At 44.0% G+C, this 72,089-nt stretch overlaps 1 protein-coding gene and 2 long non-coding RNA genes across 3 annotated transcripts; all 3 read right to left on the reverse strand.

The window, feature by feature from the left end:
- Positions 1 to 25,380: 25,380 nt before the first annotated feature.
- On the reverse strand, positions 25,381 to 28,395 carry LOC121039975 (uncharacterized). The gene is made up of 3 exons (XR_005795070.1): positions 28,245 to 28,395; positions 26,792 to 26,849; positions 25,381 to 25,579 (listed from the first exon to the last, which is right to left on the reverse strand). It is a non-coding gene; the product is annotated as an uncharacterized LOC121039975 (long non-coding RNA).
- A 31,068-nt stretch (positions 28,396 to 59,463) lies between these two features.
- Positions 59,464 to 62,198, reverse strand: LOC121039786 (uncharacterized). The gene is made up of 2 exons (XR_005794983.1): positions 61,963 to 62,198; positions 59,464 to 60,617 (listed from the first exon to the last, which is right to left on the reverse strand). It is a non-coding gene; the product is annotated as an uncharacterized LOC121039786 (long non-coding RNA).
- A 4,506-nt stretch (positions 62,199 to 66,704) lies between these two features.
- On the reverse strand, positions 66,705 to 67,010 carry LOC121039976 (60S ribosomal protein L31-like). The gene has a single exon (XM_040490406.1). It carries the CDS (start codon positions 67,008 to 67,010, stop codon positions 66,705 to 66,707), a length of 306 nt encoding a protein of 101 aa, XP_040346340.1.
- Between the last annotated feature and the right edge of the window lie 5,079 nt (positions 67,011 to 72,089).

A 72,089-nucleotide genomic window follows, 5' to 3' on the forward strand; every position in this document is an offset into this window, starting at 1 on the left:
AGAGGTAGCAGAATGACAATATAGAAAAAATGGAGGTGCTTTAAGACGTGGCTGAGCTTAACCTTAGAGCCTGCTTCACTCTGGACTTGTTAGGTGAGATAATACATTTTCCCATTATCTCAGCAAGTGTGAACTGGGTTTTCTGTTACAGAAATTTTATATCCTAATACAAAATACCAAAAATTTTCAAGAAATTTTGCCTCAATTTTTTTAAGTTTATTTATTGATTTTTGAGAGAGGGGGTGGGGGTGTTCTAGTGGGATAGGGACAGAGAGGAGGGGAGAGCCTCAAGCGGGCTTGGCATTGTCAGCTCAGAACCCGACTCGGGCCTCAAACTCACGAATTGTGAGATTGTGACCTGAGCCGAAGCCAAGAGTCAGATGCTTAACTGACTGATGGACCCACGCACCCCTACCTCAATTTTTTTTTTAATGTTTACTTATTTTTGAGGGACAGAGACAGAGCATGAGCGGGGGAGGGGCAGAGAGAGAGGGAGACACAGAATTCGAAGCAGGCTCCAGGCTCTGAGCTGTCAGCACAGAGCCCGATGAGGGGCTCGAACTCCCAGACTGTGAGATCATGACTTGAGCTGAAGTCGGTCACTCAACAGACTGAGCCACCCAGGTGCCCCACCCCTGCCTCAATTTTTAAGTGGCCTGCTTTGCTGATGTAGTCAGTACGTGCCTGGTCTAACTATTGTGCAGTCCAGCACTGCCAGGTGCTGCAGGGATGGCAAATTGAAGAGGGGCAAGTGTGCATATGCAAGCAGACCAGATAAGAAGTTTTGTGGTGGCTTTGGGATGGACTGTTAAAGATAGGGACAAGTGGAACACTTAGACATTTAGGAGGTAAAATTGATAAGATTCAGCGATTGACCAAATATTGGGGGAAGGGAGAGACAAGGTGGCAAGCATGACCTAGGGTTTCTATTTTGTGTAAGTAGATGGGTGGTGGTCTACTCACTGAGCTCGAGAGAGCACAGGAAGAAGACAGGTTGATATTAACAAGAATTTGATGTTGGAAACATTGATTTTGAGATGCCTTTGAGATATCCAATGTAGATTTTTCTATAGCAGCTCGAGACATAATTTATCCTTTTAAAATCTACAGTTTTGAGGATTTTAATACATTCATAGAGCTATGCAATCATCATTACTAATTTCTCTTTTTAACATTTTCACTCCAAAACCCCATACCCATGAGCAGTTTTCTCATTCCTTCTTCCTCCAAACCCTGGCAACTGCTGATCTACTTTCAGTGTCTGGATTTGCCTGTTTTGGATAAGCAACTCATCACATAAAATGTGATGATAAAGTTAATGGCTGGGTTTCTCATCAGAAATCATGGAGGCTAGCTTTTTCTTCTCAGGATGGCGTCCAATAGGCACTCAGAATGGTCTAGTGTTTGACATACCATCGTTGGCTGTCCTGAACCCCTGGTAATAGAATCATTTACCTTTATACCAAGAAGATTGGGAAAGCATCCAATTCCGCTTGTGGGGTGTGCCCAGGCCGACTTTGAGGAGTTCATGCTATGAGACCTAGAGTTCTTCTGAGGTTGTCTAAAATGAAAGAACATATCATCAGGGCCTATGGTGGTTCTGTGTGAGCTAAGTGTGTTTGTGATAGGACCAATTGTGCTTTCCTTGTTGATGAGCAGAAAATTGTTTTGAAAGTGTTGAAGGCACAAGCACAGCGTCAGAAAGCTAACTAAAAAAGTGAAGTTTTTTTGAGTAATAAAAAATTTTTAAAATCACAGAGACTAGAAGGCAGTAGGTGACGTATGTATGTATGTATGTATGTATTTTTTGATTTTGTGATTTTATGATTTTATCTTAAAGTAATCTCCACACCCAGTGTGGGGCTTGAACTCACAACCCCGAGATCAAGAGTTGCACGCTTCTCCAACTGGGCCAGCCAGGTGCCCTTAGGGTGATATACTTAAAGTCCTGAAACAAAAATTGTCAACCAATTGAAAAGAGGTACTTACAAACAGGTATTTGCACACCAACAATGTTCACCAACGTTCATAGCATTATTCACAAAAGGTAGAAACAACCCAAGTATTCATTTATAGAAGAATGGATAAAAAATGTGTAGTGTGTCCATACAGCGGAATATTATTTGGTCATAAAAAAGGAATGAAGTATGGATCCATCCTACAACATGGATGAACCTTGAAACATGCTGAGTAAAAGAAGCCAGACCCAAAAGGCCACACACACAGTGTGATTCCATTCATATGATCCATCAAGAATAGGCAAACCTACAGAGACAAAAAGTAGAGTGGTAGTTGATGGGTGATGAAGAGAAGGGCAATTGGGGACTACAGGTTTCCTTTTAGGTTAAAGTAGAAATATTCTAGAATTAAACAGGGATGGTGGTTGCATAGCATTGCGAATATACTAAAAAGCACTGAATTGTATACTCTAAAATGTTTAAGGTGGTGAATTATGTTACATGAAATTTATCTAAATAGAAGAATTTTCTGTTTCAGAAATGGGAAAGGATGATGAGACTATTTCCCCATATCTGATATTAAAGGACAAAACTGGATTTATGGTGTCTCTAGTAAGGGAGAACTGCTTGTCAGGCATGGTCTCCAAGAGCAGAGCAGACTGCTGATCTCCTGTAGGGTTTTTGAGAAGTGTGGAATTCATGGATTGATGGCCTTTCAGAAGTGTGAATGGGTTGACATCATCTGTGGAAGTGTGGTTGCTCAGGTGAGACATACTGATTTGCAGGTACTCAGGTGCACTTTTACCACAGTGGGTCCATTCTTATTTATTGACTGATTTTCAAAAGCAAGAGTGAACACTGGTTGGTTTGCAAAAGTATGTTCAGTTCAGCTAATTGTCACAGATAGATTGAAGAGACTTAACAACCAGTTCTGGTGGCTTCTTGTTACCATGGCTACAGAACAATCCATCTTTCCCTAACTTGGTAGGAGCCTTCTTTTTCTCATACCAACCTCTTCCATGTCTGTAACCTCTTCCATTATCTCCCTCAGGGTCTGATCAATGAGAGGGAAAGGGCAGGAATCTCCTTCAATACAGGCTCTGTGCTTCTTTACTCATACATCTATTCAACAAATTGTGTCATGGCATACAGAGGAGGAGAATAATACAATCCCTGTCCCAGAGTCTGGGGGTGGAACTCAGCTACGCTCGTTCTGTCTAGAAGAGGGAGGGAGGTTCCCAGAGGAGAAAAGCCTTGAATGGACCTGACCCTGACTCAATCCTGGCACTTACTCTATCCGTGTAAGTATGCAGGACAAATCAGGAGAAAAGGCTTTCAAGAGAAGTAAGTTAACAGTATATCGTGATTAAGTTTTTATGTCAATTCATCTAGATAAGAAATTAATATTTATTAGTTACTTGCCTTGTGTTAGGCTTTGCTAAGTGCTTTAAATGGGTTTTACTAAAACCTCACAAAAACCTTATGATTAGGTACCACTCTTGACATCATTTGCCAAGGAGGAAATTTACTCTCAAAGGGCTAAATAATTTGCCCAAGGTTATGTGGTAAGCAGCAGAGGCTGGATTCAAATACAGACCATCTGACTTAATAGCTACTTGGAACCTTTGATAAATTACAAGTTTAACATAGGGAAGAAAAACGTAGCCTACAGAAGAGGGCATTCAATTTCAGTGTGAAGTATATCTAATCCACCTTAATAAGACAATTTATGTTTCAGGTATCAATCAGGATTTGCATTCAAAAGTATTTTAAATATTATGAAAAAGTATTTGGATAGGGTGGCTTAGTCAGCTGAGTGTCTGACTTGATTTTGGCTCAGGTCATGATCTCATGTTTTGTGAGATCGAGCCCTGTATCAGGCTCTGCGCTGACAGCATGGAGCCTGCTTGGGATTCTCTCTCTCTCTCTCTCTCTCTCTCTCTCTCTCTCTCTCTCCCCCTCTGACCCCCTCAAAAATAAGTAAATAAACTTTTTTAAAAAAGGTTTTTGGTACAATATATATCCCATAATTTAACAGATAATAACTGTTGAATTCAACAGTTATTCAACAGAATTGAATAATTCTGATTGAGCCATCAAGTTAAAGGAACTGAAGGAAATTTACAGAGAAAACTGGTTTTATCCTTCAGAAAGAAGCTTATAAGGGTGACACAATGAGGATGATAGGTATATATCTACATTTATTAAGGCTCAAATCAGAACACTAATCAGGGAGCCTGGGTGACTCAGTTGGCTAAGTGTATGACTTCAGCTCGGGTCGTGATCTTGCTGTTTATGAGTTCGAGCCCCATGTCTGGTTCCGTGCTGACAGCTCAGAGCCTGGAGCCTGCTTCAGATTCTGTTTCTCCCTCTTTCTCTTCTCCTCCCCTGCTTGCACTCTGTCTCTCTCTCAAAAATAAAGATTAAACAAAATTTTTTTTAATAAAAACACAAATTACCTAAGTACTTACCCTGTGGTACATGGCTTATATGCAAAAAGTGGGTTTTTTTCCCTAAAAAAAAGTGTCTGTAACTTCCATCAACTTCTTAAAGAATTCTGTTACCACCCCCCACAAAAAGCTAAGAATGACTGCTCTGAAATTTTCAGCAGAGAAAAATGACTAATACATTCCTAATTTTGCTTCCATTTACATTTCTTTCTCAATGTTAATTACTGGTTACATTACACAGTTTGCTTTGGTTACCATATTTTCTAGTCAAGGATTTTTGGGTCACAAGGTAAAGACATTACTTAAAACTAATTTAAGCAAAAAGGACTTCATGGAAGGTTCTCGATAGTTAATGGAATCCAAGGGCATCAAGCAGAGCTGGGACCCACAGAGGACTGGACCAGGAAGCTGGCAGTCAGCTTAGCTTCCCTTACTCAAGTTCTCTCTCACATTGTCCCCTCTGTTGGCTTCTCAGCAGACCAGCGATCACTGCTTATACGTGCGTGTGACCCGCCGCGGTTGCCCTCACTCCCTGGTTTGCTCGTGCTCTGTTCACTGGCCTGCGGAAATGATGACACAGCATCTCACAGTGCCCCGTTCAGAACTCTCAGGACGGAGTCTCTGCTGGACCCACTGCTGGTCTCGTCAGCCACAGGCAGAAAGGCAAGTGTGAGTGCGGCTGCTGGGTGTGACCATGGGCAACTCCCAGAAAGGGGAGCAGAGGCTGAGAGGCACCCCATCTGTGTCTCCTGTCCACTCCATTGAAAGTGGATTTGCTTGTCTGTATGCCTGAATTTCAGGAAGTTTTCATTTATAATAGTCTCTATAATCTTAAAATATTCTCTTTTCCTATGGAGAGCATTAAGAGAAAAGACTTTACATAAAACCATGATCTTACTTTTAGATTGAAATCTCCATTATGTTGATTTAGGTCTTTTATCTGTATTGCAAACTTGTGGAATTTGTGTCACTTTCTCATGTTACAGTTTCAGATCCTGGTCCCTATCATCATCCATCCACCCATACACACATTAGCTGAAAAGATAGATGCCTTCCTCAATATTTAGCTTAAAAGTCGTCATGGTTGGTATATTGGTTAATATCAGTCATCTGAAGAGGTGAATCCCAACCTGTAGTGTCCCATATGTATTTTATTTCACAAACCCTCTCCCTTCTCCAGGAGTGCTATGAGATCTGCCATTTTTTGAAAAATGAATTTAGGGGTGCCTGAGTGGTTCAGTCAGTTAAGCATGGGACTCCAGCTCAGGTCATAATCCCACGGTTCGTGAGTTTAAGCCCCACGTCAGCCTCTGTGCTGACAGCTTGGAGCCAGGAGCCTGCTTCGGATTCTGTCTCCCTCTCTCTCTACCCCTCCTCCCCCTCAAAAATAAATACACATTAGAAAAAGAAAAATGGGGCTGCCTGAGTGGCTTGGTCAGTTAAGCATCCAACTTTGGCTCAGGTCATGATCTCATGGTTCGTGAGTTTGCTCCCCACACCGGGCTCTGCTCTGACCGCGCAGAGACTGCTTGGGATGCTGCCTCCCTCTCTCTATGCCCCTCCCCTGCCCACGCTCTGTTGCCCTCTCTCTCAAGAATGCATAAACATTGAAAAAGAATTTTTTTTAAATAATGGGACCCCAGCCCCAGAGGAGGCTGCCACCTGATTTAACACCACCAACTGATAGCAGTGAGCTGCCACCTGGAGGTGACTTATGCTGCCCTTGAGTTCATTCTCCCTCTCAGGTTTCTGACAGCTCCCTCGGAGTCAGCTTGCCAAGGGTCAGAGTCCTTGTCAATGAGCAACTGTCCTCTCTGGAAATCTAAATCCTTTTGAACAGTTTATATTTCATTCGGGTCATTGTGTAAAAGTATATTGGATTAATTATGGAGGGCCACTCAGGTAGAAATGAAACAGCTTAGAGAAATGATCACATATGTACTATATATACAGGCGTATAAACTGTTCCTAAAGTACAAGTGTAAAAATTATGCATCTATGAATACAAATTATCTATACTGAAAAGGAGAGTAAGTCAGACTTCATTCTAGAAGACAGCCCAGCCCCACATGTCCTTTCCGATCCACCTTCCAGGGAGGTGTGGAAATGACAAAGCCTCCCTCAGGAAGGCCTACCAGACAATACTTAGTAATAGAAGAAAGTCCTTTGCCCCTACAGGGCCCAAAGCAAGGCTTTCCAATTTTGTTTGCATAAAATACCACTGCTTAACAAAGTAAACATTAGCAGAATAATTTAACAAGAATGGCTGTTGTCTTCCTGCCAGGTAATCCATTGATTATTTAGGATTTAAGACAAACTAAAGCCTTCGCAATTAATTGCTCTTTAGAAACTAATTCCAAAACTGTATGCAGAATGCTGCCTCTTTCCAAAAGAAACTTGAAGATAAAGAATGTGTATGTATACAGGTTAACAAAATAGAAATGAACATAGCAAGCCGGGACATGAGGAGAAGCAGATGTGCTGACCCTGAGGAACCACTGACTACCATGATTGATCATTGGATTTGACTTTGAGAGCAGGTATACAAATCAGGAAATAGAAAACCTGAAAGCAATGGAAGGGCTAATGAATGGTGGTTAATGTTATAATTCATAGTTTCACATTTCTCAAATACCCATGTTTTTCACCACCTGAATTTGCAGCTGCATCGATATTTAAGGCTTTCATATTGTAACAAGACGCCACTGGATCAGAATCTTCTAGTACATTCCAGCACGAGCTCTACTGGACTGTGTGTCAGCTTGCTCTTCCAACTCAGAATCATTTGAGTCTTGTGTTTTAGGAAATAGAAAAGGAGGATTAAACTAGCGATGAGCTTTTGCCATATGTTTAGCTCCTTCATCTCTGACTGGAAAATTTGAGGTAATAAGGTCCCCAACATTTTGGCCTGAAAAACATCTCTATTATTCTTGGGAGTCATGACAAATAAAAAAAAGAATAAGTTACATTGTTCTCATTACATAGAATAGACACTTTCAACTGGAAGATTCTCAAGATGTACTTCTGGCGCAGGTCAGAGAGACTGGAGAATCTAACCTGACAGGATTCTCCTCTTACCCTTTTCTGGATCTGAGATCCCTGCCCTCAAGAGCCCACTTGTAGAGCCCAACGCCCAGTACAGTCCCCAAGAGCCTCCCAGAAATGGCGCCTGCGCGGAGGGCTGGGTGAGAGTCCTGCGTATACAGCAGTGGTCGGCACCAGAGGACAGCTGCAGACCTTAGGTGCTAGTAAATAAATAGATGAGAACAAAAAACATCCAGATCAGTAATGACCCTAATGGTTCAAGTTCAGGCCAGAAAAAAAAAATTTTTTTTAAGGGGAATAACTTGTCAAAATAAAATTGTCAAAATGAGACTTCACAGATTTCACCTATACACAGTCTCCTCCTTTGATCATGCGTGTGACATGTTCCTCAATCTCTATGATCATCCAATTCTCATCAGAAACTATATCAACTATTTAGCAACTCTGCCTTAATGAGAATGAGAAGATGTGGGTGAGGAGAGTGACAGCAGACAGAATACATTCTATTTTCTGAATTAAGACGAGAGGCAAGGAAGAAATGTGGACATGATCAATTTCTATCAGTAATCAAATAAAAAACACTAATTTTCAGAAAAGAGAAATTATAGGTTAAATGCCACTTTACTTTTCCTTGAAAAATCTGCATTTGGTCCCAATCCACCAAAACGAATGTAATCTTGGATTTATCTCCGGCCAGGTACTACCCTATCTTGCTTCGTTCATGGTTAAAACCTTCTAAAATCTACCTCCTGTCCGTTGGAATTTTTATTTAACCAAAGAAATCAGCATAATAACATATGTATATATTAATACTAATGTATGTATTGTTGCAGTGTGATTACGAGAACGGTTTGACTTGTAGAACATTTACATCATCATTATGTTCTTCAACTCTGTTCCATCACATTCCTCTTCAGAGGTGGGGCACCTGGGTGGCTCAGTCAGTTAAGCATCTGACTCTTGGTTTTGGCTTAAGTCATGACCTCAGAATTCATGAGTTCACGTCCCACTTTGGGCTCTGCACTGACAGTGTGGAGCCTGCTTGGGATTCTTTCCCTCCCCCGCTCATGTTCTCTGTTTCTCTCTCTCTCTCTCTCTCTCTCTGTCTCTCTCTGTCTCTCTCTCTCTCTCTCTCAAGTAAATAAATAAACTTTAAAAAATTATTTAAAAAATCTGTTTGCACATAGAATTCTAACAGATGTGATTCGCTCATGATGGCACACAGGTGCAGAAAACCATTCGTGACGCTGTGACATATTGTTGATTAATTCCTTTAGTTAAGGAAAATTTCCAGCTGACACATGGTAGCCATTGGAAGTGCTTAACCACGAAGATAGGGGCTGTCCCTCCAGGACGAGAGCACGTGTGCAGTTCTTCCAATAGAGAAGGCCTGCTTTCTCCCCTGAACTGCTGAGCGTTGGGACCTTCATCAATCAGCACAACACCCAATCTCTCAGCCAACAAGCAGCAGATTCTTAAGAAGCTTTTTTCTTATTTTTCTCCTGGAATGCTGCTACCGCGAGATCAAAGCCACACTCAGAAATATCTTTGCATAGTATCTACGCTGATTGTTTTTCTCGGTGCAAAACGAGAGAGTGCGTTGGCCCAGTGGTTCAAAAGCTCTTATCACAGAGATGAGTGAAGGGAAGTTATGAGCCCCTTCTTTCTTGACCTATGATCCCAGGGGCCTGAGCTCTAAAAGGTCAAGGCGGCAGCCTCCCTAGAGCCATAAACTGTGGGCCAAGAGCAAACTAAGCTGGGTCTGGACTGAGAGAAGTTAGTACACAGAGGCACAACGGTCCAGATGTAAACGCCTGACTTGCAATAGAGGCCCACACACCATTTTTGCCGATTCCCCTTGTTCCCACTGTGCCTGCTTCCCCACCTCACACGTTCCACTTGCCCTTAACCAGCCTGGTCTGTCACATGGCAGATTCCCAGCCTCTGCCCTCTCCTCGTTCTCTTCATGCCTCAGTTTCCACTGCCACCGACCTCAGCTGCCGCCTGAATGCCAGTGCTCCTTGAGTGTCTGTCCTGGGCCCTCCTTGGGTGATTTCACCTGCGCCCCCAGCTTCAACTGCCTCCAGTATGCTAATTCCGTGCAGCCTGGATTCCCAGCGCATCTAGCTCCCCCTATCCAGGCCCCAGATGCTTTCTAGAGAGCCCCCCTTCCATGCCCTTCTAGCATTGCATTTGTCATGTGCATCTGATGGGGTCTCCCAGAAATGTTTCACGTGGGAGTCCGGAGTGAGTCCCACTTTACACAGCAGATAGTGGTTGGCACCAATGGCACAATTGCAGACCTTACACAAACTGGCAGATTCTATCTGGGCACAAAGAACAAACCTCTGTTCGTACGTCCTTCCTCAGCTCTTCATTTTGCCTTCTGCCGCGTCGTTAGGCGATTCCATTCTTAGATTTGCGTGAGATGATACCAGAAGGCAGTTTATATAAAAGCGTTAGCTCTCCTCATGTATCCTAGCATAGTGCGTGGTAAGCACCTATTTTCCCAAACCAGCAAGCCTTCTATCAGACCTGACTCCTTCCTGTACCATCAGCTCTACCTCAGAAAGCTCAGCTCAGCTCGGCTCTACCTCTGAAATCTCTCTTGACATCTCCCTCTCTCTCCATCCCTCTGCCTAAAGCGGCCTTCATCATCTTTATCTTCTAACCATCTCCAGATTGATTGTCACCGTTTCCTCTCTCGTTCATTGAGTTGACTTCCTAAGGCATGAACGGCATCAGGCCTGCGCACATTTGGTGGCTTCTGGGTGCTTGTAAGCACAGCTCAGTTCTGGTGCCTGGTGCCCTCAGGCCACCTTATCAGATGCCTCTCCTGATCGCTCCCCAAGGACCCCGTCCTTGAGACACCCCTAACTTCTGGTCCCAGAGCCACCTCCTCCCGTGCCCCATGCCACTACTGGCCACACTGTCTCCTTAGCTGTCTCTTCAGCTCTGAGTGTCCTTGCGTTTGCCAGTCAAACATCCACTTAATCAAAAACCCAGCTGGGAGCACTTGGGTGTCTCGGTTAAGCATCCAACTTCGGTTCAGGTCATGATTGCAAGGTTCGTGGGTTTGAGTCCTGTGTCAGGTTCTGTGCTGACAGCTCAGAGCCTGGAGCCTGCTTCGGATTCTTTGTCTCCCTCTGCCCGGCCTGCCCCTGCTCACACTCAGTCTCTCTGTCTCTCTAAACATCAACAACAACAACAACAACAAAACCCAGTTCAGACATAAGCACCCCCGACTCCCTTGGACACACTCAGCCGTTCTCCCCTGTGCTCCCCTGGGCCTGTGGACCCACCTCCGGGAGGACAGGCCTGGGCTGTTATCTTATACATCCACATACAGGCCCCACTTCCTCGTGCGATGCATTGGGAGGTCAGGTGCTCAAAACTGCCGGTTGGTTTTGATTTCACCAGAATAAGAAAGCTGAAAAGTCCCAGATCCACTTCCTAACAGTCTCATTACATTTTAATTGCTCCTCTCCCCACCACAGATAATGTTTAAATGAGAGTCTACTCTGACATATTTATTGAAATGACTTCTAGAAGCAAAGAATAAGCCCTTATAAGGAAACTCTCCCAGTGGAAGCCTGTTCCTGAGGTAACAGGAATCCCCCATCGAGTGGGCACACTGTCTTCACCTGGACAACCTGGAGTCCAGCAGGAGAAGGGTGGGTGGGAGAGAGGAGAGGAAAATGTGTTTCCATTAAAAGGAAAAAGAAGTGGTGTTGTGGGGCACCTGGCTGGCTTAGTCAGTGGAGCGTGTGACTCTTGATCTTGGGGATGTGAGTTCGAGCCCCACATTGGGTGTAGAGATTACTTAAAAATAAAATCTTTAAAATTTTTTTTTAATGTTTATTTTTGAGAGAGAGAGAGTGAATGGAGGAGGGGCAGAGAGAAGGAGACCCAGAATCCAAAGCAGGCTCCAGGCTCCAAAGTGTCAGCACAGAGCCCGACAAGCGGCTTGAACTCACAAACTGCAAGATCATGACCTGAGCTGAAGTTGAACGCTTAACCGATTGAGCCCCCAGGCACCCCAAAATAAAATCTTTAAAAAAAATAAATGGTGTTGTAAAACTTCCCAGAGTTAGGACCCTCACCGCCTAACAGCATAGCCTAACCCCTCATACGTGTCTAAGCGTGTAGGTCAGTCAAACTACAGCGGTAACTGGGCTGAGAGAACTGCAAAGAGTGAGTGAACCTGCATGGTGTTCAGACGAAGACAGTTGACCAGCTTTTAGTAACAAATCTGTCCTCCTATCTCAGTGACAAATCCTTCAAGGTCAGAGGCCATGCCCTTTGCAACTTTAACCCCACACCCACGCCCCCCCTTTCCTCACATCCTACCTAGTCCCTGGTGGGCCAAAAATAAAGGTTTGCCAAAGTGAACCTAACAATAGCTCCAAGGCAGGCCAGAAGGACTAGAAAGTAGAATGGCTTCTACAGTGACCAAATCTAAAACTTATTCTCCCCTAAATCCCTGGGCAGGGATGAGATTGCAATGTTTCATGGCAAGTGATAGTAACAGCATCACCCATCCTCCAAGTCTTATCCCCTTAAAACACACAAAAAAATCATGTATTCCTGGGGCTCCTGGGTGGCTCAGTCACTTAAGCATGCAACTTTGGCTGTCCATCGTGGGTTAACCTTTTGAGTTTCTGTGTCCTCACCTGTCAAGAGGAATACAGCAGGGGCCTCACAGGAAGGGTGTCAAGCACTTGGCTCAGTGCTGGGCACATGGGATGTAGTCTATATTTAAAAAAAAAAATGTAATGTTTATTTATTCTTGAGAGAGACTGAGTGCAAGTGGGGGAGGGGCAGAGTAAGAAGGAGACACAGAATCCAAAGCAGGCTTCAGGCTCTGAGCTGTCAGCACAGAGCCCGATGCAAGGTTCAAACTTGTGAACCATGAGATTATGACCTGAGCCGAAGTCGGATGCTCAACCAACTGAGCCACTCAGGTGCCCCTATTGTTTTTTAAGATTTTATTTTTAAGTAATCACTACACCCAACGTGGGGTTTGAACTTACAACCCTGAAATCAAGAGTTGTATACTCCACCAACTGAGCCAGCCAGGCGCCCCACGGATGTGGTCTATTTTATTGTTTTTATCGTTATGTGGGTCTTCAGTAAATTTGAGATGAGAGCAGAGATTCTACATTAGGGTAGAACACTATTGAAATATTAATGGATCTGGCAGTTTGGCAAGGTACAATGGAGAAATAGGTACCGACAAAAACAAATTAGTAAAGCAGCATGTTAAAACCTAAGACTGACAACACCTAGGCAGGACTTTTTTTTTTTTGAAAACTGGCAGGTGGGGAGGAGAGGGTCTAGGCTCAGCCCACCATGTGAAACAGGAGAGGGAAACAAACAGGGGGTCAGCTCTCAACCATCATTTAGGTTCTAGGTGGCAGCAGGTTCCCACCTGGAGAGGAGGAAGCAGCCCAGAAATCTAGGCATCCAGTGATCCAGAGTCTGGATGTTAGATGCCCTGTCTAGAATTCTGGCTCCTGAGAAGAGAGATCAAGAACCACTCAGAAGCCTTGTTCTGAGGTGATGGAGCTCTGGGCTTCTGAGGCTCTTCCCCACCCCACCCCATAGGCTACCAAGCACAGCTTCCCACAGGAAGTGGGGTGACTGCTAATTTTTTTTTTCCATGAGGCTTGATCCTACAACCTGGGGATCATGACCTGAGCTGAGATCAAGAATCAGTCAACAGACTGAGCCACCCAGACACCCGTAAAGCTCTTTTTTTCTTAAGTTTATTTATTTATTTTCAGAGAGAGAGAAAGCACAAGTAGGGGAGGGGCAGAGAGAGAGAGAATCCCAAGCTGACTCCACACTGGCATCATGGAGGCTGATACGGGGCTGAAACTCACAAACTGTGAGATCATGATCTGAGCTGAAGTCAGATACTTAACCGACTGAGCCACCCAGGTGACCACCCCTAAACTCTTTAATTACCTATTGCTTGAGCCCTGCTCAGGAACCTGCATTGAGGGATAGAGGTCAGTGAAGTCAGTGGTCCCAGCTATGAGCAGTTGGTGGAGAAAGTCAAGAACATGGGATGGAAACCACACATCCTGAATTCAGTAGATTGAATTATCAATTGTCAGTGTTGGTCAATGTTTTTCTTCCCATGCGAGTCTTTGTGCAGAGGCACTTAGCATGCAGATAGGCACATACTGTTAACGTGCAGATATTTTTATAATAATATCATCTGGCATTTATATGGTAAAAAGGGAGGTGATTGTTATGCCCATTTTCCAGATGAAGCCCTAGCAAGATTATAAATGCTAGCAGGCAGTTAATAAGTGGCAGATCTGGGAGTTGAAAAAGGAATCCTCTTCAAAGGATAAGTGGATAAAGAATGTGGCATATATGCAATGGAATATTATTCAGCCGTAAAAAGAAGGAAATCCTGTCATTGGCAACAGCAGGAATGAACCGGGAGGACGTTATGCTAAGTGAGATAAGCCAGACACAGAAGGATGAATACGTATGCTCTCACTTATATGTGAAATCTGGAAAAGTCAAACTCCTAGAATAGAGGAACAGAATGGTGCTGCCAGTGGCTGGGGGTGGGGAAATACGGAGATGATGGTCCGGTTTACGAACTTTCAGTTATAAGATGGGAATCTACTGGACAGCATAGTGATAATAGTTAATAATACTGTACCATATGCTTGAAATTTGCTAAGGAAGTAAATCTTCAATGTTCTCACCCCTCACACACAAAAGGTAACTATGGGAGTGATGGATGTGTTCATTAACTTGATTGTGGTAATCATCTCATAATGCATTCATACAGTATATGAAATCATCATGTTATACTCCTTTAAAAAAAATCACATTGTACGACCTAAATATATACAATTTGTATTTGTCAATCATACCTCAATGAAACTGGAAAAGAAAAGAGACATAAAAAAAAAAAAAAGAAAGAAAAAAGGAATCCTGGGTACCTGGGTGGCTCAGTCGGTTAAGTGTCTGACTCTTGGTTTCGGCTCAGGTCATGATCTCATGGTTTGCGAGTCAGAGCCCCGTGTTGGGCTCCATGCTGACAGCGCAGAGCCTAGTTGGGGTTCTCTCTCTCCCTCTCTCTCTGACCATCACCTCCCCTGCTCGCCCACACACTGTCTCTCTCTCATGTGTAATGAACTGAGCCACCCAGGCACCCCTGCAGCTCTTTTTAAGTCCCAGCCTTCTCTCTGGTGAACTTGATCAGTTAACCCTGAGGCCAGCTCCTTCTCCCCCTACTTCTCCTTCCCCTCTCCTCCCCTCCCTTCCCTGCCTTTCTGTGGTTTGTGTAAACTGTGAGCCACTAAAGGCTCCCTTTCTTTCAGCTACTTTGAGTTGGGTTTCGGTCACTTACACATAAAGAATACTGACTAATGTGTAAATATCTCCATTCAGGGGCAGAAACCAAAAGACACACAGAGACAGAGCCAAGCGATGTGTGGGAAGGCTGCCTCCCCAGCACCCACACTGGCACACAGTCGGTGTTCAAGAGGGACTGAGCGAATAAAACGGCAGAGAGGCAAGCACTGAACCTCTCTTGAGTGGGCAGAGAGGTGCCCCTGCCTGCAGGACTGCTCTTGGTCCCAGGCTCACTTCTGGGTTCTCTGAGTGAGTCCTAGCCATGTCTGCCCTTGGGTTGCCATGAGGCCGGGAAGGGCCACCCTAAGATCCCATCTGCCTGTTGCCACACAAATGTTTACAATAAACTTGGCCACCACCCTCCACATCCTTGAGGTGAATCCCAGGCTCTGGATTTCTTGCAGCCCAAAGTGCCTCATGTGCTGTATGTCCTAATGACAGTTGCAAGATACAGATGGTCATCGAGTCTTACAAATGAGATTAGGGCTCAGGGACATCAGGCAACTTGCCTAAGGGCACAGTGCTAGCAGGTAGCAACATCGTAGCTTTCATCCAAGTCTTCTCCAAGTGCATGCTGCTGCCTTAATCCCCTCCATTCAGAAATATTTCTCCTTTCCTCTCCTACTGCCCCCTACTCATCAGGAATAGCCATGGGGCCTTTAAGCATTTTGGGGAGAACTCTTTCTCTCAGAAGGGAGCAGGAATAAAGGCCAGTGAGGCAGGGACACATCAATCTATAACATTCCATGGCTCTCAGGCCATCTGGTACCTGTGCTGCCAGATCCCCCGAGGCACATGGCCCTGGGCCCATGCCCTTTGTTTATCCAGATCCTGCTTCTGAGGCCACCCCCAGTCTGCCCACTGAGGCTCCATTCTTTACCCCAGTTTGACTTGGTTCGTGCCCAGCTTCTGGTTTCAGCACTTGGTTTCTTGGTGGGTCAGGAGTGCACTCACCCCAAAGGCTCCAAAATCGAATGGGAAGTTCCAGGCTGGTCTCCTTACTGTCTGCTCTCCTTGGAGTTCCACCCCACCCAGGCAGCTGTGTTGTAAGTCTGAAGCATGCACCCTCATTTCTTCCATCTTCCTTTTCTTCCTCACCCCCATACCAGAAGCTACCTTGAGGCCGTGCGCATTAGGCCACTTAGGATTACTTTTCCATAATTACATATCCTCCTGGTGTTCTCTGATTGTGCAATGTTTTTGTCTATTGGATCTCTTTAAAGAGTAAGGGCTACACAGCAGCAAGAGTACATCATATAGTTCTTTTATAACCTTGTATATCCTGGGACAGAACTTAAGCCCACAGGAAGTGCTCAACAAACAAGCACCGCAGATTTAGTAACTCAAGAATCAGTTACATATGAAGGTGGATCGAGACAAACCAGACCTAGAGAGAGATAGAGCCAGTCTGTTACTCAGGGAAAAAAAAAAAAGAAAAATGGATTTGAGTGCCTGCTATACTCTAGTAAGTGAGTTACTTTGAAAGAGAAAAGAATACAAAATGAGAATACGTCACGTCTCTGCTCTCTGTGCAGCACCGTCTACTGGGGGACCACAAGCAGAAACTAAAGATTTAGTGCAATGTGATAAACACAATGGTGAAAATTGCTACAACATTCCATAGAAGGAAACAGAGGACAAAGTCACTGTTATGCCTGAGAGAATTTGAGAAGACTTCACAGAACACTTGATTTGGGTCTGGAAACATGAATAGCAGTTTGCCAGTCATGACTGAAAGATTGCTTTCTTTGGAATTTACGGCCATATATCCCATTATATGGATGCCAACCCGTCTGCCCAGCCATTTTATTTATCTATCTTTATTATTTTTTAAAGATTTTATTTTTAAGCCATCTCTACATCCAACCTGGGGCTCGAACTCACAACCCTGAGATCTAGAGTCGCATGCTCCTCCAATGGAGCCAGCCAGGCGCCCTAAGCCCAGCCATTTTAATGCTGGACCAACAGCGGGGGCAAAGTATGGATTGTAGAATGTCCCTACGGGACCAGTGCCCTGGGGCTTACATGTGTGAGCTACAATCTTAGTTTCATGTAACATCTTCCAAAGCAATTAAAAATACTTTACCCAGGTTGACATTGAATTCCCTTCTCTGCTCCCAATTAAAAAAAAAAATCATGATAACAGCCTTATTAGATCTAAAAAAAGACCTGATTAGAAACAGCCTGTTTTAAAATCAATAAACTTTTCTTAATCCCTGCAGTGGAAAAAGAGAGAGGCTCCTCTCTGTCTTCCCTAAAAAGTCAGTATTTATACAAAGCATTACGTTGCCGGATTCAGAGACACAGAGGTGCCCGGGTTTCCACCCAGCTGCCTGCACCCTCTGAATCCCGCATGACTTATTTGGCTATAACTAATCTCAGCTCCAGGCTTGCTTACATTTTTGGGTTACCCTTTCGCCTGGAATGCATCTCAATGTTCTCATTAGTGCTGTCTTCCTAGCCCTGGCCCTCGCTTTGCTTTTGTTGCTGTTACTTTCTGTCCTGCCATTAGTAATCTTGACTGCTCCCAGCATGCAGCCAGGCCCTGGTGTGTTCCCCATCACGCTGACACTCTCTGTTCCCGCGCCAGACGGGCCCTGGACCCCTCCCTCCGTCCCCTGTCCCCACAGCCACTGCGGATCTTCCTGGTTATCTACAGGCAGATTTTTTGTTAATTCTTTTTCTAATTATAAAATGTATTTTGTACATTTCCTGGAAGACTATAAAGAAAAATATTAAGAAAACCCTCATAATCCACACTCAGAGTTAAGCACTGTTTTTTTTTCCTGGAATAATCCTTATTGAAAATATATTTTATTGTGTGTTTTATTAAAAAAGTAATATATCTCTTGATGTGATGCGATAAGAATGGCACTTCACTTCTGTGTGTTTCTTGTTCCCCCAAATTTAAAACCCCCGTCTAATGAGAAAAACATCAGACAAACCCAAACTGAGGGACACTATAAAATATCTGACCAGAACTCCTCAAAACTGTCAAGGTCATCAAAAACAAGTCTGACAAAATGTTACAGTCTAGAGGAGACTAAGAAGACGTGATCGCTAAATATAATCCTGGAACAGGAAAGGGACGTTACAAAACAACTTTTGAAATCCCGTTAAATAACGGACATTAGTTAATAATCATGTGTCAGTATCGGTTCATTATTGGTGACGAACATAAGATGTTAACAATAGGGGAAACAAGATACTGGATATATGGGAATGTTCTGTATTATCCTCGCAGTTTTTATGTAGATCTAAACCTATTTTCAGATTTAAAGTTTATTTTTTAAAGAAGTACATGATCACCGGGGAAAAGAATTCAGGCAAATGCAGAATTGTGTGGAATAAAAGGCAATCGCCCTCTGCGTCCATCTCTCCACCTCACGTCTGGCACCAGCCTTATTTTCCGGAAATGCTTCCTCTTTATGGCATAGTTGAGCTCACGCTGCCAATGCGGTTTTGAATGCTGGCTTTCTTCGTCAGCTTTACAGCATGAGCCTTTCCCCGTGTCCTGAAGGACTCTTCTTAAAGACAATTTTATAGGTTTTGTGATATTCAAGGCACTGTCTTCTTGCCTAAATTAGCTGTGATCTAGCCCTTATGTTTCCTGAAGATTCGCTTTCATTACCCATGTCTTAGAATGTCTTCTGCAGAAAACCGCTCCTTTGCTTTCTCCAAGCAACAAGGAAGACAGCAAGCAATGGCTTCATCCACGCTCTCCTGGGACCTCCATAAAACTTGCTTAATGTTTCAACAGAGATCGAATTTAAAGCCTTTCTTTTCTTGGGGCACCTGGGTGGCTCATTTAAGCGTCCGACTTCAGCTCAGGTCATGATCTCACGGTTTGTGAGTTCGAGCCCCACATCAGCCTCTGTGCTGACAGCCCAGAGCCTGGAGCCTGCTTTAGATTCTGTGTCTCCCTCTCTCTGCCCCTCCCCTGCTGGTGCGTTCTCTCCCTCTCTCTCTCTCAAAAATAAACATTTTAGAAAATTTAAAGCCTTTATTTTCTTTATCTCTTCCTTTGCCTTTATTTCTCATGATGGAGGGATTTATAATTCACTGGGGATAACTGTCATTGCTGATGGCTAAAATGTGTGATGTTTCATGCATGGGATTGAATGATGTCCCCCTGCAAATTCATATCCACCCAGAACCTTAGAATGAGACTTTATTTCAAAACAAGGTCTTTGCAGATATAATTCAGGAAAATGAGGCCACACTAGATTAGGGTGGACCCCAAATCCAACGATGGGTGTCCTTCTAAGAAGGCCATGAGAAGACACAGAGACACAGATGGAGAACACCATGAGAAGATGCACACAGGAATTGGATGAACGCGTCTACAAGCCAAGGAACATTCAGGATTGCTGGCAACAACCAGCAGCTCAGAGACAGGCATGGAGCAGACTCTCCCACCGAGGCCCTAAGAAGGAACCCATCCTGCCAACGCCTTGATTTGGGACTCCCCGTCTCCAGAGCTGCGAGAGAACACATGTCTGTTGTTTTAAGTCGCCCAGTTTGTAGCATTTTGTTATGGCCGGCCTTGTACACTACGTACAGGCGGCCGTGGCCTCGGAGGAACCTGGGTCTAAGCACTTGTGAGAGGAAAGGGGCGATCGTTCTCACTGTGAGAGGGCAAGGAGGTGTCCAGTGGTATCCACCAACATCGCATGTAATGGCAGTCGGCAAAAGTCCAATCAGACAGACAGGTCGGACAGAACGCAGACCACAAAGATCACTTTCTCCCCCTTTGATCTGTGTCCGTATTATTTCCAGAAGGTTTAAGTTGTTGTTTGCCAGAGTTTGCCTTTAATACACAAAGCCTCCAGGTTGACATGTGTTAATTTAATTTGGCCGTGACGAAATAAATTACTTTAGCACTTCATTTCTTTTGTTTTTTTTCAAGTTCATTTATTTATTTTGAGAGAGAGTGCACGTGCACAAGAAGGGGAGGGGCAGAGAGGAGACACAAAATCCCAAGGAAGCTCTGCACCATCACGCCATCGGCGCAGAGCCTGATGCAGGGCTCGAACTCACATGAGGTCATGACCGGAGCCGAGATCAAGAGTCAGATGCTTAACCGAATGAGCCACCCAGGTGCCCCAGCACTTCATTTCTTTTAAATTATTTATTGTGAATGTGCTTTGAGAACACACACACACACACACACACACCCCTCTTAACAGTGATTGCTATATGTATTTTATAATTTTTCTAAAATGACCTTATATACATTTTATGAAGAAAGTATTTTAATAAAATTTCCTTTAAAAGAGGGTGCTGCATCTGCTACAAAAATTGATTGTGGTTGCAGAGATTCTCCTCAGATGAGAGGCTCGAGGTTGGTGAAGAAAACGCAGGTGGGACGTTGGCAATAATTTTTCTTTTCTTTTATTTTTTTAATGTTTATTTACTTTTGAAAGAGAGAGAGGGAGGGAGAGCACAAGTGGGGGTGGAGCAGAGAGAGAGAGAGGGACATACAGAATCTGAAGCTCCAGGCTCCAAGCTGTCAGAACAGAGCCCGACTCAGGGCTCGAACCTGCAAACCAAGAGATCATGACCTGAACCGAAGTTGGATGCCCAACCGACTGAGACACTCAGGCGCCCTGGTAATAACTTTTCCATGGTGAGAACCGGGGACCTTTCAGGTCCAAAAGGTAATCTTGGTGGTGCTATGAGGTACTATGAGGTCCTGAGGCGAGTGTGTGGTGATGAATTCCTCTTGTGGGGGTGGGGGTGGAGACGGTGTTAGAGAGCAGAGCCTTGAAGACGTTTAGTGGCTGTTAGTACAACTGTGGGGTCAGAATGGCAAGAGAAAATGCTTCTCTCTCTGGGCTGCTGTGAATGAAAACAGGAGGGAGGGTGAGGTTTGTGGGCACAAGGGGAAGCTCCCGTGGTTCGCCACAGGAAGGCAGGCCACCCCTGCCTAGAGGCACCTTTGTGTCCTCTGACGATCCCAGTGTCACTTTCTGTGTAGGTTATCTATTGGTGCATAACCTCGAAACTTAGTGGCTTCACACAATGGTAAACATTTATTACCTCAGAGTTTCTGTGGGTAAGGAATTCAGGAGTGAATTAACATAATTCTGGCTTAGGATCTCTCATGAGGTTGCAGTGAAGATGACCACCAGGGCTGCAGTCATGCAAACAATTGACTGGGACTGGAGATCCGCCACCATAGGGTTGGTTGTGCCCAGAGAAAGTGATCCAAGAGAGAGCAAGACAGATGCTGCAGCGTCTTTTATGTCACAGTCTCAGAAGTCACACATTGTATCCACCATGTCGTATTGATTATACTGTTGGCCCTACTCAGTGGGAAAGAGAACTACAAAACCAGAAGGTGAGGATCGTTGGGTGCCATCTTGGAGACTGGCTGCCACGCTGTACCCAGAGCTAAGCCACCAGTCTAGCCACATCATTGGATCCATGGCTGACGGAGAGCCCGAGTGCTGGTAACTTCCAAAACCTGAGCAATGGTATATTCTTTCTGAACCCTCAAAGTGAAGCATTCAGAATATGTCCAGCCACATTGGGAACCTGGGAAAGATGCTAAGGATTATCCCCAAAAGGTCAGAATTCCAAGACAAACCTCACTCTACCCTTACTCATTTTCCCCCAACTCTTTTTTAACCACCTTTTCCTTTTTCATATGAATTTTATATATCGTTAAATGCACAAATCTTAGGTGTACAATGTCCCAGTTTTGTATAATGCCTCATTCCTGCATAACCCAAACCCCTACAGAAATATAGAAAATTCCTTCATGATCCTTCCCAGTCATCCCACCCACCACACACACACACACACACACACACACACACACTCAAGCAACTACTATTGTGATACCTTTCCACTGTAGTTTTACATGTTCTAGAATTTCAAATAAATAGAATCACATAGTATGTATTCTTTTGAGTCTAGTTTTGTTTTTAATCAGTATGTTGATTCATTCATGTTGTCATGCACCAGTGATTCATTTCCCCTAGCATCATTTTTTAAAATTTCAAATCTACAGAAGAACTGAAAGTTAATACAATGAACCCCTATATATCCTTGACCTAGATCCACCAATTGTTAATGTCTTGCCATATTTGCTTGAATACTTTCTATTTCTTGTCCTTTCTTTTTTACTGAACCCCTTGAAAATTGCAGGTATCAGAAAACTTCATCCCTAAATACTTTAGCATGTGCTCCTTAGAACAAAGACATTCTACATTATCACAAAACCATTGTCATGGCCAAGACATTGGACATTGATACAATAATATTATCCAACATACAGTCCATATTCAATCTCTTTCATTCTGCTTAGAGGAGAGTAGGCCCAAGTCTTAGGACATGTGGTGAGATCTGGGAATAGAGGGTCAGCTGTCTTGACCTTGACACTTCATCTTCTTTCTTTCCCCCTCACTTCTCCATGGCCATCCAGTGTGTCCTAAGCCCTGTCTTGGGTAGTACTCAGCTTTCCTGGGCAGTTTACTTCAGCCCTATTTATAGGAACTCTCTTTCCCTCCGTTGGGTGATCAAGCCCTCCTCAGTGCACCCCACATGCTCACATGCACCCCTCCCCAGGGATCAACTTCTGTGATGGACATTCCTCGAGGTAACATAGATGCTGGGAAATAATCCTCCCTCCTCATTTTTTGGTGTTTGAGTCTCACTGCTTAAATAAACTTCCCTCCTCTCAGTCCCCTCCCCCAACAACAAGGCACAGGAAAGTTTCCCGGGGCTAGGAGTAAACACATCTTTCTAACACGCACACGTACATGCGCATACACTACACCAGCAGCCTCACACTTGGGTCTGATTCTCCCCACCACCAGCCCAACCCTCTGAGTCTCCATCAGGGTGAGGCAGGAGCTACCGAGCCCCATCCAGGCACAGCCACAGCCCCCCAGCTTGGCAGCATTGCTCTGCGCCCTTGGCAAACTAATGGGGGCTCGTACTCAACCCCAGAGCCCCAGCTGTCCCTCCCAACCTCACTGCTCACTTGGCCTCAGGGCAGAGATAACACACCTTGCCTCAGGCAGTAATTGATCATTCTCATGATTGGTCAGTTCTAAATATTTAGGTAGGGTTCTGCTGCAGTCCCCTGCATCAGGGCGTTGCCAGCATGCAGTGCTGGGCCTCTGGCTGCAGCTGAGAGGCAGGTGAGGGACAAGGCCACGAGTGGAATTCACAGAGCCAGCGGCACACTGGAGGCCCGGCCGATGCTCATGCTAGAGCAGCATGAGTCTGTGAGCCCTGCCCGCCGAGGAACAGCCCGGGAGTCTGCAAAAGGAGCCGGATGTTTCCTTGGGAGACTCCATTCTAGCCTTAAGCCCACTTCGGAAAGCCTGGCCTCACGAACAAGTGACAGCAGCTCCGTCTGCTTCCCTGTCTAGCGGTTGGAAGCAGGGAATCAGAAAATTACCTTTCAGTGCACAGAGGTGTGAGGCGATCAGAACACATGTCAACATTTTGTTTTGTTTTTAATGTTTATTTATTTTTGAGACAGAGAGAGAGACAGAGCATAAACGGGGGAGGAGCAGAGAGAGAGAGGGAGACACAGAATCCGAAGCAGGCTCCAGGCTCTGCGCTGTCAGCACAGAGCCCCACGCGGGGCTCGAACTCACGGACCATGAGATCGTGACCTGAGCCGAAGTCGGACGCTTAAGCGACTGAGCCACCCAGGCGCCCCAACACATCAACATTTTGGCAGAAAACTCTGGCCCCTTCCTGCTGCATCCGCCTGCTAATCATAACTTAATTCACTGCAGACGTCCCCCCACCCCCAAACAAGTTCTGCACAAGCCATGCAGTGGATTCCAGGGTGCCGGGTGCCTTTATTTTAGACATTCACACAGTCGGGCTTCCTGCTGGTGTGACGTCTGCAGTAGGGGTGCTGGTGCCCTGTAGGGTGGGGGTGTGGCTAGCTACCAGGAGAGGTCACCAGATACTTCGACAGCCAACTCAAAAAATAGTCCTTTTGTCATTTCCAGACCCAGGCAAGAGATCTAAGGAAAGGGTGACAGACCCTGTGTACAGACCCTTCACTAAGGGCCAGCACTCATTTGGAGCACCCCCTTCTATGGTTTTTCCCTGGGTCATTCATTCTAATGTTTAGTCATAAGCTGTATTAGAGACTGGAGGTTGCTTACAAAAGCATAAAGAAAGATTAATAGCTCAGGTATAGTATAGGCACAGAGAAAAGCACAGTCCTATACAGACACAAGAAGGGGACCAGAATTTTCTGTCTCCTGGAAGCCCAAGCTAAAGGGCAAATAATCCCTGCAGGGGACACACAGGGCCCTTAGGTGTGAGCAGACTGGGTTTTAGGAATAGAATGTCTTCTCTTAAAACTGAGGACTGGGCGGGGGGGTGGGGGGTGGGGTGGGGGCGCCTGGGTGGCTCTGTTGGTTAAGCATCCGACTTCAGCTCAGGTCATGATCTCACCGTTCATGGGTTTGAGCCCTGCATCCGGCTCTGTGCTGACAGCTCAGAACCTGCAGCCTGCTTCGAATTCTGTGTCCCCCCCCTTCTCTGCCCCTCCCCCACTCACGTGTGCATTCTCTCTCAAAAATAAATAAACATCAGAAAAATTTTTGAGAACTGAGAAAAATCTCCCCAGTGGACCCAGCCAGAGTCCTGCTACACCATCTCATTTGGGAAGACTGCTGATTTTTCATGATAGGTTGGGGTTTTGGATTTGGTTTGGTTTGGATTTGTTTGTATGGTTGTGGTTTACCGCCCCTCCCTGCCAAACGCAGCCTTTTTTTTTTTTTAACTCAAAGTCACAAGTTGATTCCAATAACTTAACATTGCCATGGTGACTAACTCCTTTGGTAGAAAGGAGAAAACTGTAAGTGGTGCAAATGGACAAGAAAGAATCACAGGAAGAGGGAAAGGGTGGGAGAGGCATTTTACAGTTTATCAAGATCAAAGGACAGAAACATGGCTGCAAAAAAACCACAAAACCTACAACTCCCACACCGGAACCACGTCTAAAGTTTGCCGGATCCGCTCTATAGCACCCATCCCTGTGCTGGGCCCAGAGGAATTCCAAACTGTTGTCATTTATCCCATGTGGTGAGCATCTCCCGTTTGTAACTTGCAGTATTTAACTGCTGCTTCCTCCTTCTTTTCACTTGTCTGAGGAGCTACAGGCCAAGTTCAGCAACAGTGTTGCAATTTGCCAGCAGGTGCAGCCAGCTAACAACAATCAGAGAAGCCTGGATATGCAAAGTTCTTTTTCCCTGCCTTCCAACTTTCCACAGAACAAAAACGCGGCAGGTGTAAAATCCCAGCTCCTAGCTAGGACATCCCTGGCCCTTCCGATTTGATCCAACTCACTTTTTATGGCCTTAGTTCTTACTAACTCAAGCACCCACTTAATCAGGGAGGTATCCTGAATATTTTTTTAATAAAGTGCAATGCTGGGTGTGGAGATGAAAAGATGAGCTTTCCTCTCTGCTCTGGAGAAGCCCGTTGCCTAGTCCGCCTAGGAACAGGCTAAGCTGCTACGCTAAAGCAAAGAGACATCTACACAGGCGCACACAGCAGCTTAAAGAAGATTCACTTTATTTTTCACACAAGAGACCATTGTCAGAGGTGAGTAGTCCAGACTGCAGGGGCCGCTCAGTTCTATCAGGGTAGCTGGAGACCTAGCTTCTTCCCAACTTGTTACATCATCATCCATAGGATGTTGTCCTTGGTTGCATGGTCAAAGCTGGGTCACAACCACATCCACGCTTCAGCCTGGGAAAGAGGAAGAGAAAAAGGGGAGAGCGAGCAATTTCCTTTCAAGCAAGAAACACAGACGGTGCACCTACCCTTTTGTTTACATTCTAGAGCGTGGGCCTAGTCATGTGGTTGCATTTAGCTGCAAGGACGGCTGGGAAATGTAGTCCTTAGCTAGGCGGCACTGTGGCCAGGTAATAATAAGTTGCAACTAACAATCTGGCTAAAAAGCATCTCTTTTTTTTTCCCTCACAGCCTAACTTTATTTTTAATTGATCCATGAAATAGTTTTGTATCTTACAGCATCGCTTTCAATTTTTTTTTTTAACGTTTATTTATTTTTGAGACAGAGAGAGACAGAGCATGAACAGGGGAGGGGCAAAGAGAGAGGGAGACACAGGATCTGAAACAGGCTCCAGGCTCTGAGCTGTCAGCACAGAGCCCGACGCGGGGCTCGAACTCACAGACCGTGAGATCATGACCTGAGCCGAAGTCGGACGCTTAATCGACCAAGCCACCCAGGCGCCCCACATCGCTTTCAATTGTAATTGCACTGTCAGGGTAGAGAGATGCCAGTTCACAGAAACTTGTGGGGAAGAGAATGTCCTGTAGCAGTTTACTGTGTCAGTTTGTATTCTGGGACATATTTTACTGCCCATCAGAGATGACAAGTATCATCACAATGGCAGTCTAGTTGATACAATTCCAGCGATATGAAACTTAGTCGACTTTCAAGTTTATTTTTCGCATGAGAATGTGATGTTTCAGGTGGCCTCTTGAGGCATGAGTAGAAGCTGGTCAGGTGGGAAAACAGGAAGAACATTCCAGAATGTGAACAGCATGTGTAGAGGCCTGTAGCCATGGCGAGGTCAGGTATATTCACACACTCATTATGGAGAGCAGGTGTGTATAATATGGGGGAAGAAAGGCAGGGGAGCAATTGGAGAAATGGAGTCGAATCAGATGATGCTGAGCCTTACACTAAAAACTAAGGAACTTGGATTTTTCCCTGCAGAGCAGATGCTGTGGGGCACCCAAAAAGAGTACCAAAGATACTACACTCCCAGGATCCAGAGCCACCCCCAAAGATAAGCAGAAGATAAGCAGAAGATAAGCCACCCCCAAAGATAAGCACGCAATCGCCCTGAGAGCTGCCAACTGTTGATAGCACCCAGCTTCACATGGACTACAACCCACATTTCTGTCTGCCCTATCTTCGGGCCTCCTCACCTGCCAAGCCAAGTTCTCAGGACACAAAAGGAGACCGACAAGAAGGCAATAGCTGTCCCTGAAAAGAAAAAGATCAACCATCAGTAGGTGCCCCAAAGCAAATTCACGTGTCACAATTCAAAGACTGAATCCTTATAGATGTTTTTTGCCCGCCAATCTGAATTTGGAAAGGGAAGGATCCTGTGAAAATTTACCTTCCCGTGTCAAGCAGGCACTGCAGCTAGAGATCTGGGAGAGCTGACTTCCGGAAAGACTTCTCACCCTCTGCAGGCTCTGCGGGTTTTTCCAGGATCCCGTCTGCAGGCTCTGCAGTGAGTGTGGGGCCCCTGCGGGTCTCATCCTGATCGCCAGAAAGTGTAGAGGAGGAAAAATAATTTCCCCTCTTCCTGTTATGGTGAGTGCTTGGCTGAGACCCCTTTTTCTCTAGGCCACCTCGTAAGTGAATAAGCTCATTTAGGTTGAAAGTTCTCCAGAGTGGCCACTAGTTCCCGATTATCCTTCGTAAGGTTTGCCTCCTTGTTCAGCCTTAAAAGAAAACTGTGTTTAAGTTGGACCCAGTCTGACCCCAAACCCATTCTGGCTTCTAGGTCCAATCCAGCCTGATCCCAGACCCAGGCCGGTTTCTAATTTGGATCCAGTCCAGTTTCCAGGTCAGACCCAGTCCGTTCCCAGACCCAGCCCGGTTTCTAAGTGTGACCCGGTTTGCTTCTGGTGCGTTTCTGGACCCAGTCTGGAGAGAGAACTGCTCAAATGAAGTCTGAAAGCTCACGACGCCAGACCTGCAGGGCCAGGACGCCGAGGGACTTCCCGGCCACCTCCAGAGGCAGCGACACAGCACAGAGCTCCAGGGGCTGAGCAGGTACCTACATCTGGTTGCTCTTTGCTTCTGGGGGGCTTTTGGGGTCTCCTCCTGCCTCCAGAACTGTTAAAAGATAAACTGAGGCATATTAAAACTTTTTAAGCGTTTATTTGAGCAAAAATCGATTCTAATTGAGCAGCCTCCAACCAGCAGAGAGAAAGTGAGCAAAGTCAAAGTCTTTTGTGGGCAGAAGGGAGCAGGAAGGAAAGAGCTGGTTGGTGTCTGTGAAGTTCCTTTCCTTTAGGCGATGGCAGGGGCCTATCAGGCACATTACCTAACTATGCTGACCAGGTGATTCCCGGGACAGCTGAAACGGGGGTTCAGTCCTAACTGGCTTAGCATAAACGATTCCATTTGTGCCTGTTGCCTTACTCTTAACAGCACACACAGCAAAAGTGAGAGTTTCAAAACACAAATCTGAGCTTGGCACCCTCCTGCTTCCAACTCTCCATTAGCTTCCTGTCGCTCTTAGGACAGAGAGCAGCCACCTCCCTAAATGCCCACAGGGATCTTCATGGTCTGCCTCCTCCTTCTCCAGCCTCCTCACATGCCACACTCCTCCCAGACACCCCAGCCCTTCTTATTAATCCATACCTGCCATGATGCCCTCCAGGAGAGAACATTGGCATGAGTCACACCCCTTTCCCTGCCAGTTTCACCTGGTGAACCCTTGAGGGTGTTCACATGTTACTTCCTCAGGAAAGCCTGCCCTAAACTCTGGCTGGGTCTGTGCCCGTAATTACTCACGTATGTAACCGTCCTGCAAGTTCCGGCTGTCACAGGTGCCATCTTCCATTAGTTTGTGCGATTCGTTGATTAATGTCCTCTATTGACAGCTCCATTTCCTGTGTGGTTCTTTTCTTCCTCAGCTACATTAACCACCAGTGAAGGCAGGGGCATATCTTACACTCATTAGTCTCCTTCAAAGGGCTTAGCCTATTGCTGATGTCTGGTTGTAACTGGAATGGTTAGTAGATTCTAAGCCCCTTTGCATAAAATGTGGGTTTACCTATAAATAACGCAAATCTTTCCTTAATGATACCCCATATCCTTGTGTGTGTGTGTGTGCGCGATCGCAGTGGTCTTGGCTTATGCTATATCTAGGTGGTATAGGCAGCTGCCTATTAGCCCGTGTGTCACTAGAGTTACAGAGAAGATGTGATTCATCCATCCTTTTATGCGTGTACGTGTGCATTCAATCAACAAACATTCATTAATATCAGGCAGAATGGTAGGCAATGGGCAACGCAGAGGCGAATAAAACAGCAGCTGATGGCAGGGGCTTCTCTGTACAGTTATACAAGTTGTGCACTGCATAAAGGTGCCAGTGAGGAGAGGAGCATATAAGCTGAAACTCAGGCATGCCTCATAGCAGGTAGGCTAAATGTGCCTGGAGAGGGTGACTTTATCAGTGATTTGAATGGGGCAATATGAAAAAGTTTGAGGCCCTGGTTAAGGGCTAGTTTTTTCAAATCGTGGGAGAGACGAAGAATGCTCTGTGAGGTTAGCACTGTAATTAAGGCTCTGAGGGCGCAGAGGAAAGAGTGACACAGACCAGTGGAGGGCTGAGCAGGACCTGAGGGAATGAGTTACCAGACTCATTCCAGACTTACCCCTGGAATAAGGTGAACACATTCTTTGTGTGTGTGTGTTTGTTTATTTATTTTGAGAGAGAGGGCATGTGCACAAGCAGGGGAAGGGATGGAGAGAGAGGGAGAAAGAGACTCCCAAGCAGGCTCTGCACTGTCAGCACTGAGCCCAACACAGGGCTTGATCTCACAAACCGCGAGATCATGACCTGAGCCAGAATCAAGAGTCGGACATTTAAACAATTGAGCCACCCAGGCGCCCCTGGACATTGTCCTTTGACTCAGGTGTTCTCTCTCAGAAGAGGCCTGAGGACACCAGGGACACCCAGAGAATGTGGGTAGAGAGGAGGAGGAAGGGAGAGTCATTAACAGAAGAAAGGAGGCCCAGAAGCTTATTTTACCGGTTCGCTCTGGTTTGCCTTTGAACATGTACTGTGGCCACACCCTCTCCCCATCAGGGATACCTACGCAGAGCTGGACAAGTGAACCCACACAGGCAGGGAGCACCCAGGCCCGTGCAGCTGTGCTGTGCTAAACCTGGAATGTTAATAAGCAGATTTGCAGTAGCCTCCTCCCAGCCTTTCCCACCCCCCAGTTGCAATGGGCCACCAAGGGAGGGTTGCCAGGTAGGCAGTTCTGTGTAACAGAGAAGGTCTATCTTTGTAGTTCAGGTTGTGCTGGTGAAGAGGAGGGCAAAACAGAGGACAGGGCTCAGTTTGGTCCCACACTGCCTCAATCTGTGGAGCCTTTCGTTTCTGGAGCCGAGGATTCTGCTCACCTATTGAGTCCAAAAGCCAAAACTCCCTTGCTAGGCCTCCAGCAAGATGTATTTCAGAGACTTTTTGAGTGATTGATAATATTACGTATGTTTATTTCACTGAGTAAAAACCCCTCACGTAGGTTATTGGATTTGAGATGGGAAGCAATTTCTGGGTGTGAAAGGGCCGTCTCTCATAGAAGGGACGAGGGACCGCCCGAGGTTGCATGCCTGGTTGGTTGACTAACAGAGCTAGGATGCACATCCGTGTCTGGGTGATTTCGAAGTAATGCTCCACTTTCTCGTCCAGAGAAAGGGAGCAGCAACATCTACCCTCTGGGGTGGTTGTGAGAATCTACATATGAAAATCTACACGAAGTGGCCAGTAGGGCTCCCCGTGCATAATATGTGCCTTATGTATTCAGAAACTCTTAGTTTCCCTCTTTTCCCTGCAACTAAGAGTGACCAACCCCCATAAGGCGTAATAAAAAGAACATGGCCTGGCCCTGGGCTCATCACTCTGGCTGCGATCGCGAGGTGTCTGCCTGCTGCTTGGTGCTCCAAGATGGCATCGTCTGGCCACCACGCTCCTTCTCTCGTGCCTCTCCCAGTAAAAACACAACAGGCTATGTGTATACGAACCAGCTGGGTGGGGACAGTTCTAAGACCATCATCAGTTATTATTAAAAAATATGTAATTGTTCCATTTGAACGCGACGCCTGTCTAGGCAGTGCCAGGGACAAGCTGTGGGAATAAGCAAGGGGTGGAAAACATCTTCTGATACCTCTAACCTAGCAGCTGTAGGAGGTCTCAATAGACACAGTGGCTCTCAACCTTACCAGATCCAGCTCCCCTTTTTTATAATAAGTACTCTGTATTTATTATTGTCATGAAATACAATTTTAAATCAATGTAACTTACCTTTGCTGGGGTATTGACTGGGAGGGGTTATAAGGGAACCTTCTGGGGTGTTGAAAATGTTCTGTATATTAATATGGGTGGTGGTAGCATGGCTATATTCATACATAAAAATTCATCGAGCAAGGGATCTCTCTGTTATTTTTTACAACTTTATGTGAGTCTATAATTATCTCCATAAAATTTTCAGTTAAAAATGGCGTTCAGGGAAATTTCATTTTACATGTATTTGCCATGATTTTAAAAAATGAGGTATCAGGGGCACCTGAGTGGCTCCGTCGGTTAAGAGTCTGACTCTGGGTTTCAGCTCAGGTCATAATCTCACGGTTCATGGGTTCGGGCTCCACATCTGGCTCTGTGCTGACAGTGTGAGACCTGCTTAGGATTCTCTCTCTCTCTCTCTCTCTCTCTCTCTCTGTCTCTTTGTCTCTCTCTGCCCCTCCCCCATTCGTTCTCTCTCTCTCTCAAAATATATAAATAAAAGTTTTAAAAAAGGGAAGTCCTTTTAAAAAATTAAATGTGGGGTGCCTGAGTGGCTCAGTTGGTTGGGCTTCTGATTTCAGCTCAGGTTATTATCTCACAGATCATGGGTTCGAGCCCCATATTGGGCTCTGCACTGACAGCAAGAGCCTGCTTCAGAGCCTGTGTCTCCCTCTTTCTCTGCCCTTCCCCTGCTCTCTCTCTCTCTCTCTCAAAAATAAAAAAGAAACATTTTTTAATAAAAATGTTTATTTAAAATAAAATAAAATATTAAAAAATGAGGTATGTTTCATACACATCAGATTGGCAAAAATTGAGAAGTTTAATAATATGAAATCAGGCAAAGATGTGGAGAGAAGGGAAATTCTTAGACACTTGTAGGAGCTTGAGTTAGTACAATGACTGTGGAGAACAATTCAGTATCACCTAGTAAGACTGGAAATGTAAATGCCCTATGAGCCAGCAGTTCCTGTTCTAATACACTATTGAGAAACAGTGCCACGCAGGAACAAGGATATGTGTAGGAGGCATTCGTGGGGTGTTGTTAGTAATGGTACAAAATTGAAAACAAAGTGTTCATTAGTGTCTTCTTTTATTTAAAAATAAAAAGCAACTGGGGCGCCTGGGTGGTGCAGTCGGTTAAGCGTCCGACTTCAGCCAGGTCACGATCTCGCGGTCCGTGAGTTCGAGCCCCGCATCAGGCTCTGGGCTGATGGCTCAGAGCCTGGAGCCTGTTTCCGATTCTGTGTCTCCCTCTCTCTCTGCCCCTCCCCCGTTCATGCTCTGTCTCTCTCTGTCCCAAAAATAAATAAAAACGTTGAAAAAAAAATTTTTTTTAAAATAAATAAATAAAAAGCAAGTGGGGTGCATGGATCACTCAGTTGGTTGAGCATCTGACTCTTGATTTTGGCTCCAGTCATGATCTCAGGGTTGTGAGATCAAGCCCTGAGTCAAGCTCCAAGTCAAGCCCTGAGTCCAGCCCTGAATCAGCTCTACGCTGAGCAGAGAGCATGCTTAAGATTCTCTCCCTCTCTTCCTCTACTCATCAACCCTGCTCACACACACACACACACACACATACACACACACACACACACACACACACACACACACACACACACTCTGTCTCTCTCTTTCTCTCCCTCTAAATAAATAAATACATACATAAATTTTAGAAAAGCAAGTACTGTGCAAAAGTCAACGTGGAACAGGAAATGTGGTTGGAAATGTTTGATTTGAGTTTATGGTTTGAGAAACGGTGCGGTGCCCAACAGGTACATTCATACCATTGATGAGTAATTTGGTTGTTTAAGAGTAAAATAAAAATATAATTTTTTTTTAAATTCCCATTTCCATGTTGCCCGCCCAAGAGTGACAGATAATGTACTCTGCCATTAATACATCCCTGTCTATTTAAAAACGTCCAGAGAGGGGCGCCTTGGTGGCTTGGTCGGTTAAGCGTCCGACTTCGGCTCAGGTCATGATCTTACGGTCCGTGAGTTCAAGCCCCACGTCGGGCTCTGTGCTGACAGCTCAAAGCCTGGAGCCTGTTTCAGATTCTGTGTCTCCCTCTCTCTCTGCCCCTCCCCTGTTCATGCTCTGTCTCTCTCTGTCTCAAAAATAATATATGTTACAAAAAAATTTTTTTTAAATAAATAAATAAAAATGTCCAGAGAAGCAAGCAAATGAGGCTTGGAGTTAGCTCAGAAGTAGGGGCTACTGCTTGGCTAATTGTAAACAGGGTTCTTAGTGCTGTTGAAGACATGAACAAAAGCACAGCTAGGAGTGACTGTTAGAAGTGATCCTATCACCAAACTGTATGCATTATGTCCAGTTTTTTGTAACCAATTATACCCCAATAAAGCTAAAAAAAAAAAAAAAGTGAATCCCCTACCCCCACTGAATCTTGCAAATGACTGAAGTCCCAAGTGACTGCTGACTACAACCTCATAAGGAGCACAGAGACACCAAACAAGCTGCTCATGAATTCTTGACTGGTAGAAACTGCAAGAAATATTAAATGAGCACTGTTGCTTAAAAAAAAAATTCACTGAGCTAAACACTGAAGATATGCATGCTTTACCGTAAGAATACCTCAATTAAAAAGTTTTTAGTTTAGGGGCGCCTGGGTGGCTTGGTCGGTTAAGCGTCTGACTTCGGCTCAGGTCATGATCTCGCGGTCCGTGAGTTCAAGCCCCGTGTCGGGCTCTACGCTGACCGCTCAGAGCCTGGAGCCTGTTTCAGTTCTGTGTCTCCTTCTCTCTCTGCCCCTCCCCTGTTCATGCTCTGTCTCTCTCTGTCTCAAAAATAAATAAACGTTAAAAAAAATGTAAGAAAAGTTTTTAGTTTAACCATCAGTTTAATGCAGAATAATAATGTAATACCCTTATTGCAATATAAAGGGAAATAAGAGGAAAATAATTTATGAAAAGTAGTTTGACATAAAAATTATTGGCCACTACGATTCCAGAAGAGTAATTGCAGGCTTACACTTAGAAAAAGCATCTCCCAGGGGTGCCTGGGTGGCTAAACAAAGAAAAAATCCTCTCCATAAGTGTGACAGTACAAGTATAGACTGACTCAAGTGTGTTGAACTGGTGACCTGAATACGTGCAGAACTGCCATTGGTGACTTGATTTCCCAAAATAGTAAGGATAGGAGATTAAATTTTCCAAAAAAGGCTCATTTCTAGTCCCACATGCTCTTCCAGAGCCTTGACATTACCCTATCAAGTGACAGAATTTATTACATTTCACTTAAAACTGGGCAAGCCTCTGTGACTGTCTCAACAAAGTGATGTTACTTGATTTATGACAATGGTCATAAAAAGTGGTATGATGGCAGTCAGCTTTTGGAATGGTGCAATAAGGACCTCTGAAAATCTACTTTTCCATAAAAGCAACAAGAACACTGGGGGGCGGGGGGGGGATTGTCAAAATAAACTTCGTCGCAGTTTGGAAATGAAACAAAACCTTGCAACAATCCTAAGAGCATTTATTCAAGAAAAACATTTGAATCTTGGTAATAACAGTGAACTTTATGGCATTTTAACTCACTCTAGGCCCATCCCTTCTTTACAGCCCTGCAGTAGTCTTGAAAAAGAGCTTTGTAACTGGTTGTGTTTTGTTTTATTTTGTTGTGTGTGGGTTTTTTTGTTTTTTTGTTTTTTTGTGTTTTTTTTTTTGGTAACTTTTAATTGTGGAAACCAGCAGCCTGATAACAAGAGGATGGGGCAGAATGGGTTTGGAGACCTCCTAAAAGCCACATTCCCAGAGAATTGTCTTTGACTTGTCTGGCAGCTCCCTGGAAGTCAGAGCTCTCCCATTCAGAGCATTTGTCAAAAATAATTAGCAGTGGTTGTTTAATATCACAGCTGCCTGAAGTGGTGATAACCGTTGAGGCACACAAGAGGCTGACCAAAAACTTAAAAGGCAAAGCTGTGGAATGAGATGTCCACAGGGAGATTAAAAAAGCTCTGACATATTCACAGGAATCTAGAAGGCCAAAAGCACATGCAGGGCTGTGTGCATATCTTCAAGATGTCCAAGAAGGCTCTAATCTCTCACTTTGAACTTGAGGCTCTTTGCAAGCAGGTAATGAAGGCTAAAGCAGAGTTGTAAACTCCTGAAGCATTGATGGTGAGCCCAAACATGCACACAGAATCCCTCAGCACAGGCTGGTAGATATATTGGTTTAGAGAATTTAATATCTACCCAATCGCCCCTGACCACTAAGCTAAGTGAGCAAAGAAGTCAGGGGCCACACATGACAAAAAATAGAGACTTTGCAAAATTAATTTCAGAAAATCACTAAAACAAATAGCAACACAGAAACTGCAACAGAACTAAATGTTAGGGAGGGGGAGCATGATAGCTAGAGTTGCTGATTGTATTCTTTAAAATGTCTAGTTTTCAACAAAAAATTAGGACGTATGAAAGAAACAAAAATATGGCTCATACACAGAAAGAAAAGCAGTTCATAAAAACTGTCCCTGAGGAAGTGTAGACACTGGACTTACTAGACAAAGATTTTAAATCAGCTATTATAAATATGTTCAAAAAAAAAAAGGAAACTATGTCTAACCAACTAATGAAAACTGTGAAAACAATGTCTCACCGTATGTGTGGGAGGTGCAGGAGAGAAGCGTCAAAGGAAAAGACCTCAAAAGGGAAGGGTTGGAGAAGGTGCAAGGCCTTAGGACATGTTTACACAGCTGAACGAGGCTGAGGCTTGTAACGACCATCTAGAGCCATTAACATTTGTCCAGGGCTGGATCCTCCTTCGCACCTAACACTTCCTGGTGTTATAGGAACCATTAACTCAAAATTCAACCTTGAAAAGCTAAACCATTAGACTGATTAACACACTTGCCTAGCTGACTTTATGCACGTAGTCTTTAGCAATTATCCTAATAAAAAGAAGCTGCATTCTGGAGTCGGGGCCTCATTCCGACTCGAGTGTGAGGACCTTCACTTAACTGCATTTTGTTTGCGGACTCATCTTTTGCGACTCCGGCCATACTCCCTGCAACCGAATGGGCAATAGCAACTTAAGATATAGAAATTATAAAGAACCAAATAGAAATTCTGAAGTTTAAAAGTACAGCAACTGAAATAAAAAAATCCACCAGGAAGCACAACAGTAGATTTGAGCAGGTAGAAGAATTAGCAACCTTGAGGGTAGGTGAATTGAGATCATCCAATCTGAGGAATAGAAAGAAAAAAAAAAAAAAGAAAAGAAAAATGGACAGAGCCTCACAAATCTGTGGGCTACCACCAAGTAAACTAACATAGGGGCACCTGGTTGGCTCAGTCAGTTAAGGGGCCGACTTTGGCTCAGGTCATGATCTCCCAGTCTGTGAGTTTGAGCCCCACATTGGGCTATGTGCTGACAGCTCAGAGCCTGGGACCTGCTTCGAAGTCTGTGTCTCCCTCTTTCTCTGAACTTCTGCTTGTTTTCTGTCTCTCTCTAATTATCAAAAATAAATAAACATTAAAAAAAATTTTTTTAACCAACATACACATAGTGGAAATCCCAAGCTGCGAGGTGAGACAGAAAGAGGCATAAAGAATATTTAAAGTAATGACCAAAAATTTTGCCAAATTTGATGGAAAACATTAATCTATAAATTCAAGAACCTTACCAACCCCCAAGTGGTATAAACACAAAGAGATCACCACCTAGACATATAATAATTGAACGCTAAAATCAAATTGAAAGCTAAAAATCAAAGAAAGAATCTTGAAAGTAGCACCAGAGAACTGGCTTATCACATACAAGGAATCCTCAGTAAGATTAATAGATGATTTTGGGGCACCTGGGTGGCTCAGTCAGTTGGGCGACCATCGGCTTAGGTCATGATCTCGCGGTCTGTGAGTTCGAGCCCCGCATCGGGCTTTGGGCTGATGGCTCAGAGCCTGGAGCCTGTTTCAGATTCTGTGTCTCCCTCTCTCTCTGACCTTCCCCCATTCATGCTCTGTCTCTCTCTGTCTCTAAAATGAATAAACATTAAAAAAAATTTTTTTAAATAAAAAAAAGATTAATAGATGATTTCTTATCAGAAACCATGGAGACCAGAAGTCAGTGGAGTGACATATTCAAAGTACTTGGGGGAAAAAAGACTGTCAACAAAGAATTCTATATTCAGCACAGCTATCCTTTAAAAAGGAAGGAGAAATTAAGACATTCAGAATTTTTTAAAAAGTGAATAAAAGAATTCATTGTTAGCAAACCTGCCTTAAGAGAGATGTTTGGGGTACCTGGTTGGCTCAGTGGGTGAGGCATGCAATTCTTGACCTTGGGGTGGTGGGTTTGAGCTCCACATTGGGTGTAGAGATTACTTATAAATAAAATCTTTAAAAAAAAAAAAGACGGAGGGGTGCCTGGGTCGCTCTGTCGGTTAGGCATCCAACTCTTAGTTTCGGTTCAGATCATAATCTCATGCATTGTGGGTTCTCATGCTCTGTGCTGAGAGCACAGAGCCTGCTTGGGATTCTCTCACTCCCTCTCTCTGGCCTGCCCCCGCTCATGCTCTCTCTCTCTCTCTAAATAAATAAGTAAACTTAAAGAAAAAAGAGGGAAAGAGAGAGATGCTCAAGAAGGCTCTTCAAGTTGAAATGAAAGGACACTAGACAGTAACTCCAATCTGCACAAGATAGAAACAACACCAGTAAAGGTACCCATATATCTTTGTGTTCTCTGATTAAATGGAATGAAATTAGAAATTAATAACAGAAAGAAATTTGGAACATGCAAAAATACATAGAAATTAAACAACACACTCCTAAATAACCAATGGATCAAAGAAGGAATCAAAAGTTAAAAAATACTTTGAGATGAATGAAAACAAAGATGCGACATACCAAAACTTATGGGATGAAGCTGAACCAGTGTTTAGAGGAAAATCTGTAAGTGCCTATATTAAAAAAGAGAGGGGCACCTGGGTGGCTCAGTCGGTTGGGCGTCCAACTTCGGCTCAGGTCATGATCTCACAGTTCATGAGTTCAAGCCCTGTGACAGGCTCTGTGCTGACAACTCGGAGCCTGGAGCCTGCTTCCGATTCTGTGTCTCCCTCTCTCTCTCTGCCCCTTCCGCGCTCACACTGTCTCTTTCTCTCTCAAAAAAAAATAAATAAACGTTAAAAATTTTTTTCTTTTTTTAAAGAGAAAAGATGGGGCACCTACTTGGCTCAGTTGGTTAAGCATCTGACTTCGGCTCAGGTCATGATGTCACAGCTTGTGAGCTCGAGACCAGCGTCGGGCTCTGTGCTGACAGCTCAGAGCCTGGAGCCTGCTTCAGATTCTGTGTCTCCCTCTCTCTGTGCCTCTCCCCCATTCATGCTCTGTCTCTCTTTCAAAAAATGAATAAACATTAAAAAAATTTTTTTAAATTAAAAAAAAGAGCTAAAACCAATAACCTAAACTTCCACCTTAAGAAATACAAAAAACAAAACAAAACCCAGAGCAAATTACACCCAAAGGAAGATGGAAGGAAACAATAAAGATTAGAAGATTAGAACATAAATAAGAGTAATAAAGAACAAACAATAAAGAAAATTAATGAAACTAACCCAAATAATTTTGAGAATGTAGAAGACCAAAAAAACCTTAAAACTATTTTAAATAATTATTTTTTAATGGTAAATTAATTTTACCACATCAGTACATATAAAAAACAATTGCGTTTAGAAGTTTTTACAATTTCTTTTTCTTTGTTTCTTTGTTTCTTTCTTCTTCCTCCTTTTTCTATTCTTTTCTTTCTTCTTTCTGTTCTTCTCTGTCTCTGGTTATTATTTTGCTCTGAAGTCTTCCTTATCCAATATTAACATAGCTACTCCTGCTTTCTTAAAAAAAAAAAAACAGCTTTATTGAGTTGTAATTTATTTTATTTATTTTTTTTCAACGTTTATTTATTTTTGGGACAGAGAGAGACAGAGCATGAACGGGGGAGGGGCAGAGAGAGAGGGAGACACAGAATCGGAAACAGGCTCCAGGCTCTGAGCCATCAGCCCAGAACCTGACGCGGGGCTCGAACTCACGGACCGCGAGATCGTGACCTGGCTGAAGTCGGACGCTTAACCGACTGCGCCACCCAGGCGCCCCTATAATTTATATACCATAAAATTCACGTATCATCACTGTTGAATTTCAGATCATTGTCATTACTCCAAAAAGAAATCTCATACTCACTGGCGGTCACTCTCCAGTCTCCTTTCTCCCCCTAGTCCCCGAAGAGCAATACTCTTCTTTGGTTTCAGTAGATTTACCTGTTCTGGACATTTCATAAAAATGGAATCATACAATATATGATTTTGTGACTGGCTTCTTTATTCACCATAATCTTTTTAATTTAAATTCCAGTATAGTTAACATACAGTGTCATGTTAGTCTCAGGTGTACAATATAGTGATTCAACAACCCTACACATTACTCCATGCTCGTCATGGTGAGTGTACTCTTAGTCCCCATCACCTCTTTCACCCATCCCCCCACCTACCTCCCCTCTGGTAACCATCTGTTTGTTCTCCATAGCTAAGAGTCTGATTTTTGGTTTGTCTCTTTTTTCCTTTGTTTGTTTGTTTTGCTTCTTAAATTCCACATATGAGTGAACTCACATAGTACTTGTCTTTCTCCAACAGACTTATTTCATTTAGCATTATATCTCTAGATCCACCCATGTTGTCATGGATACTTAGGCTGCTTCCATAAATTGGCTGTTGTAAATAATTTTGTAGTAAACATAGGGGTGCACATGTCTTTTTGAATTTCGTGTTTTTGTATTCTTTGGGTAAATACTCATATGTCATATGGCCATCCTATTTTTAACTTTTTGAAGAACCTTCAAACTGTTTTCCACAATCGCTGCGTCAGTTGGCATTCCCACCAACAGTGTATGAAAATTCCTTTTTCTCCACATCCTTGCCAACACTTGTTATTTCTTGTTGGTTTTAGCTATTCTGACAGGTATGAGGTGATATCTCACTGTAGTTTTGATTTGCATTTCCCGGATGATGAGTGATGTTGAGCATCTTTTCATGTGTCTGTTGGGCATCTATATGTCTTCTTTGGAGAAATGTCTGTTCATATCTTCTGCCCATTTTTAATTGGATTATTTGTTCTTTTGGTGTTGAGTTGTATACATTCTTATATATTTTGGATACTAACCCTTTATCAGATATGTCATTCGTAAATACCTTTTCCCGTTCAGTAGGTTATCTTTTAGTTTTGTTGATTGTTTCCTTTGCTATGCAGAAGACTTTTATTTTGATATAGTCCCAATAGTTTATTTTTGCTTTTGTTTCTCTTGCCTCAGGAGATGTATCTAGAAATATTGCTAGGGCTGATGTCAGAGAAATTACTGCCTGTTCTCTCTTCTAGGATTTTTATGGTTTCAGGCCTCACATTAGGTCTTTAATCCATTTTATTTTTGTGTATGGTGTAAGAAAGTGGTCCAATTTCATTCTTTTACATGCAGCTGTCCAGTTGTCCCAGCATCATTTGTTGAAGAGACGGTCTTTTTCCAATTGTATATTCTTGCCTTATTTCTCAAAGATTAATTGATCATATAATCATGGGTTTATTTCTGGGCTCTCTCTTCTGTTCCATTGGTCTATTTATCTGTTTTTGTACCAGCACCATACTGTTTTGATTACTGCAGATTTGAAATATAACTTGAAATCTGCAATTGTGATACCTCCAGTTTTGTTCTTCTTTTTCAAGATTGCTTTGGCTATTTGGAGTCTATTGTAGTTCCGTACAAATTTTAGGATTGCTGCTGGTATTTTGATAGGGATTGCATTAATGTGTAGATTGCTTTGAGTAGTATAGACATTTTAACAATATTTGTTCATGTTTCTATTTTAATTTTGTATCTTCCTTTCCTTGAACATTTTTTAGAATTCCACCTATTTCTTATTGTGTTTTTTAGTGTATCTCTTAATTAGCTTTTTAGTGGTTGCTCTACGTATTATATTACATATACAAACCTAGTCACAGTTTTATTGATACACATAAATAACAGTTATATTCAGAAACTATTTTCAAAAACAAAAATCCTCTCTTAAAAAATAATAACAGATAATCGGGACAAATGCTATACTGGATCACATGCTGGAAAAACACATGAGGAAGATAGGACCAACTTGGACAACCTTAGTCCTTCGCCTGTTGTTTCTCAGCTCCAAATCCACCCTTGAATACTCTTCTCTATCGTCCTGGGTCTGGACTCTGCAATGTCCCTTTAATAGTGTGTCTTGCTTCCTGGCTTCCTGCTTGGCCCTGCCAATAGTGGGCGCTTAGGGGGAGACTTGGAGGTTGTAGAAGTAGGGAAAGGGTCTTCCTTCTTGTGATAACTTGATAACTTGCCTTCCAGTCACCCCCCCCCCCCCACTCCAACAACAGCACTGGCTTCAGGAACAGCTGTTGGCTCCAGCCTCTATCTAACTGGATGCTCCTTGAGAACCAACCTCATCAAGCCCCCTCAGAGATATCAATAGCACCTGAGTGACGCTCTCTCTCCATGAGCCACTCCGCCACACATCTGGGTTCGGGTATCTCCCACCCCCTTCCCTTTAGTTATTTTAGCACTAGGAAGTGTTAGTTGCTTCCGGAAACCCTCTAGATGACCTCAGGATTCCTTCTTTCTCATTCAGCCTTCCAACACTATAACAAATTCTCTATATTAAATCCTCACTGTTGATATACCTCATGTGATTTGTTTTCTTGACTGGACCCTGAGTGATAATAATGGTGACACAGAGGAAGGGGAAGGGCAGAGAACTAATATATATTGAGCTTTTACTATGTACCAATTGCATAAATAATTAATAAATATCCATTAATAATTTTATATGTCTATTAATAAATAACTATCACTTATTGAGGATCTGTTATATAACTCTACATGGCTACTTTCTTCTCATTTAAAAAATTTTTCTTTTATGTTTTTTTTTTTTTTTGAGAGAGAGAGAGAGAGAAAGTACAAGTGGGGGGGAGGAGCAGAGAGAGAGGGAGAAACAGAATCCAAAGCAGGCTCCAGGCTCTGAGCTGTCAGCACAGAGCCTGATGTGGGGCTGGAACTCACGAACTTCAAGATCATGACCTGAGCTGAAGTCGGACACTTAACCGACTGAGGCACCCAGGCCCCTCTTTCTTCTCATTTTTTAAGTTTCCACTTAAATTTCATCTCAGGGAGATTTTCACTGGTCACCTTATCAAATGCAGATCTCATTTGCTGTTATTCTCTACCTTACCTCCTAAATTTTGTTCATCATAGTACACAGAACAATGTACAGTGATTTTAATTGTTGTTGTTGTTTTAATTTGTCTTCTCCATTAAAATGTGAAAGAACTGGGGCGCCTGGGTGGCGCAGTCGGTTAAGCGTCCGACTTCAGCCAGGTCACGATCTCGCAGTCTGTGAGTTCGAGCCCCGCGTCGGGCTCTGGGCTGATGGCTCAGAGCCTGGAGCCTGTTTCCGATTCTGTGTCTCCCTCTCTCTCTGCCCCTCCCCTGTTCATGCTCTGTCTCTCTCTGTCCCAAAAATAAATAAATGTTGAAAAAAAATTAAAAAAAAAATGTGAAAGAACAGCCCATTTTGGTCTTGTTCACCATAGTATCCCTAAAGCCTAGCATAATGCTTACCTCAGAGGCACACATAAGTATTTTTAAAATGGGAGTGTGACATTGTGATATAATGAGATATATATATATATATATTTGATCTTTGTTCCTGGTTCCTGGCACAAGAGTTTCAAAAACCCTTAGAATTTCCTGAGTGATAGAAGTAAGAGAAACATCTTTCTTTTTCATAATAAGCCTCTTTTGGCCATGCCTGGGTTTATGCTGATGAGGTGACTCTTGGCCCTAGATAACTTTAGGCTGGGGGTGGTTGCCAGAGGGACCAACCATGTGATTACAGGGTTTGGTGCTGAAAGTTCTGACTTCTGGGGAGACTGAGTTAATCGCCATGACTTAATCAATCATGCCTCCATAAAACCCCTAAATTACAAGGCTAGGGGAGTTCTGGGTCGGTGAGCACAACAAGGTGCTGGGAGGGTGGCCTCACTAGAGACAGCATGGATGCTGCCCTCCAACTGCCCTCCAACTCCATTGCCAGTGAATTTCTTCCATTGGCTATTTCTGAGTTGTATCCTTTATACTAAACTGGTAATAGTAATAAACCATTTTTCCTCAGTCCTGTGAGCCATTTAGCAAATTATTAAGACTGAGAACAAGGTTGTGGGAACTATCCCCCACAAACCCCCAACTTTGTAGCTGATCAGTCAATTATGGGAGGTCTGGATTTACAGTTGGCCTCTGAAGTTGGGGCAGTCTTGTGGGACTGAGCCCTTAACCTATGGGGTCTGTACTAATTCTGGGTAGTTGGTGTCAGAATTGAATTAAATTTTAGAGAACTCGGTGTCTAGAGAGTTAAAGAACTGGTTGATGTTGGGGGGGGGGAAGCCCACACATTTGGTATCAGAAGTATTCTAAGTAAAAACAGATCATAGTAATAGGAATTAATGTATCCATATGTATCACTGCTTAACAAGCTATCCCAAAACTTAGTGGCTTAAAACAAAACCATTTATTATTTCTCATGAATTTGTGGTTTGGCTGGATGGTTCTGCTGGTCTTGCTCGGGCTAACTCAAGAAGCTGCATTTAGGGGCGCTTGACTGGCTCAGTCAGTAGACATACGACTCTTGATCTTGAGGTTGTGAATTTAATCCCCACATTGGGCATAGAAGTTACTTTAAAAATAAATAAAGATTTGGTTTAAAAATAAAAAAAGGAAGCTGCATTTAGCTGGTGGGTTGGCTAGAGCTGGAAGGTCTAAGATAGCTCCACCTGGCAGGGATACCTAGAAGACTGCAACCTCTCTTTTTCCCTAGGATAAACGTCTTTACATGGCATCGGGATTCCAATAGGGTAAGCCCCAATGTGTTTATCAAGCCTCTGCTTGTGTGACAATTGTGTCTCATCAGTCAAGCAAGTCAGAAGGCCAAGCCCAGAGCCAGTGTGGGAGGAGACTACCCAAAGGCATGAATACCATGATTACCAGGGATCCTGACTCACTGGGAGTCATCAGTGTAATAATCTGTAATTTTACAGACATTGTCACTAATCCTGACATCAGCTTGCCACATAGCTGTTACTGTCATGTGGTCTTCGTCTTATGTAAGGTGAGGGGAATGGGGCAGTTCTCAAACCTTCTATCGCACAGTGGCTGTGGGAGCAGACTGCCTGAGTTTGAATCCCATCTCTGCCATGTACTGGTTGTACGAACTTGGCAAGGGGTACATCCTCTCTAACTCAGCTGTAAAGTGAGGATGATAGTATCTACCTGTTGTTTCTTATTTGCAATGGTCCTTGGCGCATAGAAGTATGAAATCAATGTTGCTAATATTATTGCTGCTGTTATGGGTGTCTCCTGCTTCCTGTAGTCCTTTCTGACTCTCTCTTCAGCATATCCCCATCTTGAGCATTTTTATCAGGTTCTACTCTTCGGAGTATGTGCCACAGATTCCATGGGGGTTGGAGTCAGGACTGGTTTGGTCATACTGCATCTCCAGCACCTGACACGGTGTTACAGGGTAAATTGTGTGCCTTCAAAATTCATGTTGAAGCCCTAACCCCCAAAGTGACTGTATTTGGAGACAGGATCTCTAGGAAGGTAATTAAGGGTGAGTCATAAACGAAGTCATGAGGATGGGGCCCTGATCTGATGGGACTGGTATCCTTGTAAGAAGAGGAGACATAGCGAGAGACAGAGATCTCTCACATGGGTGCACACAGAGGAAAGGCTACGTGAGCACACAGTGAAAAGGCACCATTTGCAAACTGCAAGGAGAGGTTTCAAGAGAAACCCAGCCTCACAGCACCTTGATCTTGGAATTCCAGACTCCAGAAATGTGAGAAAATAAATTTCTGTTGTTTAAGCCACCTTGTCTGTGATATTTTGTTATGGCAGCTCTAGGAGACTGATAATACACAAAGAGCGCTCAGAAACCTTTGTTGAATAAATAAATGCAGGGATGATAAGTCCCTTGCTCTCAAGAATCATACTGGCTAATAGAGGCCTGTCAACAAGTACTTGCAATGTAATACTTGTAATTATCAAAATATTTACTGATTCAGGGGCGCCTGGCTGGCTCAGTGAGTAGAGCATGTGACTCTTGATCTCAGGGTTGTGAGTTTGAGCCCCACATTGGGTGTAGACATTACTTAAAAAAAATAAAATCTTAAAATATATATATTTATCGATTCAGCAAGGATTTACTGATCCTTTACCATTATCGAGGCACTGTGGTGGGTGCTGGGGATAAAGCAGTGAAGCAAACAGTCTCTGCTCTCACATTCTAGTAGGGGGAGACAGCCAGCAGAGGACTAGATGGCATATCTGGAGCTAATGTGTGCAGGGAGAGGAATAAAGCAGGGCAAGAGGGATGGAAATGGATTGGGGGTTATTTTTCATATAGAATGTCTGCAAAGGACCCTCTGACGCATGGCATTTGAGCGGAGACCTGATGTAGATGAGCAAGGAAAGCATTCAGATATCTCAGGCTGAGCCAACAGCAAGGGCAAAGGCTTGAAAAGGGAACGACTTGCTGATTTCACACAAAGGAGGCCAACATGGCTAGAGCAGCAAAGGGCCCAGGCAGGGCCCCTCACTTGCCTGGGTCCCCTCCAAGCCCTGAGAGAAGACTAGCGGTGCGTTCACATGGTCACACGTTTTGTAAAATTTACAAAAATAAGATATTTCAACTACACTTAATTATGACTGCTGACTCCGTCTTCCTCTGTTTCCCCTCCATCACACTTCCCCCCCCCCCCCCCCAGCTGGATAGTGTTGGACACTTGACATTCAGCTTTTTAGAGATCTAGGTAAGGGAAAATTGAGCTGGGAAGATTTTAAAAAATTATTTATTTTGAAAGAGAGAGAGAGAGCAAGCACGAGTCGGGGAGCAGCAGAGCAGCAGTGTAGAGAGAGATATCATCTCTACACTGTCAGTACAGAGCCTGATGCTGGGCTCGATGCCATGAACCGCAAGATCGTGATCTGAGCCGAGATCAAGAGTCAGTTGCTTAACTGACTGAGCCACCCAGGAGCCCTGAGTTGGGAAGATTTTTAATCTGTTGTGATTGGTTTTCTCATTGTAAATAAATATTCATGCCCAGACATAATTTTGTATGATATCTCTTAAAAAGCCCTCCAAACTGTATAAGCTTCAGGCCCCACAAAACCTGGATCCCCTCTGAAAGTAGAAGTCAATGGAGATGAGGACAGGAGGGACTCTCCTCTGAGTGTGACAAGAGGCCGTTAGAGAGTTTTGAGCAGAGAAGTGACATGATTTATGCATTAAAGGATCACGCTGTCTGCCCTGTTAAGACCACATCACCATGGCGAGGAGTCACGGTATGCCAGGTTGCTATGGCACAGTGAATGCAAACCTCTGCATTTGAATTGAGGCAGAGGGGTTTGTTAGTACCAGCAGCCTCACCCTTGGGTGGGGAGGGCATTGCCATGGGCATGGCCAGATGCAGAGTGGAGGGAGATAGGTGGACGTGAGCTGGTGGGGCCAGAGAACAAAGGGCAGGTGCCGCCCCTCATCATCTCTTGTTTCCATAGGCCTTATTGGCTTCTATTGTATTGTATTTATTTATTTTTTCAAATTTTATTTATTTATGCAATCTCTACACCCAACGTGGGGCTTGAACTCACAACCCCAAGATCAAGAGTCACATGACTCTTCTGACTGAGCCAGCCTGGCGCCCCTACCTTATTGGCTTTTAATAAACAGGCACCATGTTGAAGTGAGGAGGAAATGACTTCACCGGTATTTTCTTACACTCTTACTTGGCCCACACAGACTCTATGGTTCTAGCTGTCTTCTTAGTTCTTGGTCACAAGAGAGGGATACTGAGGACATCTTGGTGACACCAGTGCAGCACACTGTAGGGAACTGGCTGTCCCTGCCACCCTAAACTGCAGTTCTAGGGCCAACAGGCTTGCACCTATGGCCCCTCTTCCTCTATGGACACATTGGTCTGGGGCAAGGAGGGCTTCACAGATTTCTGTTTCCCAAAGGCAGGTGATCCTATTCTTGGGGGTCTACTCTGTGTCCAGCATGTCCCATCATTGTCCCTTGTGTACCTCATCTCAGGTCCTCATGTAAATAGATCCTGGGTGGTCTCACATCCTGGCCCTTCAGGCGTGCCTGAACATGTCTGGGTTCCCAGTGGTTATCCCAGTTAGCCTCTCACTCTGGAATCTTCGCCATCCATGTAAATATGTGTATACCATATATAGGGTGTTATGTACATTCATAGAAGTGTTTGTATATATAGATGATGTGTCACATCTCATTGAGCTAAAACTCTAGAAACATGTCTTTGAGTCTGTATGCTAGAATTTCTGTTTATACCCATGTTTGCATGATTGGATTGTAGGAAAGAACAACATTACTTCTCTACCTTAGTGTAAACATGAAGAAGGAGTTCATTTCTGTTGTTACAGTCACTCTTATTTTAGCTAAACTGGGTGGAGAAGGGAATTTTCCATTGAGGTTTTGGCACTCCACTTGAAAGCCCATTGTCTGACAGTATTTCCTTGGTCTTCCTTCTCTTGCTTGTGTTTTCTGCTATATGTCAACACAGTTGTTCAAATATTCAGTATTCCAAATTCACATTAGTAAAGAGCTTTATGATTTATAGTGTTTTGGCATGTAGCAGCAGTTCATTTAAATGACGCGGCAACATTGTAAAGAAGGGATTGTTTCTATGCAGTAGATGGAATATTTGAGGGCCAGAGACCTTAAGCCCTTACCCAAGAGCACACAGGTAGTGAATGGCAGTACGGGGACCTGAACCCTACCTTTATGTGCCAAGCCCAGTGCTCCAATATGAGACCGTTAGTGATTCATTATGTGTTTGTAGGAGAATGTTCAGTTGGAGGGTTAATGACTGTTTGCCACAGAGCAAGAGGCTGATGCTAAGGAAGTCGTTTTTACTGTTGCTATCAGATACATATCATTAGCAGTTCAAAAATGTCCATTTTCTAACAGAGCTGTGTAATTTTTCAAAACCAAAGTTTCTGCTTTGAATGAAGAAGCATAATAAGAATCAATAAGCAGTTTTAAACTAATTTCTATAAAAAAAAAAAACACCCCAGATATTCCTACTGGCTTATCAGTTAAAGTTCTTTGAGGACAGGTAATAAAGATGAACCTGAGCCAGCATAAACAGAAAGGAGGAAAAAATAAAACCACAGGTTGTCTCAAGGAACCAAGGGCAGGAATGCAGCCAGGCTAGGACCAGAAACCAATAGGACTCTTTCTCTATACCTCTTTTCTTTGCCTCTTTTCTTTGTCTTTCTCAACTCAGACACATTTTTCCTGCCTCTCTGGACCTCGTGGAGGAATATGGGAACATGGCCACCCCAGTGTTTCTGGGGGTTGGGGCACCAACAGAGGCTGACCAGCAGTTTTCTGCTCCCAATTCTCAATTCCAGGAGGGAGAACCTGAGGTCCACCTTGGGCCAGGTGTCCACCTCTGCTCTAGTTAGTAACAGCCAAGGGGAGGAGGCGGTCATGTAATAGTAACATGGCTGCCCGGGACCTACCCTAATGCACCAGGGGCAGTTCCCAAAGAATGAGGAATTGTGAATTTTGCATATGCCCCAGAAAGTGTTTACCATAACTGAGTAGCAGAAGAATCGTCATAAAATTTGGAATTAACCAGTCAGTAATAGTTCTGTTACAGTGTAATTTTCACAACTGCTTTTAAGGAGTTCAGAAACTCTTAAAAATAAACTTTGATATCATATATTCACTTGTATGTTTAAACTTGGGAACCTCTTTAGAGACCACCTAGTCAAAACCCCCTTGAAACCAGTGATGAGGGGCCACCTGGGTGGCTCAGTCGGTTAACTTCCGACCCAACTTCGGCTCAGGTTGTGAGTTCAAGCCCTGCGTTGGCCTCTGTGCTGACAGCGCAGAGCCTGAAGCCTGCTTTGGATTCTGTGTCTCCCTCTCTCTGCCCCTCCCCTGCTCACAGTCTGTCTCTCTCACTCTCTCAAAAATAAATGAACATTAAAAAAAAATAGGAAAAAAACACAGCGATGAGAGCAAGATTTGGAGGGTTAAGTGACATTACTAAAGTCACACAGCAAGTTGGTTGAAAAGATGAAATTGTGACACTTACCTGACTTCCCAACTTGTGCTCTTTTTACCGTACTAAGTGTCTCCACATAATCTAGGGGTATCATGATTGGTTTGGGGGAAAACCTCATGTACGAGGTAGCACTAACTCAAGAATCAGAACCACTAGGAGTGACATCGAATAAGGGATTTATTGTAGAGATTTAACTCAACTGAGAGAGCGGGTGAAACAGTCTCAGTCCAGCTGTTCCTCCTGTGCCTGGGGCCAAGTGCTAGGCAGAGCGGTGGGAAGAAAAGATGAGTGCAAAACGGCAGACAGGAGGGGCAATTGAAAGCATATCTGCCTCTCACCGGAACCCCGGCTCCAAGCCCCTGACTCCGTCACCATGGAGGACCTGTAGGAGAGGCCGGTGCTCTGGCAATGGTGCCACACTGGGACCTGGCCTAGGTCTAGGATGTGGAAGAGCTGAGAAAGAGAGCCCATGAGAGCTGCGGCATTTGCCAGTCTGCTTCCCTCCCTACAGTGGAGCCACTGGATCCACAAAAACCGGCGTGTGCCGTGAGAGGGACTGGCTTGCCTGGACCTTCCGAGAGCAGACATGGCTACTGCTCCACTCCCACCTTCCAGTTCTTGCGCAGATCCCTTTTGTGGCCAACCCCAGCTAGAAACATACGGGAAGGAGAGTAGTGGGTACATAGGGCAGCTCAGCCAGGCTGACGTCGCAAAGCCACCACACGACCACACCATCAGCTCTGTGGTTGGCAGCATGGATACCTTCCCAGCATAGCATCTGATTTTTATTTATCTGGTTATTTATTTATTTATGTATTTATTGAGAGAGAGAGAGAGAGAGAGAGAGAGAGAGAGAGAGAGAGAGAGCGTGTGCGCACACACGAGTGGGAAAGGGACAGAGAGAGAGAGAGGGGGAGAGAGAATCTTAAGCAGGCTCCTCACCCAACACAGGGCTGGGTCCCACGACCCTGAGATCGTGACTTGAGCTGAAATTAAGAGTCTGATGCTCAACGAACTGAGCCACCCAGATGCCCCCCAGCATAACTTCTTAGAAGAGACCCTTGTACTACATGCCAGGACAGGAGTCCAGTAAAAAGCCAATGAGTCCCCTCTGTGTATTTGGTGGGGAAATGAACTGACTTAGAAATATCTACTCCTTTCTGCTGATGAGATTATGGAAGAAGAGAAACAAAGTTTTCTGATTAGGTGTTTGTAGGAGCAACTCATGATCTCCCATGGCAAGGGACTCTCTAGCTAAGTGCAGTGGAGATATTATGCCTATGGTAAGGGGATGCCCACACTCTATTGGACAGGAATCACAAGAGGGACAGCAAGTTAGTCTGACACTTCAACTTATTGCAAATTGAAAACAAATGCTTAAAACCAAGAAGGCTCTCAAAGAGGAAACACAGCATAGAGAGACCAAGAAGAAAATTACTTCTACTTTTTAGCAAGAAAAGACTTGATTATAATTTTGAATGATAAAAACTAAATCATTGCAGAATGTTAATAGAGAAGAAAAACATATCCACGATCCTAACACTACTATATCATTACTTTTAAGCCTTATTTTCCAAAGGCTTGGTTTTAACTCCCCTTTGATCTTGTTGTAACTCTGCTTAGAAGCCTTGAATGGCTTCTGATTGCCTAGAAATAAAGTCCAAATCCCTTAGCCTGGCATGTAAACTCCTTCAAAATATGATGCCAACATAACCTGTCAATCCAACCTTCCACAGTTCTTCTGAAGAACTCTCTGCTCTGGTCAAATGAGTTTACTCACAGTCTCTGGAATCTACCTTGGTCGTCCCTATACTTTCCTGGAACATTCTCCCAACTTCCCTTCTCCTTTCTGACTTGTAACTACTGTTTTATAAGGTCCAGCTGAAATCTCATTTCCCCCGGCCTCTCCCTAGCCAGCCTCACTCAGTGGTCATCCTTCTTTGGAAAGGCTTCAGTAAGTATTGACCTTAAAACTTACCGGAGAGCAGCCATTGGCTGCTTTATGTCTTATATTATTCTCTTCAGCATTTAAGTCAATCTTTACAAATAACATTTTTTGTATTTACGTATCATCTCAATTAGATTACAACCTCTTTGAAGGGAGGAGCTAGATATTATAGCTTAAAAATTACAATTGCTTGGGGCACGTGGGTGGCTCAGTGAGTTGAGTGTCCAACTCTTGATTTTGGCTCAGGTCACGATCCCAGGGTTGTGGGATTGAGCCCTGCCTCGGGCTCCATATGGAGCCTGCTTAAGATTCTCTTTCTCTCTCCCTTCTGCCCCCTCGTGCACTCTGTCTCTAAAAATTAAAAAAAAAAAAAAGTATCTAAAAAGAATTACAAGGGCTCCTGGGTGGCTTAGTCAGTTGAGTGTCTGACTTCAGCTCAGGCCATGATCTCACAGTTCGGGAATTCAAGCCCTGTATTGGGCTCACTGTTTTCAGGACAGAACCCACTTCAGATCCTCTGTCCCTCCCTCTCTCTTTGCCCCGCCCCTGCTTATGCACTCACTCAAAAATAAATAAAACATTAAAAAAAGTATTTTTTATTACAAACACTCAATGAAGCATTGCATGAAGGTACAAGTGGATAACTCCATAATAAATAAGAATAAAGATACTCATTCCACAAACAAGTAGCAAATAGCTGCTAGTTTACTCCTAGGTATGAGGTTCCATGCTAAGTATTGACTTTCAGAGAGCAGACTCCCCCCAACTCACATTTTGGCCCCTCTCTGTGCCCCTCCCCAGCTCTGCTTTATGCAGAGGGAGGGTAAATTTGATAATTCATCATGAGGCATTTTAAAAGTTGTCATTTATGGCACCATGGCACTCCCCCTCACACTTTCTGCTCCCCTGTGGTAAGCACTCTCTGAAGCAGCTTCCTCTTCCAGGCAGTGTTAGGCCCTTTCTGCCTCCTGCCTGCTGAGATAATAAGCAGAAGAAAGGGTCAATTTCAGTTTCCCTGAGTGGTCAAGTCTGGCCAAGTCTCTCTGTCCTTGTTCCTCTCTCCCTGCACTGGGGTAGGTCTGTTAGCTTAAGGCAGCTCTGTTGAGGCCATCTTAGGGGCAAGAGGGCAGAGAACAGAAAGTCCCACTGTGTCATCCTGGCCTCAGCCACATTCTCCAACCCACGTTCACCAACGCGACCCAATTTGGGAGTATGGAGGACTTGGCCAACGATTACCAAGTCATGCTTTGTTTCCCATTCGATTTTTCTTCCCAGCAGATCAGCCCCTTGGAGGTGTGAGCCACAGGCTTGAGGAAGTCCTGTGCCCCTGGCCATAATGCAATCAAACAATGGCAAAATCCCACTTCTAACTTCTAATACAGCCTGTTTTAGTCATAGAGTCTTTATAAGGTCTTTGAATAATTTTAATCTTACATCTATTCATAAATGAAATAACCTCTGAATTGTTAAAAAGCTATTTAATTTTTTTTGGCAAAAAATAGCATGCAATTACATAGAAAATATCCTAGAATATCCTTATCTCAGATCTGTGATTCCTCCCTGCCCTCACCCCCATAACAAAAGCCTCCCTAGAAATAAAGGTAAACTGGGTCAATGTTAGTCTGGTGCACAATACAACATTAGAGACACAGAAAATTTTGCGTTATATTTGGGGAAACAAAGCTTGCCAGGCTTGGACGACTTTTGAAGCAAGAGCACATGGCTGCTCCGGTGGGCTTTTGCTTTCAGCCTCATGCTGTTTCTGTTATTGTGACATTCTCACCTTACGCCTATGAGATTTCTGTATTGTTATTGGCAAAGCTTTATTCTAATTTTGAAAACTTGTCTACAGTTTTCTAAGGCATCCTAGAGTTTGCTTAGGGGCAGACAGACACAGCTTTAAGGCCATTGGAGCGGAAGGAGACAGCAATAACAGGAGGCTTACAGAACAACTTGAGCTGCTGGTGCTGACCATGAACTTGCCCAGTCCTATAGCATTGAAAAGAATCCTACACAGTGGAAGTTGCAGAACAGACCAAAGCTGAAGGGGTCAAAAAGGCCAGGAAGTGCAAAACGACAAGGGAAGCCACAGGGCTTCATCTTCAAGGAGCTGGCAGCTATATGCTGTGAGAATGAGTTGGCAATGGCCGTCTGAGGAGAGGGATCAAATCCTCCAAAGTCTTGAAGATGAGCAGAGGGACTGTGAAATCAAGAAGGTGCCAGAAGAAGGAAGTGGGAAGTCACCCCTCCCCGCTGCTCTGTCTTGCGAGCAAACACATCCTGGACGCTGCTCACAGGATGATGTAAGATTGTTGTACTTTTTGACTTCAACTCAATTTGAGTTACACATTCCGGAATAGAATGTTGGCTTCAGTTAGGAAGAATAAACATTAACACAGGCAGTCTCTGAGTGGAAGGGCGAGTGTTGACTTGTAGGGCTGAGGAGGAGGGGATAGAAAGTCTGTGGGGACGTTAGAGAGGAAAGATTATGGTTGGATGGCTCGCGGTTGGTTGAACCAGTGGCCCAGTGATGTTATCAAGTAGCCAATTTCTTTCTCTCTCGGCTCTGCCTGCTTCACTTGCAGCTTCATCCAAAGCTGACTTCCCACATACAGACAAAAATTGCTATGGTAGTCCCAGCCTTCACTTCTATTCTCAACACCATCTAGTACAGCCTTGCCCAGTAGAAATATAACACAAGCCATAGTGTGTGATTTAAGTTTCTGGTAGTCATGTTTAAAAAAACAAGAAGGAAAGAGTGAAATTAATTCCAATAATATATTCTGTTTAACCTAATATCTACAAAATATTATCTCAACATGAAATCATTTAAAAATGATTGATAACAGGGGCATCTGGGTGGCTCAGCCAGTGAAGCAGCTGGCTCTTGGTTTTGGCTCAGGTCATGATCTCCTAGTTTGTGGGTTCAAGCTCCACACTGTCAGTGCAGAGCCTGCTTGGATTCTCTCTCACTCCCTCTTTCTCTACCCCTCCCCTGCTCGCGCAGGGGAGTGTGTGCACAGTCTCTCTGTCTTTCAAAATAAATAAATAAACTTAAAAAAATTATTGATAGCGTATCTTACATATGTTTTCTTCTGTACTAAGCCTTCAATGCTCCGTGTATATTCTACACTTAACAGAACATCTCAGTCACACTGCTTGCATTTCAAGTGCTCAATTGCCCAAGTAGCTACTGGCTACTGTACTGGGCAGGCCAGATCTAGAAGAAGAGGGAGAGTCCTCCTGTCCCAGCATTCTTAGCTAGAGTTGACATTCAGTCTAATTGGACTGGATCAGGCTATACATCTATGGCTATACCAATGACTGTATACCAGGATAAGGCTGTGTGCCTGTAACTATACACCAAAGACTGTAGCCAGAGGAATGGATCAGGTTAATTGGCTGAAGCTAGGCCTGCCTGTGGTGAGCATGATAATGTTCCCCACCCCCCCCACCCCCCCGCCACCTTAAGATGTCCATGCCCTAGTTCCTGGAACCTGTAAACATACTAGGTTATATGACAAAGGGGAAATGAAATTTCAAATGGAATTACGTTTGCCAATGAGTTGATCTTGAGATGACACTATCGTGCTGCACCCGATGTAATCACCAAGATCCTGATAAATGGAAGAGGGAGGCAGAAGAGAGAACCAGAGAGATGGCGGCATGAGCAGGACTCAGCTCTGTGCTGGTAACTTTGGGGGGAGAAAGGGGCCACATGCCAATGGATGTGGGCTGCTCTAGGAGATGCCAAAGGCAAGATGGTGCCCTAGAGCCTCCAGAAGAAACATACCCCTACCAACACCTTGACTTTAGCCGAGTGAGACCTGCATTCAACTTCTGATTAAGAAAATAAACACATATTGGTTTAAGCCACTAAGAAAACTAAACAATGATCTACCCCTGAAGTATTTGGAAAGAATGGAAACCTAATTTTTAATGGACATTTTGAGACATAAAGGAGTTTTTTGTTTCAAAAACTTAGTTTTTAAGTGTCAAAACTATGAAAGAATCTAAAATTTGTGCCATAAACAATTGACTAGAAAGAGAGCAGACAAAGAGCTGGACTATATCGCTCCCTGGGAGGGCCAGACAAGGATTCCCAGGCTAGAGGAAGAGAGTTAAAGAGACCATAAGAGAATAAGATGCTGCTCACCTCTTAATTTGGTCTTGGTACCCTGTTCCTCTTTGATGCTCACTCAACAGTAGAATTCCGTATACATTATTGGAGTCCAAGAGTGGACAGATGTTATGCCCCACTTTCTACTGGAACCCCGTGAACCAACAGAGTAGGCTTAGACAGAAACAGCTGAGGTAACCTTCCAATTTTTCTCCAGTTCTAATAGCCCATGTTCGTTACAATGAGAGTATAGAGTGCATGGACAAACAACCAGAGACCATCTTAAGATATGGATGTCAAGGATGCATGCCCGGAAGACAGATGTGATAACAAGACCAGATGGGAAACGGCACCTCAGGAGTGACCTGGGTGAGCCCATGATGAAGGACCAGCTGCCGCCACCACATCAAGCCCTGGAACTTGAATCATCTCTGTAGAGGTAGAGAGTGAAGGAAAATACAAAATGGCCAAGTTTAAACCTGAAATGACTGAAAATATCTACAGCTGAGTATTCTGACTCTTGATATCACAGAGAATGGAGATTCAGGAGAGACACAAAATTTACCTATAATAAATTGCCTTATTGCACATGTGAATTTTGTCACCATATTTATAATATAAAGATACTGGAAATAAATATCCATGGGGCATAAATGCTTGGGATTGTTATGTGCTCTTGTTGAATTGACTCCACTGCTATTATAAAAAGATACTCTTTATCTCTGGCAAGTCTTTGCTCTGAAATCTACTTTGTGTGATATTAATACAGACACTCCCCCTTTCTCTTGGTAAATGTTAGCATGATACGCCATTTAACATCCTTTCACTTAAAACACCTTTCTATTTTGAAATTTGAAACAATTTCAAACTTGGAAGAAGTTGCAAGAATAAAAGAAGGGCACCTGGGTGGCTCAGTGAGTTAAGCGTCTGATTTCCGCTCATCATTTCCGGTCATCATGATTTCGAGCCCCACCTGGGGTTCTCTGCTGTTAGCACAGAGCCTGCTTCAGATCCTTTGTCTCCCTCTCTCTCTGCTCCTCCCCCTCCTGAAAAATAAATAAACATTTAAAAACTAATAAAGCAGATCTTGAAAAAAAGAAAAAAGAATAACAAAAAGAACTCCCCCCAACAACTTCCTCCAGCTTCATTTAGTGTCCTGCAGTGAATGGCATGCAGCAGAAATCCAAAGTACCAATGGCAGGTTCTAGAGCGCCCTCTCTAGGCAACTCTGTCCTCTACAGTCCTCCACCCTACAAATTCTAGCTGCCTTGGCCTGCCCAAATTCTCAGTTCTGTCTCCTCAGCTCAGGTTGTGCTTAGATTCCTTCTCCCTATGGTTTGGCCTGGAAATTCTCTCCAGGTAATAAAGAGGGTGATTTTAGGGCTCATCTCATTCATTTGCATTCTCTCAGGGGTCACTGTCAAGACACTGTCTGCTGTCTAGTGCCCGAAAACTGGTTTGCTTTTTTCTATATATTTTCCCCCATGTTTTTAATTGGTTAAGGTAGGATGGGAACTCTGAACTCTGGTTCCATCATAGCAATAAGTGAAAGTCTAATGTTTTTACAAGTATTTTATTTAATACTTTAATTATCTTATTTTATTTTTTTTAATGTTTATTTTTCGAGAGTGGGGGAGGGGCAGAGAGCGAGAGAGACAGAGGATCTGAAGCAGGCTCTGCGCTGACAGCAGAGAACCCCAGGTGGGGCCCAAACTCTTGAACTGTGAGATCATGACCTGAGCCAAAATGAAGACTCCAATGCTTAACCGAAGAGCCACCCAGGCACCCCTAATTATCTCATTTGAAAATTAATGTTTATACCTTCACATGTATAACATACCTTTGTATACATGAACTGTTTCATAATTTTAAAAATTGTGACCAATAAGCCATAAGGGCTTGTTGAGGCAAAGTAGGAAAATAATGCAAAAAATAAAAATAAAAAAATAAAAGTCAAGTAATTAACAGTATGATGTTTTAGAATCTGGATAATCAATATTTATATTTATCATATTTGGTCCCAACGAGGCACAATTGCTTTAAGAATATGAACAGAAGATTCAAAATGAATTAGCAGGCATAAAAGAAAATGTTCAATCTCACTAGTAATCTAAGAAATATTATTAAAAGAAAATGCCATTTTCTTTTAAAAATAATTAAATTATTTTTGAAATGGGGGCACCTGGGTTGCTCAGTCGGTTAAGTGTGAGACTTCAGCTCACGTCATGATCTCACAATTCTTGAGTTTGAGCCCCGCATCAGGGTCTGTGCTGACAGCTCAGAGCCTGGAGCCTACTTCAGATTTTGTGTCTCCCTCTCTGCCCCTCCCCCACTCATGCTGTGTCCCTCTCTCTCTCTAAAATAAATAAGCATTTATAAATAAATAAACAAACAAACAAATAAATATTTTTTAACATACTAAATATTAAATATTAAAATGATAGTATTTGATGTTAGCAAGAGTTCAATAAAATGGGAATAGTCTCAGTAAGACTATAAATTAGTACAACACCTAGGGAATAAAATTCAAAAGCCCTTTACACTCTTCATTCCCCTTAAATATTTCCCTGTAGTGACTCTAACACAGGAAATAATCTTAAATATGGGGGAAAAAAAGCCTTTTGAACAAAAATGTTCATCCAGCATCATAAATACTTTGAAAAGTAAGAAACAATCTAAATGTTCAGCACTTGGGGAATGATTATAAAAAACGTGACAGGTTCGCTCAGTAGAATATTACATCGTCTTCAAGGACTGGTAGTCGGAAGGTCTAGTCAGCTGTAGGACAAAGAGAGGTGGTTCCAGAAGGTTATCAACTCTCCTTTCAGCTTGTTTGGGCAACATAGGCCCTTTCATTTCTCATGCATTACAAAGCTGAAAGGTCTGGAATCCAGGGATTTGTTTATAATCAAACAATGGATTTATTAAGCTTTTAAAAATTAGTTAGAAGATGAAAAGTGTGTATTGCGGTAAGAGAATACAGCGTAAAAGTATCACCGTTTCTAGCACATTTCGCGGCCAAAGTAGGTGCTAATAATTATCATAGTCATAACTAAGATTTTCTTTAGTGCTGGATATTGGGGGGCTTTGCTGAGTTCCTTATACTATCTCATTTGATGCATTTTGCAAGTCCTACCCATGCACAGTGTTGCAATTTGTTTTCCCCCTGGGCATCATTCCTGCCCAGGGGGATGATGCCGAGGGGTGGTAGCTTGTGAGTTACAGCCTGGGGATCCTGGCAGCCAGGTCCCGGGGTTTATTTACTGCACTTCTTAGCTTTAAGGAGAAGCATTGGGAGGGCTATAGGGGGGAGCTGGGTTTGCAGAGTCAACGACCTGCTCGCCCACCCAGGCCAAGCTCCCCAGACACCGGAGCACAGGGGCCCGTGGGGTCCTGGAAGAGGCTCGGAGCCCCTGGGCCCTGCCGGCCCAGGCCCCGCCCTCCCCGGCACATCCGCCCCACGGTGCCCCCTGCAGGTGCTGCTGAGTCCCCAAGTGCAGTCGCAGCACGGGAGCCGTCACCGGAAGGCCAGGGTGGGCCTCAGCGAACTTGGAAAACAGAAATCCCTGGGAAGCAAAGAAGATGCAAATTCTTCGGCTGGAACTGGCCTTTTGCAAGTTCCTCTTTCCCTCTCTCCCGCCCCGCAGACCTGCAGCTTTCCAGTCCTCCGGGTTCACCCCAGTTTTGCCCCCTTTCAAGCCAAACAAGGACTCCGGAGAATTCTAAGTCACACTTCGGAAAAGCACTGGCAGGGCCTTCTGCCCTCCTCTCAAGGGTGTGGTGGAGTCAGTCTCTGCGTGGCTCAGGGTCAGGAACACGCCAGCCCAGCCAGCCCTGGGGAGGAACTTGAAATCCCAGGCATTCCCTCTTACTCCATCTCATTTCTGTCACGTTTCTACATTTTAATTCTTCTCATGGAAAAAGAAACACATCACATGGTCTAAAAACTAAACACCGCTAGAATTTGAGACTTTAAAAAATGCTTACTTATTTAAGTAATCTCTACACTCAACCTGGGCTCCAACTCCTGACCCTGAGATGGCAAGTCACAGCTCCACCGGTTGAGCCAGCCCCACGCCCCAACACCTCTAGAATTTGAAAGGAAAGCAAGAGTCCTTGCTGCATTCCTTTGGCTTCTAATCCCCCGCGTTTCCGGTCCCCCCCCCCCCCCATTTATTCTGCGTTTCTAAAATGCAGGCCTGCTCAGAGATCATCTCTCCGTGTTTCCGTGGACTATGCCTTTCTAAGATGGCAGATGTAGACCCGGGGCTTCACCCCCACTGCCTCCCGCCCGTGCCCCCTCCTCCCTCTCACAGATTTCGATTACATCGATGTTCAGGGTTTCCCCGTTTGTGACCTTTATTCACAGCTGAGACCAAGTCATGTACTCTGTCCTCTGGGCCCTCTTCCACTCACTTTGTCCTTGTGGGTTTATGCTCTTTTTCATTCCTTCTGCTCCACTAAAGTGGATCCTGGGGAGTCATCAGTCTTCTCGTTTTTGCCAGAAGTCATCTTCTTCAGTCTCCAGCCAGTCTTCTCTCCTCCAAAGCCATGACTTGTGCCCATTCTTCCGTCTGTGAGCTGATAAAAGCTTGAGTCATGTCTCTTCCCAAGGGTCCTTGCATCATTTTATTAGGAAACACTGGATGGCAAAAAATGCTCGGGCTCCAAGAGAGAACTCTGTCGAGCGGAATTTCAGGCTGCCAAGAGAGAAGTATGGGGACCTGGGCACTTGTTCTGGATGTTTGGGGCCAGCAGGGGATTCCTCAAGCCACGAAGGGGTTAAGGGTCAGCCAGCAGGAAGGACTAAAAGGGGAGGCAGAGGGAGAAGATGAAGGAATCCAGGCCTCTGAAGGAAGGCTAGTTGACTGGAGCTAACTAGTCGCCTCCATGACTTGCTAAATATAACTTTAAGTAATCTGCAGTCCCTTGGGGTCATTCTTATAGGAGGAGCGAGGCAAGGAAATAAGTGGTTGTTTGCAGTCCCAGGTCAAAGGTATCCTGGAGCAAGTACCCTGGCCACATTCTTCCGCAATTCAGTCTGTGAGTTCTGTGTCATCATCGTTTTCGGGTTTCTCGCTGAGGAGTCTCAGAAGCATGCCTGCCCTTGCCTGCCACATGATAAAGATCCCTGCTGTCCTTGGATAACTTTGATTGAGGGCCTGCATTCTGCCCAGTTACTTATCTGAAGAACATTCCTGACTAACACAGGACAGATTCCGAAGGAGTGCTGGTGTGGACAGAGGTCTCTGCTGACCGCACCGGGGCCGCCTCAGGCGCAGGGGCCCCACCGCGTCTTGCCTCCCTAGTGGGGCTCCAGGAAGGGCCGCGCCGCCAGCAGGGGCATTTGGAGGGACGTGCTGGGACACTCTGGTGTCCCCTGCCCTGTTTATTTACAGGGGCAGCCAGAGGCCTGTGTCACTTTTGCAATGTTCAGTGAAGGAGCTGACCGTGGACTCTGTCAACTGCAAACTTGTGTTCTCTGTTAAAAATAACAACAGAAAGAAAAGCTGTTGGGACCAGGGCAAAGTGAAGGGAGAGCTGGATCCGGAGACCAGTTATATTTCACGAAAAAGGAAAACCCTTTCTCTATCTTTGGAGAGAGGTTTTTGTACTCTCAGAAGAGGTCTTAATAAAATGCTCTTCCCTTTTATGCCGGGCACATTGGTTCTGTTTATGCAAGAAAGCAGACATTTTTCCTGACCACGTGTTTTATTGCAGAGGATTGTTCACACACATATGCACATGAGCATGCGCGCACACACACACACACACACACACACACACACACACACATATCTGTGAGTACAGCCCTACATACTTTGCAAACACAGCCTTTATGGGGCTCACTTACATTCTCATGCCTTTGCTCCTGTCACTGCATTAATTTGCTTCCCTACTGTTTTAGCTGCTTTCCTGAGGCTTCAAATCACAAGGCACTGCTGGGTGTTCAAAAAGGTCTGTCCCTGGGCACCTGGGGGGCTCAGTCAGTTAAGTGTCCAACTTGTGCTCAGGTCATGATCTTGCGGTTCGTGAGTTCGAGCCCCACATTGGTCTCTGCGCTGACAGCTCAGAACCTGGAGCCTGCTTCGGATTCTGTGCCTCCCTCTCTCTCTGTCCCTCCCCCACTTATGTTGTCTCTCAAAAATGAATAAACATTAAAAAAAAAAAAGGGTCTGTCCCCCTCTATTTTCGTATTGGTGTCCTTCCCAGCAAGGGGCCAGAGGAGGGACCGTCACCTTCTCCCTTGTCCCCCGCTGTAGGGAGAAGACAAAAGGAGCAAGAAATCTTCAGATCATGAGACTTTGGAAAGAATATGCCATGAAGGGAACTTGAGCTTATCTCCTAAGGTGGTCCTTAGATAACCTTTGCTTCCACTTTCAGCTCTCAGTCAGAACTGACATTACTTTGGTTTTTTATTTCTTTTCCAGCAGGCTGAATAAGAGAGTCAGGAAAGCATCTATTTGCTCTGGAATCTTTTACACTCAACTGTCTACTGCAGGGATCACAAAGGAAACACCGGCCCCCATCTCCAAACATAGCAAAGGTGCAGTAAGCTGTTGTCTTGTGCGCACACGCACATACGTGCACACGTATGCCCGCGGACACACACACACACGGGCACAGGTACGCACACGCTTGGATTTGCTAAGCAAATAAAGGTCTCAAGGGTGGGAGGGAGAATATGTACCCACTAGTGAAAACAAACTTGAAAAGAATTTCGGGAGAATACATCTTCCTGTATCTGTTTCCTTGTCATCAGTGTGAGTCTTGAGCCACCTCTCACTTTGTTAAACTCCCTGTGGACTGTTGTCAACCAAGCTCACCTTCGTTCTGCATTCTTGTTCCTCCACAGCTCGGCCTGAGCTCTCCTCAGGGCGCCCGGGGAGACCAGCCAGCTCTTGGAAATAAACCATCCCAGATCCTTCATCTTTGTTTCAGATGCTCCTTTCATTACCTCACCTTAATAAAAAGCTGACTTTATCTACAGGCTGACACCGTCCTCCCCGCCCTGTGCTGCATTCCAACACATACCTCCTGTCTCCGGCCTTCCCCATTCCAAGCTGACAGGCCATGAAGTGCCTCTCCTTGTCCCTCCTTCTCTCTCTTTCCTGACTCTGTCTTCCCTCATCGACTCTCAGCGAGCCCTGTGCAAGTCCATACCATTCTGCCTGTCCACCTTTCCCAATCCTTCCTGTCTACCACTGTCTAGGATGGCCTTCACGTGTCCTACTCTCTCCCTCCCCCCCTTCTAGAAACATCTATAGATATCCTTTTTTTGTTTTATTTATTTATTTCGAGAGAGACAGAGACAGTGCGATTGGGGAAGGGGCAGAGAGAGGGGAGAGAGAATCCCAAGCAGGCTCCACACTCTCAGCGCAGAGCCCAACATGAGGCTCAACCTCACGAACCATGAGATCACAATGTGAGCTGAAACCAAGAGTAGGACGCTTAACTGACTGAGTCACCCAGGCACCCCTAGATATCCTTTTGTAACAGTTCCTCAGCCGTCTCTGGCCTAGAGACCTTTATCTTCACCGATTTTATGTCATCAGGACACAAAGAGGTCATCATACAGAACCACTCCAGGCCCACACTCTAGAGTCCAGACATTCTCCTTTCAGCTCCACAGGATCTCACTTCCCTTGTTCCTACTGAACCAATGATCCTATCACTTCTCTTCTCACTGTTTTCTGAGTGTCCTCCAGGCTTTGCTTGTGCCCTCACCCAGACCAAAGATGTCCTACCTTCAAACTACGCAATCCCTTGGTGGGGGATGGGGGAGGCCCGTTCCTGGCCTCACGCATTTCTGTAAGCTTCTTGCTGCAGCATTCCTTCTGTGTTTCTCTTTCACAAACTTCAAGGGGTCCCTATGCTGCATAAGCTGTGCCTTCCATTTTCTCTCCTCTGCTGTAAGACCACCAACTGAGGAGGCTGGTTGCTGGTTTTACTTCTAGTTCCTATTAGTTAATTAAAGTTTACTTATTTGAGAGAGAGAGAGTGAGGGGGGGCAGAGAGAGAGGGAGAGAGAGAATCCCAAGCAGACTCCACACCGGCAGCACAGAGGCCCATCCAGGGCTCAAACCTCACCAATAGTGAGATCACAACCTGAGCTGAAACCAAAAGTTGGACACTTAGCCAACTGAGCCACCCAGGCACCCTAGTTCCTATTATTTAACCTCAAGGAAGACTTCAGTGGCCCTTGGCAGTGTTTTAGTCACCTCTGACTTCTTCTCATCCCCCACACAGAGCCCTCCGAGGCTCTTACTCTACTCCCCGAGGCCCAGCTCATCTCTGTCCCCTGCTTTCTCTCCTGAGATCCTTCTTTACAGACAACATTGGGATTATCTGACGTAAGGAGCTTCCTCCTGTCTTTCCACTCCCTGTCAGCCTTCTCCTCATTGGAACACTTGTTGTTTTCAGCTTGGAACACTGTACTAAGCTCCTAACTGCACAACCCATCCTTTCCTCCTTTCCAACCCCGTGTTGAATTTATTATTCCAAAGACCACATTCCTCTCTTGCGTAAAAATTTTCAGGTTTCCCCGTTGCTGCTAAATTATGCGACCTGCCAGGCATGGCTGTTTTCCACACATACTCCATTTTGTCTGACACTAAATCTTTGCTTACATTATTTTCTCTGTCTTGAGGGCCTTCTGTCTGTCATTGCCACATGATCAAATCTTATCTTACCTTAGAGGCAAGCTCAAAAGCCATCACCGACAAAAAATTGTCCCTAGACCCTCTTTGCTAGAAGAGATTTTTCCCACCTTTGCTTTCTTATAGCTCTTGAATCCTCTTGCAACATTTATAACTTTCCACCCTGTATTATGGTTGACAGACAAAACTGTAAGCTTCTTAAGGGTAAAAGCCTCCTAGCAACAGCACAGCAGTGACATACCATGTGGGGCAATTCAGGATGCTTTTATCACAAATGGCAGGAACATAGCTAACACAGGCCAAAAAGAGAAATTATTAGGCAAACACACACCGCAGATCACACAGCAGTGGGAAGTACAGGGAAACAGCTGGGCCTCAGGGACTACTAGAACGAACTAGAAACATGAATTCAACAGCACACATGCTCTTTGTCTTTGCTTCTCTCTACCCGTTGGAGCCATTCTCCATGTAGTGGTGCCATAAAAAGTCAATCAGCACTCAGGGTGGTTCTTTGTCATTTTAACCAGGTACCTTATTCTTACCTAGTCATTAAAATAGGACTTTTAATAGTTCCACTTGGTCAATCTAACTCCAAGTAGAATATATACTTGCAGGAAACTGATTCTTCCTTAAGGGGCCTTTAAAATCAAACTTCCCTCTAATCTAAGGTAATAGGCCTTACCTCCAATTAAAATGGGTTGATAAAATGCCCAGGTGTATACATATGGCTCTCAACAACAACAACAACAACAACAAAATGGCATCGAGCCCACTAATAAATAGTGTACAAATTCCTCTGTATGTTGATCAGTTTCCTCCCCTCCACTTTCACCAACATCCTGTACCTTGATTCCCAGCATTTGTGGATTTGCTCTATGGAGAGAATCTTTGTTTCCTTTGACCATGTTGGTCATTATTCATTATGAAGAATTTTGGACATATTCCTGAAGATCGGCTTTTCTGGCATGGTCCCTATGGCCAGGGCTGTGTGACTCAGATCGAAAAGTATGTCAAGGATGAGTGGATTTTTTCACTTTGAGTTTTTTCACACTTTGAGGTCTCCAATATTCAGAGTAATCATTTTGACCCCTTTTATGAATATCACCTCCACTGAAAGTCAATAGTAACTGAATTACCCAGAACCTCTGTTCTTGAGTCCTTGAGAGCTGGGAGGGGGGTGCAAGAAAAATCTTTTATTTCAACTGAACACTATGGTTAAGGGAGGAAAGGAGTGAAGAGTTGTAAGAATAGGACAAAGTGGGCCTTTAACACTTTACACAACAAACATCTATATGAAAAGGGGATTAATTTATCCAGATGAGACACCAATCAAATATCTAGACAAAACACTGAATATTTTTTTCCCATAGATTTGGAGTCACCAGACTCAGCAAATAAAGATGTAAGATGCCCAGTTAAATTTGAATTTGAGATAAACAGTGAAAACTTTTTAGTATAAGTATATCCTATGTATACATACTATGTATCAGCATAGGACATACTTATACTAAAAATTATTTGTAGTTTATCTGAAATTGAAATTAATCGGGTATCCTGTACTTTATCTGGTAATTCTATTTAGATTAAATATTTTGGCCCTGTCTAGACACAGTCTGAATTTTATTTAAAAAAAAATTTTTTTTAACGTTTATTTATTTTTGAGAGACAGAGAAATAGTGTGAGCAGGGGAGGGGCAGAGAGACAGGGAGACACAGAATCCAAAGCAGGTTCCAGGCTCTGGGCTATCAGCACAGAGCCCGACATGGGCTTGAACTCACAAACTGCGAGATCATGACTCGAGCCGAAGTCAGATGCTTAAATGACTGAGCCACCCAGGTGCCCCTGAATTTTATTTTTAACCCAGTAATCATTTTTTTCAGTTTATTTATTTATTTTGATTCCAGCATGCAAGCAACGGAGGGGCAGAGAGAGAGGCAAAGAGAATTCCAAGCAGGTTCCACACTGTCAATGCAGAGCCCAGATGTGGGGCCTGAATTCATGAACTGTGAGAGCATGACCTGAGCCAAAACAAAAAGCCAGTAACTTAACTGACTGAGCCACCCAGGCACCCCCCAATAATCATTTTTTTAAAGATATTTATCCATTGGGGTGCCTGGGTGGCTCAGTCGGTTAAGTGTCCAACTTTGGCTCAGGTTATGAACTCACGGTTTGTGAGTTCGAGCCCCGCGTTGGGCTCTGTGCTGGCAGCTCAGAGCCTGGAGCCTGCTTCAGATTCTGTGTCTTGCTCTCTCTCTGCCCATCCCCTGCTCGTGCTCTGTCTCTTTCTCTCTCAGATATAAATAAACATTTAAAAAAATTTTTTAAAGATATTTATCCATAGAAATGAAGCCTTTTCCATGGCTTATCTACCTTTCCACCATCTTTGAAATGGAAATTTAGACTGCTCTTCTCAATTCCAAACTTTCTTCTAAATGGCTCACACCCTTAGCATGGAGCACTAAAGCAACATAATTTAATCCATAGATAGATTGCATTAATGCTCTATTCTGTTAGTATGTGCATTTTTAATTTTATTGCCTCTAATTTTTTTTGTTGTTGCAGTTTTATACCTTTATTTGATAATCAGCCATTAGTTCTCATCCACATTAACTGTGGACTTTTTTTTTTTTTTAATTTTTTTTAACGTTTATTTATTTTTGAGACAGAGAGAGACAGAGCATGAACAGGGGAGGGGCAGAGAGAGAGGGAGACACAGAATCGGAAGCAGGCTCCAGGCTCTGAGCCATCAGCCCAGAGCCCGACGAGGGGCTTGAACTCACAGACCGTGAGATCATGACCTGAGCTGAAGTCGGATGCTCAACCGACTGAGCCACCCAGGCGCCCCCCTTTTTTTTTTTTTTTTTTTGTGGACTTTTGAAAGTGGTGACAGGTACGTAGATAACCAACACCTAGAGCCTATTTGGTGAATCTTCATCCTTATTACGTTTTCTGGACAACCACACATGGTTACAATATGGCACATTCCTTATTCCTTTGGCCCAGACAGCTTTGTTGAGCCTGGTGTCAAAGCACACATCTGGAGTTCCCATCTCTTTCATGACAAATTTCCAGATCTCTTTGAATGCTTGAGAGGCACGCTTCTTGAACCCCGCTCCATGGATGCGCTTGTGAGTGCTGATAGTGTATTCTCTGGTCACTACCTTGATGATGGCAGAATGGCCCTTCTTCTTGCTACCCTTCTCTGGGGGAGCCATTCTGCCTGGCCCTGGTTGGAAAAGCTGATCACCTCTAATTTTGAATACATCGTAGAGCTTAGTCCAGCATCAGAATATTGAGTAAGAACTAAATAGAAGTGAGGCGCTCATCTATGCAAGGACCACTTATCAAGTACACATTTCATGTGTTGATCTTTTTTAGGCTCTACAAAGGTACACAAAGACACACGAAATTAATTCAACAAACTCTTTATGAAAAATCTATTTTGCCAGGCCATTATTCAAGGTGCTAGGAGTGCTATAGAGTTCCCATACTTGAGGGACTCTGTTCATTGAGAAAGAACTCATTGGATAAGAACCAAGATCCCCACTCCCAAGGGATATGCTGTTCTGCTAACTACCAGGGTTTTTCTTTTGTTGAATGGTGTATACAAACTGGTTAAAGACTGACTTTTTTTTTCTTTTAAATGTTTATTTATTTATTTATTTTTGAGAGGGAGAGCAGAGAGAGAGGGAGATAGAGAATCCCAAGCAGGCCCTGAGGCGAAATCAACAGTCAGACCCTAACCAACTGAGCCACCCAGGTGCCACTAAACGCTGACTTTCTTAAGAGAACAAAGAGAACTTTTAATGTTGGGTGGGAGATGGGGTGCCTGCGTGACTCAGTCAAGCATCTGACTTTGGCTCAGGTCATGATCTTGTGCCTGCATTGGGCTCTGTGCTGGCAGCTCAGAGCCAGGAGCCTGCTTCAGATTCTGTGTCTCCCTCTCTCTCTGGCCTTCCCCCACTCACGCTCTGTCTGTTTCTCAAAGATAAAAATAAATAAACATTAAAAAAAAGTTGGGTGGGAGAAAAGAAAAAAGAGAAAGAGGCAACTGGCAGAGGCGGGCTCTTTGGTAGGAAGAGGGAAAATGTCTGATAGGGTAATGGATTAAATGTCTGCTTGGTGATATGTATGGGATGTGACCGCTCTTTCCTAGACTCCAAAGAATTCTTCACTAGAACACCAATTTTCTTATTAATGTGTTGTAGTATTAGCTATGTTTTGGAGGATATGACATAGTGGTGAGTAGGGCCTTGGAGTGAATGTAAAGTGAGAGCCAAGGCTCCCCATGGGAGGCCCAGCCCATCTGGGTTACATCTTGGGGATCCTCATCTTGCATATTTGATATAAGTTAAAGATTCCAGCTGCATTTTAGATTGTCGTTGCTAAGAAGGCAACTCACCATCCATGCCAAACATTTGGAATTTTGTGTAACAGAGTGAAGATACTTCTGGCATGAGCCACAATGGTTCTTGGCATCAGTTAAGTTTCTTTTGTTTCAACGGAATCAAGGCCAATTAAGCAAGAAAAAAAGAAGAGGATGTGGGGGAAGGGATTGGTGGTAGAATGTATTAGAAGCACAAGGGGAGGGGCTGCCTGGGTGGCTCAGTCGGTTAATCGTCCAACTCTCAGTTTTGGTTTTGGCATGATCTCATGGTTTCATGACTTCGAGTCCTACATGGGGCTCTGGGCTGACAGCACAGAGCCTGCTTGGTGTTCTTTCTCCCTCTCTCTCTGCCTCTCCCCCTCTCATGCTGTCTCTGTTTGTCTCAAAATATACAAATAAACTTAAAAAAAAAAAGAAGAAGAACGAGGGAGAGCTCACACCTAGGAAGAGCTGGCCAGCTTGACCTTGGGGGTCAGGGAGACCAGGGAACAGGGACCAGGGCCTTCCTTCAGCGACCTCAGGGGCCGTGGAGATTTTCTGGAGCGGCTGCTATCATGTGTTTTACCCCTATTGTCATCTCTGTTCATGTTATTAAGTTCCCGTGAGAGAATCTAATTAATACAGCTGGAGTCAAGGGTCTCAACTCTCTGTGTGGCAAAATCATTTGAGTTAGACAGTCTTCTCTTTCCATGTCTCCAACATGTCTCAAAACTAGATAGAAATGGTGTAATCTTGGATGTTTATACTGTGTGTCCTTCTTTTGGTTTAACTGAGAGTCTTGAATTATTCCATCTCTCTAACACACATTAATTTGGAAGTTATATACACTCTGCTTCTATTCTTTCAGTGGTTACCCTAGAAATTCCAACCTGCACCCATAACCCACCAAAGTCTAAGTTAATCAACATCTTTCCTCTCCTCTCAGGCAATCCAAAAACTTTAGAATACTTAAATTCCATTCCTCCTTACCTACTTATAAATTGACTTTTTTATATAGTTTAAGTCAACTTTTTTTTTTAACATTTATTTATTTTGAGAGAGAGCGAGAACATGTGCTTGCGAGAGAGCGGGGGAGGGGGACAGAGAGAGGGAGAGAGAGAATCTTAGGCGAGCACTGCACTGTCAGCACAGAGCCCGATGAAGAACTTGAACTCACAAACCGTGAGATCACGACTTGAGCCAAAATCAAGAGCTCAACCGACTGAGCCACCCACATGTCCTATGAAGTCAACTTTTAACACACAACCAAGAATTATTCCAACATTTTGTTGTCAGTGTTCATTTGCGTCTGCCGTTTGCTTTGCTCTTCACTCATTGTGTGTCTCAAACATTCCATATGGGACCTTTTTTTTTTCTTCCTGCCTCAAGTATTTTCTTTAGCATTTCCTTTAAGAGCTTTTGTTAGTGATGAACTAGCAATTTTTATTTCTCTGCAGTATTTATTTTGTCCTTATTCTTGAAAGACTTTTTTTACCCCTGCTAGATAGAAAAATTCTAGGCTGGCACATTAGTTCTCTCCGTGCACCAAAGGCGTATCACTGTTTTTCTCACTTCCATTGTTTGCTGTTGAAAATCTGCTGTCAGCTGAGCTGCTACTCCTTTAAAGTCAATCTTTTCTCTCTTTTTTTTCTGGGTGCTTTTAAGATTTTTCTCTTTATCTTTAGTTTCCTGCAACTTCAGCATTATGTGCCTAAGTATGTTTTACTTACCCTGCTTGGGATTTAACGGGTTTACCAAATCTCTGGATACGTGTCTGGCAGTTCTGAAAATGTTCAGTTATTATGAATTTAAATATTGCCTAGTTCTTTCTCTCCCTTTTTCTAGAACATCTATTTAACATTATCTTGCATGTCTCTCAAACCCTCTTTCCCATTTTTCATCTTTTGATTCTGTGTTGCATTTAGAAAAAATTGTTTTTCTGTTTCACTGTTTCTCTAATTGTGCTTAATCTACCCCCTGAGTTTTTAATTTTGATAAACTTAAAGTTAGTTATTTTTTAAATGCACTGACACTTTTTATAGTAACTTATAACTGCTAATTCATTAATCTACATCTATATGGGTCTTTTTGTGGCTCTTTGTTACTTCCGTTGGTTTCCTTGTATGCTTGAATATTTTTAATTATATGCTGCTCACTGCCCTTAGAAAATTATTTGTGGGGGCACCTGGATGGCTCAGTCAGTTAAGCATCCAACTCTTGATTTAGGCTCAGGTCATGATCTCTCAGTTCATGAGATCAAGCCCCATGTCAGACTCTGTACTGACAGTGTGGAGCCTGCTTGGGATTCTCTTTCTCCCTCTCTTTCTGCCCCTCCCCTGCTTGTGCATGTGCTCTCTCTCTCTAAAAATAAATAAATATATATTTAAATATATAATAAATATATATGTTATATATATTTATATAATTTATGTAATTATATACCTTTCTGTACCTTTCTGTCTGCTACCACTTTATACTTCATCTAGGGTTTAAAGTTTCTTAGACCACTCAAGTCTTTTGAATCCACAGGAGTAACTATCTGTAGTTATAACTTTTTTTGTGGATTTTGGTTTTCTCCCTTGCTCTTTCTGGCCCAGTTAAATCTCCTCACCCTCCCCAGGGGTGAAAGCAGGAAGGTGGTTTCACTATTGAGAGTCCCCCTTAATGTGAAGGCTTCCACTAAATCTTTATGTTTAGAAGACCCTGGACCTAGCATCTGTGCCTCTCACACCATGAGTCTGTGAAAACCACTGCTCTGTCTCAGGCCAAATTCTCAAATACCATCAGGACAAAAGTAGTTCAGAGAGCTCTGTTTACCGTTGGATTTTCGCTTTCTTTTTGCTTTGGGCCTGATATTTCTTTTCCATCAGTAATGTGGTCCTTTTATGAAGATCTTAAAACTTTTTTATTCATTATTTTTAGATGCTCTTCGCCAAAAGGTATCTCCTAATAACCTGACTTACCATAAAAGACAGTATCTGGCCACAGAGAGTGAACGCGCCTCAGGCCTTCAGTTGATTTAGCTCCTTTCTTGGAAGTTAACACCTCATTCTCTACGGTGAGGCAAGGGCATCCACTCTGTGTCAGTCAAATGTTTAACGATCTTTGGAAAACTAGATTTTTACAACTGTCTTGAGGCAAATAATCCTAAAGGGATTGGAGATAGTCAGAATTTCCACTCTGGAATCTCTTAATACTTCCTCCATCCTGTACTCAAAGCGCTCCCTCCGCATCTAAAGTGCACTCTTGGGAAGAGAAAACATCTAATGGATAGGCTGCCTGCTGTAGTCCTTTCCCTGTGGTCTCTGGCTTTGAGCATGGTGAATATGCTGAGTGTTCACCACACTTTATTCCTCCTGCATGGAATCTACCTGAAGAAAGATGGGCATGTGCACCCCACAGTCAAGTTCTGTCCTTGTTTGATTTTGGAACCTGCGATATCCATATGGAGCCTATGTGGGATTGAGAAGGCCGAGAAGCAAGGCAGACGGTAGGGAAGAAGATCTTCTGGGGGAAATGGAGAATTTGGAATACTGTTTTGCTCCTAGTATTCAAATGCTCATTCCTATATCTCCAACATTTTCAATAGGTTGTTAATTTCTCATTATTGTGTTGAATTATCTCAGTTTGGGGGGGATGCTAAAAAATCAATGCCATGTCGAGACTGGTATTAGCCTACCTGGAAAGCTGATCATAACTGCTTTACTACTTTGTTTGCCTGCTTGGCCCCTGTTGCAATTTGAGTTTGCAATGTTTGATGAAGTCATTAATATTAGGTGCCCAAGAGAAGGAGCCCAGTGAAGAGATTAGTAACTTCCATTTAAACAGCACAGAGGAATGAAACCTTTAGCTAGGGAGATTTTGAAAACAGATGTTGCTTAAAGAGAAGACAGACATGATCATCACTTATAGCTATAGAACCAGGTTT

Source organism: Herpailurus yagouaroundi, unplaced genomic scaffold (assembly GCF_014898765.1).
Source record: "Herpailurus yagouaroundi ecotype Mexico unplaced genomic scaffold, PumYag 181, whole genome shotgun sequence".
NCBI classification, from domain to species: domain Eukaryota; kingdom Metazoa; phylum Chordata; class Mammalia; order Carnivora; family Felidae; genus Herpailurus; species Herpailurus yagouaroundi.

Coding starts and splice junctions, on each gene's coding strand:
- LOC121039976 (XM_040490406.1), bottom strand. CDS start 67,010: ATGGCTCCCCCAGAGAAGGGTAGCAAGAAGAAGGGCCATTCTGCCATC.